The sequence below is a fragment of the Quercus suber genome, unplaced genomic scaffold, assembly GCF_002906115.3.
Source record: "Quercus suber isolate HL8 unplaced genomic scaffold, Cork oak 2.0 scaffold_72, whole genome shotgun sequence".
NCBI classification, from domain to species: Eukaryota; Viridiplantae; Streptophyta; class Magnoliopsida; order Fagales; family Fagaceae; genus Quercus; species Quercus suber.
In genome coordinates this window covers 1,092,738-1,164,826 of record NW_027069537.1, presented here as the reverse complement: position 1 = coordinate 1,164,826, position 72,089 = coordinate 1,092,738, and the positions used below count along the sequence as shown (strand labels likewise).

General features: G+C 37.9%; 1 protein-coding gene across 1 annotated transcript; it reads left to right on the top strand.

Moving 5' to 3' along the window:
• The first annotated feature begins 18,951 nt into the window (after positions 1 to 18,951).
• LOC112021709 (uncharacterized) lies at positions 18,952 to 19,452 on the top strand. Its single transcript, XM_024054276.1, has one exon. The coding sequence runs from the start codon at positions 18,952 to 18,954 to the stop codon at positions 19,450 to 19,452; it is 501 nt and encodes a 166-aa protein (XP_023910044.1).
• The last annotated feature ends 52,637 nt before the right edge of the window (positions 19,453 to 72,089 follow it).

The window sequence follows — 72,089 nt, the reverse complement described above, 5'->3', positions numbered from 1 at the left end:
TTGGTGTGACCCCTATCCTTATCACACGGTAACCTACATCAATAATTCTATAAAATAAAAATAAAAAACTCATCCTTACGTAATGAAAAAGAACGTGAGAACATATAGCAAAATAGAAAAAAACCTCATCCTTATTGATACTGGATGAACTAGACTGTGAAAAAATATATTTTTTAAAAAAACGAAATAGAACCTGAAAAGAAACTGAAAAAAGAAACCTAAATTTAAGGATCTCTATTGTTGAAAGTATCTAAAAATAAAAAAAAGCAAGTCCAAACTTGAAAAAAAAAGAGAGGCAAATTAGTGTGACATTATGATAAAAAATGGTTAGGATTTAAAGAAATCTATTAGTAGAGTACCTTAGGAATCTGAGAAGTTTATCTATAACTAATTGATGTTTATCACTTTGTTTTAAATTTAATTATTTTTGTTTAAGATTTAAAAAAACTGTGATTTTGATATGAGAATATTTTTTTTTTTGATATTTTTTCTTTTTGTTCTTTAAAGTAACCCAACATACTTCCCTATAAAAAAGATTTAAAAAAAGAAAAGAAAAGAAGGAGTAACCGAACAATTAAGAGTGTTTGAGTTTTTTTTTTTAAAAAAAAAAGGAAAAAAAAGAAAGAAAGAAAGAAAGAAAGAAAGGAAGGACTAAGTAGTAACTAAATGTAAATAGAAAATACTTTTCAAATAGGGAAGAAGACATTTAGGAAAAAAAAAAAAAAAAAAACCCAAAAGAGAGTTTGCAAAAAGAAAAAGAAAGAGTCTTTCCAATATTCTTTCTCAAGAAGCCAGTTCAAGTACAAACCCTTTTGTTTGAAATTTCTATGTCAGGCATGACCCCCGAGTAATAAGCAACCATCAAACACGTTTGAATCCCTAATCACATTCACTCATGGGTAAGTACATGGCAGCCATGGTAGGTAAGAACTCAAAGAAAGGCAATGATAAACAAAAGAAAAGAAAATAAAATAAAGAGGAACTTGCAAAAAATAGAACTTGAAAAGCTGTTGGAGCCTTTGAAAAAGTTCGTTTATATTGTTTAGAGACCAAATCTAAAAGTAGAAGAAGAAGAAAGAAGAAGATGTAGAGTTAAATTGAACGTTTTCAATCTGAAGAAGAATGAGAGAAATTGGCAAAGCGTACATGAGTTTGTGGGTCTTAAAGTATAGGAGTTTTAATTTACAAATTTATCCTTATTAGTTAAAAATTTATAAGTGGGTATGATGAGGGCATTTTAGGCATCAAAATTGAGGAATCCAAACAGGAAAAACCCCTTAAATAATAATATAGATAAACGGTCAATATCAAAACACTTAAAATCTACGGTTAAGATCTAAGGTGGGTATCATACCCACTAAAAAAATTGGGGGTACCGTAAAATGACCCATATATTTTTAGTCATTTATTAATTGGGTAAATCACAAAGTTAGTCCTTATCCTTTACACTATATTTCAATTTAGTCCCTAAACTTTGACTTGTGTCAATTTGGCCCCTAATCTTTTCAAGGTTGTATCAATTTAGTTTTTGCCATTATTCCTTGAATGGAAAATGCTGATGTGTTAAACGGAATAATTAAAAAAAAAAATTCATGCCACATCAGCTGCCAACTATATCTCCACATCAAAATAAAATAAAAAAAATTAAAATGTTCACATGTGAAATGGTCTGGGGAAAATTCTGATTCATCCAAGATTTGTCCTGTACCATTATACATATATTCAACTTGAGTTCTCGCTTAGATACAAGTAACTCTCTCACTATTGGAAATTTTTATCACATGCTATGTGAAATCCACGAACAAGGCATAATTATAAAAGATATATAAAACTTATAAAGTAATTTTTTTTTTTTTTTTTGTTTATAACAAAAACTTGTAAAGTAATTATTCCTATGTCTACATCCAGTATTATATGTTGGGTTTTCTTAATTTTCTTTGTTGGGTTTTGGGTTTTGTGCATTTGGGTTGGGTGTAAGGGGCAATTGGAAAAATAAAAATTTTTTTTGTCAACGACCAACTCCAAGGTCGCCTCCTAGAGTTTACGACCTTGTACCTCCTCTAGGATGGAAAGATGGCGTGCCTTTATGGGAAAAGAAATTCTGCAGTTTGATTGGAACAATACATCTACTATTATGTCTTTGTCTTCTATCTTAAGAATGATAAAGTATTTTAAAAGTAATTGTCTTTGTTCCCATCTCTATCATTAACAAAGACCCATAGAAAACCAATGAAACAACTCCAAAAATACCTAGCCAAACACTACAGAAAAAACCCAGCAAAGCCCACTGAAAATATCACCAAAAATAGCCCCCATGAACTTGGAAAAATTCAATTAAAACCTCTTTGCAAAAATAAAACAGCACATGAAATTCTAAGCCAAACGCCATAGGAAGTCAACCTAGAAAAATTCTCACAATACCTTTTGAAGAGCAAGCACCAAAGGACAGGATAAGAATCCAAGGAGGGAATTCATAGAGGCCCATCTTGCGAGGAGCTTGAAGAGCAAGCACTTCTTAGGTATTCTTTAGCTAGTTATTCGCACCAAAGGACAGGATACCAAGGAAGATAATAGAGATGTGCAAGTAAAGAAGATAGGAAATATCTAGGTAAAGTAGCTATCACCTCTGCATTCAATGCATTATACCAACTCAGCTACCTCATTAATGAAGGAATAACCCCTGAACAGTAATCTTGCAACACACAGCACACTTTACCACCTCCAGCAGAGCCTTGATGGGGCAAGCATCCAAACTAATGCCTTGAGCTGTACATGTGGAGGGCTCAGATGCAATGGGAGGGACTATATAAAGGAAAGAAATCTCTCAAAGGAAGGGGACGAGAAATTGAGAAAAGAATAGAAACTGTAGAACACCATCCTATATTAAGAACTATTAAGAACTTGAACACTTTTTATGAACATTGCCTCCTCGGCCATACCCGAGGAACTGTTATTTCCACATTTAGTACTTCTTTTTACCATTCACTCAGCTCTAACTCCATTAACCTAATATTTGGATCATAAAAGAGTATTAAAGTTGACATTGCAAGCCTAACAAATTAGTTGCACTGGGCCTGTAATCTAATTCCACTATTCTAAGTGAGCATAGCATTTTTGGGCCCTTACAAGTATAAAGGATAGGGACCAGCTCTTTAATTTACCCTTTATTAATATCTATCTATTTAAATGTCAAAATAGGTCAAATTATCATGAAGCGGAACTTCATGAATAAAAAGTGAGAGTTGTTTTTTTTTTTTTTTTTCAAAGTCAGTAGGCGTATTTATTGTCCTTTTATTCGAAAAGTCAAGTTACGCTTTTTTATTGTGAATGCAAGAAAAATTGATGGTCACATTCTAATATAAAAAATAAATTCGGTTTGCCTTTGTTCTTTGTCATTGTAGGCTTTGGCATTCTCAAGTCCTTCATTATTGCTACCTATGTTCTGAAAATCGTTAGGATATTGAGAATTAAGTTTTAGATAGGTTGTTATCATTTTATATCATGGTAGATTTATATGAATCATGATTTTTTTTGCGCAACATTTCCATGATTCTAATAACATTATCTCCTTCTCTTATCATAATTACAATATTTTTCATCTTTTTCTCCCCCTTCTATAAGATGTATTCATATAACTCTCTAACAAACATAATATATGGTATTAGTTATAATGGTCGGTTTGTATCCACCAACAATATTGATGTGCATTTGCAATTCATTAATGTTAAGCTAATAAAAAAGAATGAAAGGAAACAATAAAATCCTCTGTGGAGAACAAAATTTTCATGCCACATGGCTTTATTTTATTGGCAATCCGCATCACATCAATATTATTATGGATTTTGGGGAAATCTATTTCAAAGCCCAAAAGAACCCATATTTACACAAAATGATGCCAAAGCCCGTGGCCCAAAACCCATGGTGACATTATCTCATCAAAGCCCATAGTTCAAGCTCATGGTATATCATCTCATTTTTAGCTCATGAGTCTCATTGGGAGAATTTTGGGAGTCGTGGTTTGGAGGGCCAAGAAGTATGTTTCGTAAAGCTCCAGTTGTTGAAAGTTGATAAAGGAAACATGTTGCTTGGTATGTCTGCCCCAATTCCTTGAACTTTGAGGAGTTAGTGTGCAATAGGTAACATTTGGTAAGCTTCTCATATCACATAACACTTAAAATGATAAAACTCCCCATTGCTCTTTACCTAAAACTTAATTATTTATCATATAATCTAATTATATTATTTCATATAAATTATTTAATTATTATTTTCATCAATCCCAAACACATGCCTAAAACCTTATTGGCTATCTCTAAACATAGGAAATCTATTTAATATCTCATCTAACATTAAATGCTCTCCTTGCTCTCCAAGATTTGGTCACAACACAAAGAGGCCATAATTATATTTCTAAAGTTTCATCAAATATCAACCAATTAGTTTATTACATACCAAAATTACATTGTAATAAAACCATGGACTAATTATAGATTTCCAAGAAAGGAAATCTGTCTAGTAGAACACCAACAGTACCGGCATCAGATCCAGTAGAAGCTACAATAGTTCCAGCAGCAACTGCAATAGCTCCAGCATCAGCTTATGTAGTTGATAAATGTCCCAAAATGACATCACTAGCCCATTTATGGTCAATCCCAGCAGCTACCTACTATACCAAAAGAATTAAGGATCCCATAAAAGAAATCCTACCATTTTAAGCCAAATCTTTTGCCTCTAGTTGCAATACTAGAAATAGGAGGATCCTATAAAAGTTATCTTACCATTTTCAACCAAACCCATGAATTTAATGCTTAACATTTTCTCCACCAGAAGACATCACCCAGTTGAGCTGACATCATTCAATTGTGTCAGGACAGCTACTGCTATACAGCTGTTAATTGTAGCAACTACTGCTATATTGCTGTGTCAGCTATTGTACACTTGCAGCAGCAGACTTAAATCTTCAAATTTCTTCTTTTGACTAGAAACCAAAAACCAACTAAAGAAGTCACTCATATTGCTAAAGATCTTTCCTTATTTACTAATTTCCCTTCAACAAATTCTAATCTAGTTACATACTTGGCTCTATATAAAAAGGACCAAACTATGCATAACCTACCACTACCCATCTCTCCCACACTCTATTATTCTGAAATATTGTCATCTTGCTACCCAAAGAGAAATCTCCATATCTTTCTCCAATTCTCTTACAAAATCTCTCTTCTTAGAAAGCAACATAACTTATGATATAACATGAAAAACCACTCCACCAGCAACTATAAACTCATGTATTTACTTTTTTTAACCTCCATATCTCTCATACTTCCATATATTTTACAAATACATTCCTCACAAACAATCCATACATATTTCCCACATATATTTCTAATATATCTTACAAACACCATATCTCACAAAACATATATATTTTTTACCATCTCCATACATCTTAAGACATAGTAAACACTCTTCCAAGAACATTTTATCAAAAATCCTTCTCATGGAAAACATATAATTATAATGCTAAAAATCCTTCTTGTGAAAGGTAAAAACTTATAATACTAAAAGCTCTTTCTCATGGAAGGCAATATAACTCATATTTGACTAAAAACTGAAAGAGTATTATATGGGAAAATCATTTAAGTGCATGATAAAGGGGATAAACTTAACCAACCTATACACACGGTTGGACATATTCTCTCTCCCTCTAGTTGCACCAGTTTTTCCCCTTCAATTATGAAGTTACCATAAAAGGACTCATAATATCATACTGTACTGTTGGATTTATTTTATTATGCTACTGAAATGTTATAAGTCTACTGATGTTATACGTTTGAAGCCACAAACCACATAAAGTGACGCTATACGGCTAGAGCCACAAATTATATAAAGTGATGCCATAGTTGGAACCACAAACCATACTAAGATAAGTCAACGCTTCTCTATCTTTGAAATCACATTATTAATTATATGTTAACTCACTATCACTATATTGCTAAATGCAAGTTACTCTAATAATATCTTACTATTTAACAAACATATTTCACTAATGAATATAAAAATAATGACAAATTGAACCCATCCCGTTGTTGGACATACATTATTTGGACATAAACCATTGCTGGATATACTGTATTATGTTGAACATGACCCATGAACCACATCTAGATATGGACTCATCCCATTGTTGGACATATGACATTTAATTAATTATTCTCTAATATTGGACATCACTTAACACACATAATAATAATGTTCAACTCATAATTTAATGAAAACTATTCAATTAAACATATTATTTATTTATTTATTTTAACCATCATCATGATTCTTAGACTTTGGGCTTTATCTATTTTCTAAGCTTAAAAATGCACCAGAAGCCATTGGTCCATGCGGCCCAATGTTGAGTTCTGGATTGAATTCTCTAAAACAAATCCGGGCCTCACAAAGTCACCCCTCCAGTGAAAGACATGTGGCTATGCGCAAAAACGACCCCCCGACATTCTCAAAGCTAGGAATGATAAAAAAAAAAAAAAAAAAAAAACTTTTGAATAGGCTAATATATTAAACACATGAGTTATTCTATATATATATATATATATATAAATTTAAACAAAAGAGTTTCTAAAAGTAAAAAGTTAAACTTTATAATTTCAAAAGTAACCAGTTAAACCTTAAAATTTAAATAAAAGTTATCTATAAAATAAAATTATAGTCTTAAAATAACAAGTTAAAACTTGAGATTTTGAAAGTAACAAATTAAACTCTTAACTTTTACGAAATCTCAAACTCCATGCATGGACTTTTCAACTTTATATATAATTGCAACTCTCTCTCTCTCTCTCTCCCTCCAATGAATTTTATTTATTGTCATTCAAACAATGCTATACACAGTATTTTTCATAACATCTAAGGTGGTAGATTGTGATTAGTACCATGATTTTTAGACCCGAACCGTTCAATGAACTAAAAAAAAAAAAGGTTAAAGGTTTTTAAAATCGAACTAAAGTTGAATCGATGTCAAACCGTGATGATGTCATAATTAATGTAATAATTATTTAATAAATAAATATAATAAATTAGAAATAATAGAAAAATTGACTAAACTAAGAAAATATTTAGGTACCAAAAACGTAATTTTATAAAAATAAATTATATATATATATTGTTAGGTTCTAAAGATTTAGGATTTTATGTATTTAGAACTCTAATTTGTATTGTTGGCAAACCATGATCAAAACAGGTTGTTTAGTCCTGTTTAGGCTTGCTCAAAGTTGGGTCTTTCATGTAAAGTTGGAATCGAGAGGCTGTAGATGCATTGGTGCATTTTGGCCTGGCTCGATCGATTGAAAGAAAGACTCGATCGATCGAATCTCGGGCAGAATGTTTTTTGCTGAATATTCCAGCTCAGCCCTAACTCATTAAACGTTTTGAGTTTTCTGTTTTTACCCTAGGTATATAAAGAAAAACCCTAGCCATGTTTTTAGAGTTGCTCCAGTTGAGTTGTTGCTTATACTTTGCTGTTTTGTGTAAATCTCTTGTGAGATCTAGAGAAGCTTTCCTTTGCACAAAGCATAGGGTTTTCAAGGTAGAGATTACTTCAACATCTTGATGATCAACTCGGTTGCTACCATTGAAGCTTAATGAATATCAAGCGTGGGTGCTTGTAGCTGATTAGAGAATCTAAGAAAGAAGGAGTCCGTGGATTCGGAGCTTGCACGTGGTCATGTCAGTAAGTTCTACTGGTGGCTAGCATTAGGAAGTCAAGCGGGGAGCTTGTAAGTCCTTTTGTATGAACTTCGATTCTTTCACATAGTGGATTCAGGTTTACCTTGAGGATAGCTAGGTCAAATCCTCCCTAGGTTTTTACTGTGTGGTTTCCTGGGTGATTATATCATTATGTCTTTTATATTTCTGCTGCTTTATACTTTTGATATGATTGTATGTTTGTGAAAACCTAGAATTGCTTAAATTGACTAAGTTAATCACTTGGCTAATTAACTAGGTTAATCTGGTTGTTTTAAGGGGTCTAAAACCGTTCAAGTGGTATTAGAGTGAGTAACTCTTTTGTTAGAGATTTTTTGATCTCTGAGCTGATCCTTGACCCCTGTTGTCATGGATTCTTGGAAAATCATTTTGTTTATATATCAACTTGTCTACTTATTGTCTTTGCATCTTGTTGACTTTGTTAAAACTTTCCTTGAGTATCTTGGCATAATCACATGTGATAAGAACTATTTATGCTATACTGCTTTAACCGCATTAAAGACACGTGATTCTTGTCTTTGGTATTTGGATAGTGGTTGTTCCAAGCACATGACAGGAAACAAAGGGTTATTCAAAACTTTCTTTGAAGGAAAGATTGGGACAGTCACTTTTGGAGATGGAAGCAAATCTGTGATTAGAGGCATTGGAACTGTGGATATTCTAGGATTGCCAGTGTTTGAAGATGTTTGGTATGTTGATGGATTGAAGGCAAATTTACTCAGCATAAGCCAGATTTGCGACAACGGATTAAATGTTCTTTTCACCAAGCATGAATGTGAGATACTTAATGAAGGAGGTGACTGTATATGTGTTGGTGTAAGGACAGCTGACAACTATTATGGGATAACACCAAGTGTGAACAACAAGTGCTTTAGTGCAAAGATTGATCAAGTTAATTTGTGGCATCAATGTTTGGGACATGCTAGCCATAAGCAGTTAGAGAAGATTTTCAAATGTGAGGCAGTTATTGGTTTACCTAAGTTTGAAAAGATATTTAAGTGCATTTGTGGACCATGTTAGATAGGTAAACAAGTGAAATTCAAGCATCCGTCTGTGACTAGTGTTCAAACCTCAAGACCTCTAGAGTTACTGCACATTAATCTCATGGGTCCTGCCAGAGTTTAGAGTTTGGGTGGAAAGAAGTATATTCTAGTTGTTGTGGATGACTTTACTAGATATACTTGGGTTGTGCTTTTAAAAGATAAAGTTGAGGCTCCTGAGAAGATGATACATCTGTGCAAGAAATTGCAGGTTGAGAAAGATACTGTAATCGCCAGAATAAGAAGTGATCATGGAAGAGAATTTGAGAATACCAAGCTGGCTATTTTCTACAATGATCAAGGCACTCATCAAGAGTTCTCTTCGCCCAAGACACCTCAACAAAATGAGATTATGGAAAGGAAAAACAGGGTTGTGTAGGAGATGGCACGGGTTATGTTACATAACAAAAAGTTGCCAAAATCTCTTTGGGGAGAAGCTGTCAACACTGCTTGTCATACCCTCAACCGTGTGTATTTCAGACCTGACTCCAAGAAAACTCCCTATGAACTCTAGAGAGGGAAGAAGCCCGTTGTCAAATATTTCAGGATATTTGGCAGTGACTGATACATTCTACGTGATAGAGAGAACCTAAAAAAGTTTGATGCAAAAAGTGACAAAGGATATTTTCTAGGGTATTCTTCCACTAGTAGAGCATATAGAGTATACAATCTGAGAACCAAAACAGTCATGGAATCTTCAAATGTTGTGATAAATGATGAAGTGAGTTTAGAAGCACCTTTGGAAAGCACTGCTCTTACTAATGATAAGTCTTTAGAAGTTGATAATTCTCTTCCTGCTGAATATGTTGGGAAACATAGTGAGGAAGAGTTGTTGGTGTTAAATGATACAGTTTCAGTACCATCAAATTTAGAACCATCCACTTCGGTTCGTGAAACTCAACAGGTATAAAGTGAGTTTAGTCCTCCATTTGAACAGAAAGGTACCTCCACATCTTTAGTTAAAGGTCCATCCTCTAGAGTGAGACTGAATCATCCCTCCACAAATATATTGGATAGTTTGAATGATAACATGAGATTGAGATCAAAAGCCTTGAATGTGATTACTCACTCATGCTATCTGTCCCAATTTGAATCGAAGAAGGTGGATGAAGCACTTCAAGATGCTGATTGGGTAAATTCCATGCATGAAGAACTTCATTAATTCATTCAGAATGATGTGTGGGAACTAGTTCCTAGACCGAAGAGTGTAAATGTGATTGGAACTAAGTGGATCTTTAAGAACAAATCAGATGAACATGGCACTGTGATCGGAAACAAATCAAGACTTATTGCACAAGGGTACACACAAGTAGAAGGAATTGATTTTGATGAGACTTTTGCACCAGTAGCAAGGTTAGAATCCATCCGGATACTGTTGGCCATAGCAAGTCACCTAAACTTCAAGCTGTATCAAATGGATGTCAAGAGTGCTTTCTTGAATTGGATGCTACAAGAAGAAGTATATGTTGAGCAACCTAAAGGCTTTGTTGATCCTCACAGACCTGATGATGTCTACAAATTGAAGAGAGCCCTCTATGGGTTGAAACAAGCTCCTAGGGCTTGGTATGACAGATTGACTGCATATCTCACTGAGCATGGATTCAAAAGGGGATCTGCAAATACAACACTCTTCATAAGAAAGGATAAGACTGGTTTTGTTGTAGCTCAAATTTATGTTAATGACATTGTTTTTGGTGCTACTAATGATTCTCTTGCTCATTCTTTTGCAGATGAAATGAAGGTAATGTTTGAAATGAGCATGGTTGGTGAACTGACTTAATTTTTGAGATTGCAGGTAAAGCAAACTGAGTCAGGAATCTACATCAATCAAGCTAAATATGCAAGAAATCTGGTTAAAAGATTTGGACTGGACAAGGTTGCTCATGCTAGAACACCGATGGCTGCTAATGCAAAATTAACAATTGATCCCTCAGGTGAGTCTGTTGATGTTACTTTGTATAGAAGCATGATTGGATGTCTTTTGTATTTGACTGCTAGTAGGCCTGATATATCTTATAGTGTTGGTGTTTGCTCTAGATTTCAGTCTAATCCTAAGGTTTCTCATCTAAATGCTGTTAAGATAATTATAAAATATGTGAGTGGAACCTATGATTATGGATTATTTATAGCAAGGAGTCTAATTTGTCTCTTGCTGGGTTTTCTAATTCCGATTGGACTGGGAATGCTGATGACAGAAAAGTACCACTGGGGGGTGTTTTTATGTAGGAGCCAATCTTGTGGCTTGGATGAGTAAGAAGCAAAATTCTGTTTCTTTATCCACTACTGAGGCAGAATATATTGCTGCTGGGAGTTTCTGTTCTCAGCTCCTTTGGATGAAAAAGCTGTTGAGTGATTATGGGATTCCTCAAGACACCATGATTGTCTATTGTGATAATTCTAGTGCTATAGATATATCTAAGAATCTTGTTCAGCACTCTAAGACCAAACACATTGAACTTAGATATCACTTCATTAGGGATTTGGTTGAAAAGAAAATTGATGTTCTTGAGTATATCCCTACTGATCGTCAAAATGCTGACATCTTTACCAAACTACTTGATGGAAGTAAGTTTGAAACACTTCGTTAAGTGATTGGTGTGCTTCGCTGTCCCTAGTCTCTTTTGGCTTTCTTGGTCCTTGTACTTCATTGCTCATTCATTTGTGACCATTGTTCTTTTTTTTTTTTGTGTTTTTGTTCTAGGACTTGCATTGCATTACATTTATGCATTTCATTCTAGGATTTATTTGTTTTCTCTTTTAATAATAATGAAAATTAAAAAAAAAAGAAAGGAGAAAAGAAAAATATGTTATGGCACTATGTTTCTTGGTTTTTGAAAACATGGTTGGTCATTTTATTTACACATAACATGTCGTATGTACCTTGTTTAGCGTTGATGAGCTTATTTATTGCACTTGACTAGTTGAAACTTTGTAGTGCATGTTGTGTGGGAAAGATGTTTATGGTTTTTGATCATTTTGTCTTGATCTTGAAGTCGCATGTTATTTAACTGTCGGACTTGATCCTTTTGAGAAAGGCATAAATAACCATCTCATCAATGTTTACTAGCCAATCATGAACACCTTAGTGCATATCATAAGATTCTGTGCTCGAGAAAGTGTAGCACATGCACAAAAAGTACATAAGGTGATGCCTCGGCTTAATTGCTTGATGCTTAAAATTGGTGTATACTATTAGGCTTGATGCCATCTCACATAATTAAAATTAGTGTGTACTATTAGGCTTGATGCCATTTCACATAACTATGAGGCAAAAATACAAGAAACTTACATGATTGCAAGCTTATGTTCTAGAAGATGTGGGAGTTATATGATGTAACTCCTTAGGTGATAGTCTTTTTTAAATTTTGTGTGATGAATTTTGTAGACTTTGTGATTGATTTCTATTCACATATCACCTCACATGTATCTCAAGCTTTTGCTAGTTTGCACACACTACACAAGTTACTCTTTGCTAAATACTGTACATGTTATTGTGTGTGTTTTTTGGTCTGACCAACCAAGTTTGAAAATACCTTGAGTATTATACAAAACATTTTTTTTGCTTGTGATTATAAAGGAAGAACAGGCTGAAACTTTCATTGGAGAAACTGGGATTATAAATTTGGGTTTTTGAAAAAGCATTCCATTTCATCTCATACTTATGCATTTTGTTTAATGCTTTGAGGAGTTATTTTCAAAAATTGGCTCAAGAACATAGTTGTTCCCTTTTTTATCATTGATAATCAACTACCTGGTACCTAATGTAACTACCTGTTAGAATGAGACCACTATCGGAATTCTAACTAGGATATAAATGAGTTACAGGACTCATTTTCATTGTCATTGTTCTAGCCATACTCTGCTTTATCAACCAAAGTTTTTTCTTAATAATCTTTCTTGGTTCTTACATGGTTACATCACTGCTATGGGGGATTTATGGAAGAAAACTTTATTACATGGTTTGAGCATATTTTGCATTATCAAGCGCATTTCATATATTCTTAATTGTGTTACATGTTTGTTGTTTGGTTTTATGACTAAGGATTTATGGATGAACATTTTATTTTTTTGATAAGTATGGAAGAACATTTTATAATATGAAATACCATATGTATGCGATGAGTTTCTAATATCAGTCATTAATTAAGCAACTAAATATATTGCAAATGACTAACTAAGCATTACCAGTTAATCATTATTTCAATTTATAGTATATTTTTGTATATTTTGGTTTTTTATTTTTTTTAATGTATTAATCACTTGTAAAAGATTTTGGTTCATGTTCTCTCTTGCAGCTAGTTAAACTTCCACGTGCCCCAAATGTTGGTGAAATATTGAAGAAGTATCTGGGTTACAGGATGAAGAAGGATAACTCGTAAGTTCATTCCTGTTTTTATGGACACTTCTCAATCTTTTACTTTTTAGCTTGCTAAATTTCAAGTCTTTCTTGTATAGTGGACCATAATTTACAGAATCTATTTTGTTGTAACGTTTACTTGGCACTTATTTCTTTACCTATTTCTTTACTTGTAATATACTACACTAGTTTTTTTTTTTTTTTTTTAATCTGGATTTTCACAAATTGTATCATCAACTGTCTTATTCTTTAAAATAAGTGGTTTTTGATTTTTGTATTGCTTCTTTTTTATAGAACTAGCTTTTGAAGGCTCAACCCAACTAAGCCTTAATTTAAATCAAATTGGGGTTGGCTATGAACCTCTTCAACTAATCGGGGTGTTGACCACATGTATTGTTTTCTGTCACACTATGGATTCTTTGTCACCTCCCAGTTTAATAGTATTTCTTCACTATTTATACCTGTGCTATTTTATCCTCCCTCTACTTAATTTTCACTCCATCAAAATGAATTAAACATTCTCTTTAACATGTGCATTAATCAATCTCATGCACATGGCCAAACCATTGTTAATCTACTATTTTGCATATTAGTCATCTTTACATTTGAATGGATGGCATCATTCTTTATCTTATATTTCCTACAATTACTGCTTATCCATCTTAGCATTCTAATTTCAACTACACTCATGTATGAATATGTTGCCTTTTAACTGTCCAACAATTTGTAGCATAGACCATAGTAAGTTTTATAGCAATCTTATAGCCCTTCAGCTGATACAGTATTCCCGATATACTTCTCTCTCCTTCACCCCGTTCTTATTCAATGACCCACATCATCCTCAGTCATCCCATCCTTACAAATTATTGAACCAAGATATTGAAATGGTCAGTCTTCTAACCAATTTAATCTTATAAGAAAATTTTAAAATAAAACACAATAATGGTTCATTTAGCAATCATTTAGATTAGAGTGTTTAAAGAGAGGTTGTACATTGATATAATCTGCATTACTGTATCTACTTCTGAAGGCCAGAGAAATGTGAAAAAGAGCACCTTGGTGTAAATGCCCTCAAGTGTTAAACTTACTATTGATGCATCTTGCAACTTCTGTATTTAGAAATTACTTTCCTATGCAATTTTTGTTGTGTGTGAAGTTCTTAGTATCATGTTTTAGAAATTGATGCATTCGTGTCTTGGTAGTTACCTATTGTTAGTGTTCTGGTGTTCATGTTTTTGTGTGTTGTCATTGTTCTTTCTCTGTAACGTAATTAAATGGATATAGGATAGCTGATTCAGTGGGAGAAATTCTGAGAGGATTTCGTTGTTACTTCAACAAAGCATTGCCAGCAATACTTCTATATAAAAGTGAGCGTCGGCAATATAAAGAAGCAATTTCAGTTGATGTCTCTCCTTCAACTGTATATGGTGCTGAACATCTATTGCGCCTCTTGGGTATGTTTATCCTTTTATACTAGAAGTCAATTATTTTCTTAGGAAAACTTGTCACGTTTTCTGTGTTTTTAATAGCAATAATCTTGATTTATTATATTTTAAATAAATTAATCAACAGATGTTGCGTCTCTTTTGTGAAGTTTGATTTGTAGGATGATTCTAGTCCTTTTACCTTAAATATATTAATGCTTATTGTTTTCATAACCAGCCATATCATAATTATGTAGAATGTGGAAGTTTCGACATTTATTAAACATGTTGAGGGCAATGGGCTGGCTAAATGAGTAATTCTTCCTGCCATGCCCCTATCAAAATTGACTGGCTGGCAGAGTTCTACTTCTACCAGGATAAGTTTTTTAGACAACTGTCGGGTCTGTATATCTTCTACTAAAGCTAAACTTTATATATATCAGGGATTCTGTATAAATAAAATGGTGCAGCACAAAATTCTTAAAGGGAATTGAGAATAAACAATTGAATAGAAAAATAAAAATAAGGATAAAATACACACACCACCCCTGTGGTATACCCTTAAAAGATGAAACTATATTATTTTTACCTATCCAAAAAAAAAAAAAAACATGAAACTATTCTATGGTTTATTTTGTAACACTTACCTTCCTTGTGGTTTGCTTATGAGGCATTTTTGCTAATTTAATGAAATTTGATGATATTACCAGTGCCAACAACACCCATTGGAAAATGNTCGGCAATATAAAGAAGCAATTTCAGTTGATGTCTCTCCTTCAACTGTATATGGTGCTGAACATCTATTGCGCCTCTTGGGTATGTTTATCCTTTTATACTAGAAGTCAATTATTTTCTTAGGAAAACTTGTCACGTTTTCTGTGTTTTTAATAGCAATAATCTTGATTTATTATATTTTAAATAAATTAATCAACAGATGTTGCGTCTCTTTTGTGAAGTTTGATTTGTAGGATGATTCTAGTCCTTTTACCTTAAATATATTAATGCTTATTGTTTTCATAACCAGCCATATCATAATTATGTAGAATGTGGAAGTTTCGACATTTATTAAACATGTTGAGGGCAATAGGGCTGGCTAAATGAGTAATTCTTCCTGCCATGCCCCTATCAAAATTGACTGGCTGGCAGAGTTCTACTTCTACCAGGATAAGTTTTTTAGACAACTGTCGGGTCTGTATATCTTCTACTAAAGCTAAACTTTATATATATCAGGGATTCTGTATAAATAAAATGGTGCAGCACAAAATTCTTAAAGGGAATTGAGAATAAACAATGAATAGAAAAATAAAAATAAGGATAAAATACACACACCACCCCTGTGGTATACCCTTAAAAGATGAAACTATATTATTTTTACCTATCAAAAAAAAAAAAAAAACATGAAACTATTCTATGGTTTATTTTGTAACACTTACCTTCCTTGTGGTTTGCTTATGAGGCATTTTTGCTAATTTAATGAAATTTGATGATATTACCAGTGCCAACAACACCCATTGGAAAATGAACTTGGAATCAGCACTATGCCATTGGAAAATTGCAATAGAAATTTTAAATCAAGCTTGTTTCCATTGGTGTATAATAGCTAATTAATTATATAGGCTACTGGGATTCAACCTTAATTCTTAACTGACTTGGGCCAAAGCCCAATTATTGAATTCATAAATAACCTTTACTCTAGGAAATTAAGTAAAATGCCAATAACTTAATAAACTAATATGACCTAAAATAAAATCCAATGGACCAATAGTGAAAATAAAATTGACTTCTAAAAATAAAAAAAACTACATTAAAATAAAATTGTTTTTGTGCTCCCTGCATCATAAAATGTGCTAGGAGACCATGAGTATGGAAAATGGAAATGACTGTTTACATATGTTAATCTATGCTAGTACATTTTCTGGTAGTCTATGGTAGCACTTGTCCAATAATCATCAATTGCATTGAGCTGATCTTGAAACAGTCCTAAAAATCCTTCCTCTTGCCCTTTTGTGACTGATTTTTATCAATATTTTCTAATGCATTTAGTTTTAAGTGGTTTATGTGTAGATTTGTTTCTGTTCTCAGTTTAAAACTATTTTTGTATCTAATGCTAAAACAAAGAAGACGTGTGAAATGTTTGGAAGATTTACCCTTATTAGCTTAATTATGTGTTTGTGTAGTGAATTGCACCATTTTCAATGTTACAAGATCTTATATGACCGAAGTCCTAGCTGATCAATGTTTCTATGCAAGTTTTTAAATATTCTTACATGTTACAATAAAAATTATTCTTAACTACATATTTTTAAATTAATATTATAACTAGTTTAATTTTGTAATTTGAGGAAGTAGCCTTGTTTAATAAATTTTTTCTTACTTATCAAAAAGAAGAAGATATGGTGCCAGCTAATCTAGGATATGTAGTTTTTGACTTGTCTATTGCTGATTGGATCTCATTTTAGCTTGCTGTGCTTGTAACTACCACAAGAAAGAGTGTCAAAGACAGCAAATTTGGAAGTCCCGGGGTCATCTATATAATGATGGCACGCGACTTGGTAGAGGAGACTTTGGGCTTTGTTTGGGAGTTTTCAAGGGAATGAAATGGAATAAGTATAAAAGAATGGAAAGTAATGGAATAGAATAGAATATATTTAAGTATGAGAAATGAATGAAAAAGAATGGAATGAAATGGAATTAAATAACTTTGATTGGATGCTTTAAAATAAAGGAATGAAAATGAATGAAATGTAAGTAATCTTACATTCTCGTACACTTTTTAATAGGTTAATTAATAATATTTTCAACAAATTTGAAAGATTAATTCAATCTGTAACTGAAGTCAAGAAATTTAATAAAAGTTTTATTATTTACTTTTAAATAATTTTATGTTTTGACTAATGTTAAAATTAATAGATGTTTTAAGAGTATTGATTTATGATATATTTTTAGAGACTTTTTTATGAGAAAAGTAACTGTGGGTGCTCGAGGACTGAGGAGGAAGTTGTAGGGTCGAAACACTGGGCCAAGGCCCTAAGAGGATTAGGAAAGGTTGAGGCATTAATTTGGGCACGACACTAAACACGGGCTCAAGGTGCAATGACGCCCGAGGAAGGAGACAAATCCGTCAAAGCGTCTTACGGTATTCTATAGAGGGGGCTGCAAACTGAAGAAGGTAGAAGTCAGTGGCAGACAAGGAACCTCTGAGCTGGAGCTGCCTGTCGCATCCACATTAAATGGTATACACCAGTTTTATCAGCCGCATTAATGAAGAAGTGACCTAAACAGTGTTGGCCACAGCTACACAACCTACTGCCGCCACCTCGTTCAGATGCAAAAGATGACAGGTGTTGGAGAGGGATGAAGATCAGGTAGAGATGGACGAAGAAGATGCGATAGGGAAGAGCTATATAAGGAGGAGTAAGGGCATAAGAAAGGAGCAGGACTTTTTTAGAAAAAGGAAGAAATAGAAGAGAGAGAGGAGAGAAAAGAGGAGGAGAGGGATTCTTATAAAAAAAGGAAAATCTGGCCTCTTTGGGAGCCCTCGTGTAAAGTTGTCTGCTCATCCAATTCTGAATATAAACTGGACCTTTCCCAAAAATTGTTCTTGGGTAGAACCCATGCTTGTTGTTCTATCCCATCTTTTACAAATTCTATTGGTTTGGGCCAAGTTTGACAAATTCAATCCATTGCTTTAAGTGGGCTAGTGCGCAAACATCTTTTTTGTCTCTTACAATTGGCATTGTCTGTGGGAAGCAGCAAGTGCTTGTGGATCTATCTTGAATACTGATGGCTAACAAAGGCCAAGGTGAGCAAGAATCAGTTGGTTCCCACAAGGAGAACCTTTTCGTTAACTTGGAGCGTAGGAGGGATAAACAGCATACCTTAAGCATTGTGGTGGGGTCACATCACACTAAACGTACTGAGTGGAATCATCCCAAGCCCAAGAATTAAGCCTCACCTGAACAGGAGATGCTAGCGTTGCAGTGGAAGGTTAATCGTTTACGCAAGAAGCTGAGGCGAAGGAAGCATGACAGGAGGAGCCCATCCTCCCCATCGAGTGAGGGCTCAAGGGAGAGTCGGGACCGATCATACCGATGCAGGTCTAGAACTCCACCCAGCGAAACCTACTCAGCCTCCTCATGTTGGGACAAGCTGAAGAAAAGTAACAACAGATGTGAGAAAGGGCCCTCTCATCACACTTAACAAGGTTAATCTCCCTCACCGTTTCTCCCAGCTAACGTTCACCATATATAACAAAAGGACAGACTCCGTGGAGCATGTCAGCCACTTCATTCAGAAAATGATCGTCCACATCGACAACTAGGCCCTTATGTGCAAGGTGTTCCCTTCTAGTCTCGGGCTTGTCGCTATGTGTTGGTTTGACGCGTTGGATGAAGGGTCAATAAGGTCCTTTGAAGAGCTGGCCAGGGCATTCGACGCTAGGTTTATAACCTGCAATAGGGTCCCCAGGCCATTGGAAGCTCTGTTGTCTATGGCTATAAGGGAGGGGGAGATCCTTAAAACCTACTCGGACCAATATTGGGAGATGTACAATGAAGTGGACGGAGACTTCGAAGATGTGGCAGTGAGGACCTTCAAGGTCGGCCTTCCGACCAAGCATGACCTGAAGAAATCATTGATAATGAAGTCCGCCTCGAACATGCGCCAGCTTATGGATCGCCTAGAAAAGTACAAGAGGTTAGAAGGGGACCAAATACAGGGGAAAGGGAAAGCTAAAGCATTCCTTAAGAAGAAGGATCCTCGAGGAGGAGGATACCATAATGACCGACCTCGAAAGGACTTCCCTAGTCACCTAGCATCCGAAGGAGTTCACATAATCAATTCACTATTCAAGGAGCCGGTGCACTAGATACTAGAAAAGATAAAGAACAAGTTGTTTTTCAAGTGGCCCAATAGGATGGGTAGGGATCCATCCAAGAGAAACCAAAGCCTCTATTGCAACTATCATTAGGACAAGGGTCACACGATGGAGGACTGCAGGCCTTTGCGGGATCACCTCAATCAATTGGCAAAGGCCAAGAAACTCGGTTACTTCCTGCATCAGCCTACAGAATAGACCGGACGTTTGGAAATGAGGTATGTGGAGACGACAACCCTCGACTAGCCTTGGGCACTATTAACATGATCCTGGCTAGGCCAGGAGGTAACGTCATGCCAAGTCCTCAAGTTATGTCTGTAGCGGGGGCTCTTACTTGGAGGCCGGAGGTTAGACTCACAAAAGAGTAAGAGTGATGGTCTCGGACCTGAGTTTTTCCAAGGAAGATAAGCGAGGAACCCACCAACCACATGAAGACGCTTTGGTGGTTACTGTGAGAATTGGGGGCTATGACGTTAAAAGGGTACTAGTTGATCAGGGAAGCTAGGCCGAGGTGATGAACCCAGATTTATACCGGGGGCTGAGGTTGAATCCCGAAGACTTGGATGCATGTAACTCTCCGTTGATGGGCTTTGACTTCAAAATGGTAATCTCCATAAAAATTGACGGTGTGGAAGTCCAGGTGAATTTCATAGTGATAGAGGCATTCTCCCCGTACACTGCTATCCTCGGCAGACCTTGGCTCCACGCCATAGAAGCTGTTCTTTCAACCCTGCATCTTAAGATTAAGAACCCTACTCACAGGGGAGTGGGGGAACTAGTAGGCGATCAGGCCATGGCCCGGCAGTGCTTGGTGTCAGCGGTTACACGGCAATCATCAAGTCCAACCATGGTTAATGAGGATGCAATCCAATAGCAATTGAAGAGGGCTGCCGACGAGCAGCAGACTGAGATATCGGGAGAATCATTTGAGGAGTTGGAAAAAGTAAGGATAGGGTTGGACTTGGAGCAGTATTTCCAAGTAGGACTGCAGTTGCCATTCATAGAGAAAGTAGAATTGGTAAAGTTCTTGAAGGCAAATGTTGGCGTTCACCTAGAATGCTTGCGACATCCTAGGAATTAATCCCGAGCTAGCATGCCATCGCTTAAATGTGAACCTCGAGGCGGTGCCATGCAAGCAGCCTTCTCGAAGATCATCTGATGTTCATGCCGAGGTAGTCAGGGCGAAAGTAAATAAGTTGAAACAGGTTGGGGCTATTAAGGAAATTTTTTATCTCGAATGGCTGGCCAACACAGTAGTGGTAAAGAAGAATAGCGGGAAGTGGCGAGTGTGTGTAGATTTCACAGACTTCAACAAGGCCTACCCGAAAGATCCTTTTCCCATTCCCAGAATCGATCAATTGGTAGATGCCACGGTGGGACATCCTCGGATGAGTTTCCTAGACGCCTCCCAGGGTTACCATCAGATACCATTGTCACTAACCAACCAGGAGAAAACAGCTTTTAGTGCCCCCAATGGTAACTTTCATTATCGTGTGATGCCCTTCGGCCTCAAAAATGCCGAATCAACTTATCAGAGAATGGTGACATGGATGTTTGAAAAACAACTTGGAAGGAACATGGAGGCATATATTGATGATATGGTGGTTAAGAGCAAAAAGGTAGAGGAGCATCTGGCCGATTTGGCAGAAACCTTCTCGGTACTTAGTAAGCATAAATTACGCCTCAATGCATCCAAATGCTCTTTTGGGGTTAGCTCAGGCAAATTCCTAGGGTACATGATTACTCATCGGGGAATAGAAGTCAAACTAGAGCAGATTAAGGCTATCAACAGCATGCACACTTCTCAGAACCCTAAGGAAGTGTAAAAGTTGACTGGGATGATGACAGCCCTAAGCAGGTTCATCTCTCGGTCCGTGGATAGGTGCCATCCTTTCTTTCAGCTATTGTATAAGTGGAAAGATTTCCGATGGACCGAGGAGTGTGTTCTGGCATTTGAGGACCTCAAGCTATACTTATCCAATCCTTTGATCCTATCTCGACTCGATAAAGAGGAAGTACTCTATGCATACCTAGCGGTCACTAAGCATTTCATTAGCTTCGTCCTAGTTAGGAACAAGGATGGAGTCTAGAAGCCTGTCTATTACGTTAGCAAGTCCTTGAAAGATGTTGAAATGCGCTATCTCCCTCTGGAAAAAGCAGTGCTGGCCATTGTGCATGCGGCTAGAAAACTTCCTCCTTATTTCCAAGCCCACACGGTGGTAATGCTTACCTAGTTACCCTTGCAGGCTATGTTAAGGAAATTCAATTAAATTGGCAGAATTGCTAAATGGGGGACTAAGTTGGGAGCCTATGATGTCAAGTACATGCCCCAAATCGCCATAAAGGGACAGGTCTTAGCAGACTTCATAGTAGAATTCACTGAAGGTGTCCCCGAGAAGGAGAGCACAGCTATAAGCCTAATGGTTTCGTCGGCCACCATTGCCCTCTCATGGAAAGTTTACACGGACGAAGCTTCTAACTGAAAGGGAGCAAAGGTGGGGATTGTGTTGATTACCCCTGAGAAACTAATAATACAAAAGTCATTGCGACTAGGATTCCCAGCCACCAACAACGAGGCCGAATACGAAGCCTTGCTAGCTGGAATAAACATGGTTAGGCTGCTTGGAGGAAAGACAGTCAAGTTATATTCAGATTCTAGGCTGATTGTAGGCCAAGTCAATGGTGACTTTGAAGCCCGAAAATACCTAACCAAAGTACAAAGTGTGTGAACTCACTTCAAGGGTTTCACATTGGAACAAATCCCGAGAGGACAGAACTCTCATGCAGACTTTTTTGCCATGTTGGCCACTTCGTTAGAATCAAGCATTCCTCAGGTTGTTCTTGTCGAAGAGATTGGTAGCTCAAGTTTTATGGAGGCACCTTTGACAGGGGTGTGCAGCCTTCATGTGGGTCTGAGCTGGATGGATCCCATAGTGACCTTTTTGAAAGGAGGATCCCTACTTGAAGACAAAATTGAAGCAGAGAAGGTACGCAGGGCTGCCCCTTGTTATTGGCTGTTTGAGGAGTAGAAGCTGTACAAGCGCTTTTACTTAGGTCCATATCTGTTATACGTGCACCCAGAGGCCATGGAGCCCTTATTGGAGGAACTACATGAAAGCATTTATGGGAGTCATACCGAAGGAAGATCCCTAGCACACAGGGCCCTCACACAAGGTTACTGGTGGCCCAACATATGACAAACTTCCCAGGATTATGTAAAAAGGTGTGATCAATGTCGGAGGTTCGGCCCAAACATTCATCAGCTGGGGGGAATTCTGAATCCTTTGTCTAGCCTTTGGCCCTTCGCTCAGTGGAGCTTGGATATAGTAGGACCATTTCCTAGGCCACTAGGAATCTAAGATGGTTCCTTGTCGGCATAGACTACTTTACCAAGTGGGTGGAAGCCGAACCCCTTGCCAACATCAGAGACATTAATGCCAAGAAGTTCGTCTAGAAGAATATCGTCACTAGATTTGGGGTGCCGCACACGCTGATTTCAAATAACAGTCTCCAGTTTGATAGTAAATCTTTCAGAAGATACTGTGGAGAGTTAGGAATCAGGAATGGATACTTCACATCGGCATATCTTAGGGAAATGGGCAAGCTAAGGCCACCAATAAGGTCATAGTAGCTGGGCTGAAGAAAAGGCTAGATTATGCGAAAGGAAAATGGGTGGACGAGCTGCCCCACGTGCTATGGATATACCACACCACACCCCGAAGGTCAACAGGGGAAACCCCATTCTCAATGACGTATGGTTCAAAAGCAGTAATCCCCATTGAGGCCGGATTCCCAACTCTGAGAACGGACCAATTCAATGCCGAAGGAAACCATCAGTTACTTCTAGACAGCCTGGAGTTGACCAAGGAAAGACGAGAGGTGGCAACAATGAAGATGGCACACTACCAGCAAAAACTTAAGCAGCAATATGATAAGGGGATCAAATCCAGACCCTTGGCACCAGGAGACCTAGTTCTGAGGAAAGTAGCAGGGACGGCCAAGCTCCCTGCCTAGGGCAAGTTGGGTCCCAATAGGGAAGGGCCGTATAGAATTACCTCTGTAGCAGTGATTGAGGCCTACCCCTTGGAGGATCTAGATGGAAATGTAGTCCCTCGCCCATGGAATATAAACAATCTATGGCGTTATTACTATTAATAAATTCTACAGCCGTTGTGTCTTGCTTCGTTGTATCTCATACCAAATGTTAAAGAGAACCTAGGACTTGCCCGGCTCTTCGGTAATAAGCCTAGTGTAAATTAACAAGGCAAAAATAGCCTCAGTGTTAAACAGAACCTAGGACTTTCCTGGCTCCTCAGCCACAAGCCTAAGGTAAATTAACATGGCAAAAATATTCTAAGTGTTAAACAGAACCTAAGACTTTCCTGGCTCCTCAGCCATAAGCCTAGGGTAAATTAACAAGTCAAAAATATTCTAAGTGTTAACAGAACCTAGGACTTGCCTGGCTTCTCGGCCACAAGCCTAGGGTAAATTAACATGGCAAAAATAGCCTAAGTGTTAAACAAAATCTAAGACTTGCCTGGCTCCTCGGCCACAAGCCTAAGGTAAATTAACAAGGCAAAAATAGCCTAAGTGTTAAACAGAATCTAGGACTTTCCTGGCTTCTCGACCATAAGCCTAAGGTAAATTAACAAGGAAAAAATATTCTAAGTGTTAAACAGAACCTAGGACTTGCCTGGCTCCTCGGCCACAAGCCTAGGGTAAATTAACAAGGCAAAAATATCCTAAGTGTTAAATAGAATTTAGGACTTGCCTGGCTCCTCGGCCACAAGCCTAGGGTAAATTAACATGACCAAAAATAGTCCAAGTCTTTAGTATCAAAAAGGATTGAGTAGCAAAGACCGAAGGCATTTGCTTCAGGCTTCCAAAAAGAATTACCAGTTAGCACTAGCGGCGCCACGTATAATTGAGGGTGGTCCACGTATAATTGAGGGTGGTCACAGGACCACCCTCAACTTGGAAAAAAAAATTATGCTTTAAAAAAAATGAAATTCCAAATTAATATGGGTTGCTGACCACTTAGAAAAAAAAACTTGATCACCCTAAAAAAATCCTAAACATCCTAAATAAAATTTGCCCATTAAAAATAAAATTTGACTTCTCTAAAATTTTGGTTCATTGAAGATTAACCAAAAAATTGTAAAAAATGCTATGTTCACAACATGTCCTTAACACTTTCATAACAAATCTTAAGTGGTAAATTGTTATCGGTGGACAAAAAAAACAATTTTAATGATATGTAAATTACAACTAATAACAATTGCTAACTAGAATTTGTTGTGAAAATATTGTGAACGTAGCATTTCTCAAAAAGTGTCCAAATAAACAAATTAGCCTAAAAGCCCAAATCAAATGTTTAATTATGATATTTTAAATTGTGTTTTCAAAAGACATATTTTAAAATTGCTATTTTTTAATTAAAAAAAATGCATATTTTCCAATAACTAGTCAATTAGTGCTTGCTTTAGTCTTTAGGCTGAGTTTATTAGATTTATGTGATACATCTTGTATATACTCATACGCACTAAAATAATACCTCAATATTTTATTGAACATGATTAATGTAACAGTTTAATGCCTACGACGAATATGTTGAATGAATCTGTAGCTTATCCTTTATTTTTCTGTTAGCACTATGGACAAAATTCTTATAAGGAAATCACTTTTATTGCAAAATTTATCTTCTAAGCAAATTTGTATTCACTTGAATAATCTTCTTTTAGATCCTCGGCTTTAAGAAAAATGTCTCATCTTTTCATCCTAATGATCGAGAGAAAATAAAAAGAGCATATTTACAAAGATGTTCTTGTCAACCCCTTAGCCATGATTTCCTTAAAAAAGAAATCAGTGGTGTATTGCGTTGATTTAAACTTGATTAGTTTAAAGAATACAAAATATTGGTTGGATCATATAATAAAAGAAGATGATGCATTTTGTTTATATGGTTACTGATTTAGGCAAGATGTTGGTAATTGAAAGGGAGATTAGTAGTTTAATGATCACTTTGTTGTGTATATTGAAAAATATGTAACTAATAGTATTAATAATGAAGCTATTATACAACAATTTCAAAATATAAAAACTTGCAAAATGAAATTTTAATACTTTATGTATTTGTGACTAGTTTTTTATGTTAGTGTATTCAAGTTTTATTTTTAATGAACACCCTGAACAAAATTTTTGAAGCCGCCACTGCCAGTTAGCTTGGTCACACACATATTCAATTTCAAATTGTTATGACCTGGCTATTATAAGAAAGGGACAACAAGGAATTTGATAGGCCACAATCTGAATGACCCCTTGTGATTAAACCTAATTAATTAATTAGTCAAGTTGTTAATTAATCAATTAATCATGCAATTGTGTGGAAGCACAAACAAATCACCAAAAACTAAATATGCAACGGAAATTAAATAACACGGTGATTTGTTTACGAATAGAAAAAACCCTAACGGCAAAAACCCCACCGAGTGATTTTCAGGTCACCACTCCCGAAACTCCACCATTATCAAATCAAGCAGTTACAAGTAAAGGAATCCCAAGTACCTTACCAACCTACAGTTGAACCCTTATCCCAATACCCAATTGGACTTGATTTGTAGCGACAGTTCCCACCTTTGATGCACGGCTCCCAAGTACGTGACTAACCAATGCGCGGATCCCAGTACGTGACTTCTGAACACCAACTAAGAAGGAGAGGTTGGCTGCAAAGTTCTTCAGTTCATCCTACACGATGAAGATCAGGAAGATGCTTGGTCACAAAACCCTTTGGTGCAAATACACAGCAACTTCTTGAAAGAAGATGAACTAGGTTAAGAACTTCGTCTTTTGATTACAATTTGCTTAAACAGAGATTGCTCAATGCTTTTGCAATTTGTGTACTACTTGACGGCTCTTAAAACAATCCTTTTATATGTTTAGGGTTAGAAGAAAAGAAGGCCCAAAAGCATATTCACGGATCCTAAGAAAATCATATTAGAAAATCTGAAATTTTAAATCTCGACAGATAGCAGGTGTCGAGGTAGCTATCGAGCAGGTGTCGAGCTTTAATGAAATTGCACTTCAGCTTGCTTTTTCTTGGACAGACTTGATGACTTCAACACTTGACCTTGAAACCTTGTTTCTTGAAGTATTAAAAACACCTAGAACTACCCAATTACAAGTAAAGTGCGTTTTGTCAAAGGATTAGCCAATTTACATAAATAAGTGACATATGTTCTTAACAAGTAAAACACATATGTCCTAACAATCTCCCCCTTTGGTAATCCGTGACAAAACCACAACAAACAAATGAACATATGAGAGAAGTCATAAATCACTCAACTCATATTCACTTGTTGAATACAATAAAATCTATTCTAATACAAACTCTTGAAAAACTTTGCAAGAAGAGAGTTTATGGCAAGTAGACTTTGATAACCCGTATTTTTGAAATACTTTAAACAAAACTCATCAAGGCATTTTGTGTGAGACAGAAATAATAGATTGCATACAAGTATAAAGAACATGTGTATAAAGATAGAGAAGAAACAACACATGGAGAGATAGGTGAAAGAAACATACATCCACATATGTAAAGAAAAATAACAATGTATGTAAAAATGGTCAAAGGACCTCATATACAAGATCAATGTATCTAAAAAGAATAGAAAAGAAAAGATACATCAAAACCTCACTACATCCCTCAAAATATCAACACTCCCCCTATCAAAAATGTCCTATACTAACTCTCCCCCTAAGATAACTACTCTCATAACCCAAAACTACTCCCCCTTTTTGTCACGAGTGACAAAGGGTAGAGTGTCATGTAGACATCTTATTAGCAGAGCTAGCATCTCCATCGTCATCATCATCTGAAGCATCATCATCCTCATCATCCTCATCCTCAGAATCTGAAGCTGTTGGAGTAGGTGGTGAAGGAGTAGCCTCTGGAGCAAAACCACCCATGGTCGCCTGCCGTCGTGCAATACGACCAACATGAATATTCACCTGATACAACTCAGTGGAGAGTGTATCAAGGCGAGTGTCCATGCGCTGCAGCTGCGCCATAATATCTCCTAGAGATACATCGCCCGTAGAGGAAGAAGGAGCAGATGTAGATGGAGCTGATCTGGATGGAGCCAAAAGGGAGGGAGGAGTGGAATCCGTCTGTCGTGACCTAAACTGAGCCTTACTACAGTTTACGGTAGCGGCATCTATGGCACATATGTGTGTGAAGTGGTCAGACATAGGAAAGGGAATAGAAAAATGGTGTAAGATCCTCGTGATAGCGGGAGGAAAGATGAGCTTATCACGGGACGCCGAATCAAGATGAACATCTATGATAGAAAGAATAAAGTGAGAAGGAAAATCTATAGTAAGATGATCTAATAAAGATAACAAAAATCGAGCATGAGGCTCAGTGATGGAGTTGTAGTGAGAAAGTGGATGGAGTACAAAAGTCATCACCATGTTAAGAAATCTAGGACCTTTAGCAAAAGGCCTACATGATGTGTACTGATGCTCACCCCAATCAGCAGGGTGCTCACAGAAAGTAGAAATGAGCTCATCTTTGGACACAGTCCTCAGACGCTCACAGAAATGAGCTCATCTTTGGACACAGTCCTCAAATGCATGTAAATATCATTCTAATGCACATGGAATGCAATGTATGACATTTTGAAAGTATTTAAGTGAAAACCCAACCCAAAATTTCAAGAAAAACTCAACAATTTTGAAAAACCCCAAAAATTTCAAAAAATCCCAAAACCTAGGTTTCAAAACATGCAATGCATGAAAAAGGAAGGCAAAAATGAATTTAGCAAGTGATAGAAATCAAGGGAAGACCGAAAATGAAGAGGATTTGAAGATTTGAGTGAGAGAAAATTGGTTGGGAGATGAAAAGCCGTCGGACAGATCGAGAGAGATCGAGGAAATGAGTGAAACGATAGGCCCTTTTATAGACACCTCAGTAATTCTCGACAGCTGAGGTATTAAGAGGTATTGAGGAAGCTGTCGAGGAAGATGTCGAGAATTTGGCCTTCGACAGATAGAGGTATCGAGAGGTATTGAGGTGCAAGATCAAATTTCAAGGAGCAGAATCTCGATCGATCGACAAGGTGTCGAGGAGGTGTCGAGGAGATAGGAACTTTCTCGATCGATCCACCAGGTGTCGAGACAGGTGTCGAGATTGCGATAAGAAAAGGCTTGAGAAGCTCGACAGATGACCAGGTATCGAGGAGGTGTCGAGGAGGTGTCGAGCCAGCAGTTAAAAGAGTTTTTCGAGAAGAGAAAAACACAGACATGAATGCAATCCAACATACACCTCAACCAATGATCCACTCAACATATAAAGCTCTCAAAAACATCTCTCAATAAAAAATTTAGCACATGGATCCTCAAAAACACACACACACACTAAACAAGTCTAACCAATTTTATTTTCTCAAAAACAAGTTAAGACAGTTTAGTGAGCATACATTGGCACATGTAAAACCATTGTGATGGTCAAATCACATTGTACCTGCACATGTATCAAGAGTAGCAAAGAATATTGCGTGTTGTGCATGAAAAACATCGCAAGATTGCATATGTGTATACATGTTATGACGATTTGAGATATGAGAAAATAACTTTAACTCACACATAATCATAACTGTTTGATGGGGACCATCACCTTAGAGGTACATCCTATAACTCCCACATCTCCTAGAATACACGCTTGCAACCATATTTAAAGCATTTTTAATCTTTTTTCTTTTAATTTTCTTTGCATGTTTTCTTTTATTTTTAGCATATCATACATGGGCATAAAAAGGAGAAAAGAAATACCCAAGATGTTAAGCATTTGACATGACACTTTTGCTATGCCGAAGAATACGAATGTCTTTGACACTGCACTTTTGCTATGCCGAAGTATACAGGTGTCATATTATGATTGATGGGCAACAGTGGTGAGATGGTTATTTATGCCTTTCTCTTAGGATTTCTAGTCCTATCCGTCAAAAAGAGTGATATGAGTGTTAAGTTTTAAGAGATAACCTAATCTTACTCATCACAAACAAGAGCCACAAAGCTCACTTGCTTAGTTGTGCATAGAGATGCTCATCTAAGGTATAAGAGATACAAAGTTTAAAAACTTTGTTTCAATGGCCATCCAAGGTACACAACTACTAAAGTACACAAAACACAGTGTTTTTGTATTTTTCTGATTTTTCAATTTTTTATTTATTTTTATATTAAAAACAAAATAAACAAAACTGAAAGTAAACATACAAAACATGTTAAACAAAGCAAAGCATAAAACTAGATGCAAATGCATGAGGAAGAAGAACAAGAGAAGGAGATTAATCCATGGAGATGACACCAATATTTTGACGAAGGAATTCAGAACATTTGCTGTCAAGAGGTTTGGTGAACAAATTAGCCTTTTGATCATCAGTGTGGATAAACTCAAGAGTGAGAGTACCATTTTCGACAAGCTCCCAAATGAAGTGATGTCGAATCTCTATGTGTTTGGTTCAAGAATGCTGAACTAGGTTCTTAGAGATATTTATGGCATTGGTATTGTCACAGTAAATAGTGAGATGCTCTTGACAAATACCATAATCATGAAGTAGTTTTTGCATCCAGAGGAGTTGGGTGCAGCAGTTACCGGCAGCGATGTATTCAGCTTCTGCAGTGGATAAGGAGATGGAATTCTGCTTTTTGCTCATCCAAGAGACAAGATTGTTACCCATATAAAAACAACCCCCCGAGGTACTCTTTCTGTCATCAGCCTTACCAGCCCAATCAGCATCAGAGTACCCAGCTAAGACACCATTAGTGTCCTTACTATACCATACACCGAATTTAGCAGTGGTTTTGACATACTTTATAATTCTTTTTAAAGCAATCATGTGGGAATCCTTGGGGTTAGCCTGATATCTAGCACACACTCCAACACTGTAACTAATGTCAGGTCTACTAACAGTAAGGTAAAGAAGACTACCTATCATGCTTCTATAAAGAGAGGGGTCAACACTCTTTCCTAACAAGTCTACAGTAAGTTTAACATTTGGGCTCATAGGGGTTCTAACAGAACTAGCAGATTCCAAACCAAACTTTTTCACAAGATTCTCAGCATATTTAGATTGAGAAAGGAATATACCTGAATCTTGTTGGCGAATCTGCAATCCTAGGAAGTGAGTCAGCTCTCCAATCATGCTCATCTCGAACTCGGCTTGCATGAGTTTTGAGAAGCCATGAGCAAGTTCATCCTTAGTTGACCCAAAGATGATATCATCAACATAGACCTAAGCAACTATCACCTCACCATCTTCCTTTTTGATGAAGAGAGTTTGATCAGCCTTTCCTCTCGTGAACCCATGTGACACCAGATATTGTGTGAGTCTATTATACCAGGCTCTAGGAGCTTGCTTCAACCCATAAAGTGCATTTTTAAGATAAAGCACATGATCCAGGAAGTGTGGATCAATGAATCCTTTTGGTTGAGCCACATAGATATCCTCTTTGAGTAACCCATTCAATAAGGCAGTCTTTACATCCATCTGATAGAATTTGAAATTCAGCTGACATGCTAGGGCAAGCAGAATTTTGATTGACTCCATTCGGGCAACTGGGGCAAATGTTTCATCATAGTTTACTCCTTCCATTTGCGAGTATCCTTGAGCCACAAGTCGAGCTTTGTTGCGAATCACATTGCCTTCTTTATCAGTCTTGTTGCGGAATATCCACTTTGTACTGATGATGTGCTTATCTTCTAGTCTAGGTACTAGAGTCCAAACATTATTCCTCTGAAAATGAAGTAGTTCATCATGCATTGCTTCGACCCAATTTTCATCTTGTAGTGCTTCCTCAACTTTCTTGGGTTTAACCTGTGACAAATAACAAGAATAAGACACAAAGTTAGTAACACATTTATCGACTGTACGTTTCCATAATGTGAGTTCATTCATGTTTCCCACAATGACTTTAGGAGGATGATTTAATTTGATTCTAGAGGAGGGTCCTTTTTCTTCATGAGACTCAGAATCTGGTGAAGTAGGAGCATCTGCAGAGTCTTCCACAATACTAGGAGTACGTGGGGACACAGGTTCTAGGTCAACAATATCTTGAACTTCCCTAGGCTCAGGAGGAAGAATTTCTTTAGAGAGTTCCTCAATGCCTTTCTCAGAACTGGAATTTGAAGACTTATCAATGACCACATTTACTGTTTCCATTACTTTGAAAGCAAACTTCATCATGAAACACACTTCATGCTTGGATGACAAATCAGAGGGAATGGTTCTTTCACTCAACTGCCTTTGATGAGCTAAGCCTTTAACTTTTACTCTTCTTAGACGAACTCCTTTGCACATTTTTCTTCTGAGACAGTCTAGTTTCTTCTTAGCCAAACTGAGATCCTTTCCAATGGTCATTATAAAAGAATTCAAATAACTTTTAGACTTGTATTTTCTGAGACACTCAAACAAATAGTGATTAGAAAAACAAGATGTATTTGAAAACAAGGATCTCTTCAAGCCGGTTATAGCTATCACAATAAGGGTCAATGGATTAACACAGCAAAGATTAAACCTAATCAGAGTGTGCCTGCTCTGATACCACTTGATAGGCCACAATCTGAATGACCCCTTGTGATTAAACCTAATTAATTAATTAGCCAAGTTGTTAATTAATCAATTAGTCATACAATTGCGTGGAAGCACAAACAAATCACCAAAAATTAAATATGCAGCAGAAATTAAATAACACGGTGATTTGTTTACGAATGGGGAAAACCCTAACGGCAAAAACCCCACTGGGTGATTTTCAGGTCACCACTCCCGAGACTCCACTATTATCAAATCAAGCGGTTACAAGTAAAGGAATCCCAAGTACCTGACCAACCTACAGTTGAACCCTTACCCCAATACATAATTGGACTTGATCTGTAGTGACAGTTCCCACCTTTGATGCACGGCTTCTAAGTACGTGACTAACCAATGCGCGGATCCCAGTACGCGACTTCTGAACACCAACTAAGAAGGAGAGGTTGGCTGCAAAGTTCTTCAGTTCATCCTACACGATGAAGATCAGGAAGATGCTTGGTCGCAAAATCCTTTGGTGCAAATACACAGCAACTTCTTGAAAGAAGATGAACTAGGTAAAGAACTTCGTCTTTTGATCACAATTTGCTTGAACAGAGATTGCTCAATGCTTTTTCAACTTGTGTACTACTTGACGGCTCTTAAAACAATCCTTTTATATGTTTAGGGTTAGAAGAAAAGAAGGCCCAAAAGCATATTCACGGATCCTAAGAAAATCAGATTAGAAAATCTGAAATTTTAAAGCTCGACAGATAGCAGGTATCGAGGTAGCTATCGAGCAGGTGTCGAGTTTTAATGAAATTGCACTTTAGCTTGCTTTTTCTTGGACAGACTTGATGACTTCAACACTGAACCTTGAAACCTTGTTTCTTAAAGTATTAAAAACACCTAGAACTACCCAATTACAAGTAGAGTGCATTTTGTCAAAGGATTAGCCAATTTACATAAATAAGTGACATATGTTCTTAACAAGTAAAACACATATGTCCTAACAGAATTTATGCATGCAAAGTATACAAGTATGTCTATATATAAGCATGAAAAGGCAGAAACCATTAAATTTTTAATCATTCAATATGAAAATTTCATTGCAAAAAAGTGGAAGGAGGGGGGGAGGGGGCATTACGTGTACACTGTCCCATTACAAAAACTCCCCAAGGATTTCCTACATGAGAACTAAACTAAGCGCTGGACTCTTTTTCCTTAGCATTTTTTTCCTTCTGCTCCTTCTGCTCCTTTTTCTCTTTCTTTTTCTTCAGAGTCACCACCTCAGGAACCCTTCCCTTGGCCTCTATGTCCACCACAGCTTTTGGAGGTGGGAGTCCCTCAGTTGACTCCTTTCCCTTGGACGAGGTAGGAGAGGGAATTGGATCCTGGGGCTCAATAGAAGAAGGGGGAGCAAATCTTGGATCCGTTGGCAGTTGAGAAGCTGTGGGTGCTAGGCGTAGAGCTGGGGGATAATACACCCTATCAAGAGCATGTAACTCTGATTCGGGGTCAACCCCTGCAGCGTTTATGGCCTCGCCCCACACTTCTCGACTAAAGGCACAAGCAACATCACGAAGCTGGGCAGTAAGACTTTCAGCTATCTTATTCATACCTGCATCATAAGCTGCTTGCTTGGCCTAGGCCTTTTCAGCCTCCTTGGCCTCTAGTTGTTTGTTCACTTGTTTCAGCTCTGCCATAGTGAGAGCCAGCATGCTCTTAGCCTTCTTTTGGGCCTTTAAGGCCTCAGAGGCTTGCCTCTCATAGCCCATCAAAGCGGATTCAGCGTTATGGTAGGCCTTCTCCATTTCTGATAGCTGAGAAAGGGTCTCCTTTAGTTTTTTCTCCGCCTCAGCCCAAGCCTTCTCAGCATTTTCTTGGGCCTTTTCGGCCTTCCTAGCCACATCCAAGGAATGGTCTACCCACTCCTCTGCCATGAAGGCAGTCTGGACAGCTTGCAAAAAGAAGAGCAAGCGAAATAAAATGAGCATTGTACAAGTCTTAGGTAGAATAAATTGACAGATAAATAAGTTGGGTGAAGTACCTTGGCCAGGTCCTGCTTCAGGGACAAGAAGACCTCTCTTTTCCTGTAGGACTTCAACTCCTCCATGTCCTCAAGATGGCATAGTGCCTTCTCCAGGCATTCTGCTACCAGGCCTGAGCTACCCTTTAAAGGATCCCTCAGGTTGGCATCATCGAGCACGAGAGCGCCTGAACTTAAGGTAAAGAAAGGCCTCTAGATAGAGGCCTTCCTAGGATGGTCCCCATCACTTTCCTTAGAGGGCACAGTGTGCTCGGGCCTCTTTTTCTGCTGCTCTTTGCCTGCACGGGCCTCTTTTACCAAGTGCTCGAATATCTCCCCCTCCTCAGCTACCTCTGCCCCACTTCCCCCTTGCCCTTGTTTCCACTTTTTGTCTACAACCTCAGCCAGGGATGTGCGCATTATGGTAGGAGTTAGTGGGCGGGTGGTATTGTCACCGCCGAGGAAGAACCTCCGGCGTGGACCGTCAATAGTGCCAGAAGATTGGGAGTCTTCTCTTTGAAGCCTATGGCTGTTGATGAAGGGGCTTGTGAGATGCTCGGAGCGTCCGGGCAGTAGAAAACTTTAAAATCCTTATCTGTCATCTCTTGGACAGAATTGGATGTGGACCTCTCGGCCTCCTTGTTAGATGGTAGTGGGGGTTCTTGGGAATATAGGAGTTGAGCAGCTATAGGCACTGGGATCTGAGCGTCTTGTGTCCCTTCGGGAGGTGGTTCTGTCAGCAAGAATCTTGGGATAGCAACTTCTATCAGAGCCTAGCGCGGGTCATGAGCTTTGATGACATTTTTTGGACTTTGGAAATGCTTGGTTGAGGGTTTATAGCCAAGGATGACGTGCGCCACCCTAAGCTGCCCGTTTCTGTGCAGGAAAATTTCTAACCTGAGGATTCTGTTCAGGTCGTGGAAGTTCACCAAGTGTTTGGCCGAGGCTGTATGGTACTCGTCTGCCAAGAGAAACCATGAGTATCATTAGTAAAGGAATGGAGGAGAAAGAAACTGTTAAAAAAAAAAAAAAAAAAAAAACTACTCAAAATCATAATGGTGACCCCAGTCCTTGGGAGTGCTACCTGGTTCCCCTTCCTGGGTGGGGCAATACCTCCCATCGTGCCATCCTCCCGAAACAATAAGGTAATCTTCGTCCACGCCTTTGCTCGAATCAGGTCACGAGATTAACCTAACTGCGAGGATCCTACACTTCATGTAGTATTTTGTTTTTTCTCTTTTCTGGCAGTTATAGACCCAGTTCACATCATGCGAAGTGAGGTAAGTCCCCATTCTACGGTTTATGGCGTCTACACACCTGAGGATCCTAAAAATGTTGAGAGAGCACTGGGTCGGGATTAACCTATAATTTATGAGGTAGTCCCTAGTTACTGACCCCATAGGAAGTTCCACCCCACTTTCAATGAAGGTGATCATAGGAATGACCACAGACTCAGGAGGTCGGTTCAAAACCAACCATTCATCCTCCTCGCAATGCCTAATTTCTACGTTATCAGGGATCCTATATTGAGCCCTAAAAATTGTCCTAGCCTCCTCAGTATCTACTAACCTAGCCTATCTACCCATGGTTTTTAAGAGGGCAAAGTGTGAAACTTGTAAAAGAACAAAACACAAAGAAAACCAACACACCTACTGCTGAAAGCAAAGAGCGCTCCTCGGGAGTGTTTTTCTCTTTTTCAAAGCTTAGGTCGCCAAGATATCAAAAATGAGCCTCAGCCAGCTCTGGATCCTCCTTTTATAGGAGTAAAAAAATGGGCGGTAAAACTCCCGCCCATAAATGAGAAGAAATAGGAGCCGTACGATTCCAATCAAATCGTAGAATGGGGGGAGAGAAGTAGCCGCCTGATGCCATAAATGATAGTTCATGATTTCAAAGCGCCAGGAGTGTGCAAGTGACAGATGAAAGGACGCTGATACGTGGGAACGCATGTGGCACGTGCATGTTTCACTTACGAAACTAAAACTTCACTTTTGTCTCATAAACAAATAATGAAAGTTTTAAGGGGCTATTGTGGGTGCCCGAGGATCGAGGAGGAAGTTGTAGCATTGAAACACTGGGCCGAGGCCCGAAGAGGAATAGGAAAGGTTGAGGCATTAATTTGGGCACGACACTAAACATGGGCTCAAGGTGCAATGACGCCCGAGGAAGGAGATAGATCCGCCAGAGCGTCTAAAGGTATTCTACTGAGGGGGCTGCAAACTGAAGATGGTAGAAGTTAATGGCATACAAGGAACCTCCGGGCTGGAGCTGCCTGTCACATCCACATTAAATGGTATACACTAACTTTATCAGTTGCATTAATGAGGAAGTCACCTGAACAGTGCTGGCCACAACTACATAACCTACTGCCGCCACCTACTTTAGATGCAAAAGGTGACAGGTGTTGGAGAGGGATGAAGATCAGGCAGAGATGGACAGAGAAGATGCGATGGGGAAGAGCTATATAAGGAGGAGTAAGGGCATAAGAAAGGAGTAGGACTTTTTTAGAAGAAGGAAGAAATAGAAGAGAGAGAGGAGAGAAAAGAGGAGGATAGGGATTCTTTTGGAAAATTTGGCCTCTTTGGGAGCCCTCATGTAAAGTTGTTTGCTCATCCAATTCTGAATATAAACTAGAATTTTTCTAAAAATCGTTCTCGGGCAGAACCCATGCTTGTCCATCTCTTACAAATTCTATTGGTTTAGGCCAAGTTTGACAAATTCAATCCATCGCTTTAAGTGGGCCAGTGTGCAAACATCTTTTTTGGCCTTTACAGTAACAAAATAATTTTTTCTTTTTTTTTATAAATTTTTATATTTTTCATAAAAAATAATGTTAAAACCTTTTAAAAATGATTTATTAACTATTTGCTCATTAACACTATTGATAGGCCACAAACTAAATGACTCATTGTGATTAAACCAATTAATTACTTAGCCAAGTTATTAATTAATCAATTTATCATGCAATTGCGTGGAAGCACAAACAAATCACTAAAAACTAAATATGCAGCAGAAATTAAATAACACGGTGATTTGTTTACGAATGGGGAAAACCCTAATGGCAAAAACCCCACCGGGTGATTTTCAGGTCACCACTCCCAAAACTCCACTATTATCAAATCAAGCGGTTACAAGTAAAGGAATCTCAAGTACCTTACCAACCTACAGTTGAACCCTTACCCCAATACCTAATTGGACTTGATCTATAGCGACAGTTCCCACCTTTGATGCACGGCTCCCAAGTACGTGACTAACCAATGCGCGGATCCCAGTACGCGACTTCAGAACACCAACTAAGGAAGAAAGGTTGGTTGCAAAGTTCTTCAGTTCATCCTATACAATGAAGATCAGGAAGATGCTTGGTCACAAAACCCTATGGTGTAAAATACAATGCAACTTCTTCAGAGAAGATGAACTAGGTCAAGAACTTCGTCTTTTGATCACAATTTGCTTGAACAGAGATTGCTCAGTGCTTTTGCAACTTGTGTCACACTTGACGGCTCTTAAAACAGTCCTTTTATATGTTTAGGGTTAGAAGAAAAGAAGGCCCAAAATCATATTTATGGATCCCAAGAAAATCAGATTGGAAATCTAAAATTTTAAATCTTCACAGATAGCAGGTGTCGAATAGCTATCGAGCAGGTGTCGAGCTTTAATGAATTTGCACTTCAGCTTGCTTTTTCTTGGACAGATTTGATGACTTCAACACTTAACCTTGAAACCTTGTTTCTTGAAGTATTAAAAACACCTAGAACTACCCAATTACAAGTAAAGTGCGTTTTGTCAAAGGATTAGCCAATTTACATAAATAAGTGACTTATGTTCTTAACAAGTGAAAACATATATGTCCTAACAATCTCCCATTTTGGCAATCTGTGACAAAACCATAACAAACAAATGAACATATGAGAGAAGTCATAAATCACTCAACTCATATTCACTTCTTGAATACAATAAAATCTATCCTAAGACAAACTCTTGAAAAACTTTGCAAGAAGAGAGTTTATAGCAAGTAGACTTTGACAACTTGTATTTTTGAAATACTTTAAACAAAACTCATCAAGGCATCTTGTGTGAAACAGAAATAATAGATTGTATACAAGTATAAAGTACATGTGTATAAAGATAGAGAAGAAACAACACATGGAGAGATAGGTGAAAGAAACATACATCCACATATATAAAGAAGTATAAGTACAATGTATGTAAAAATGGTTAAAATACCTCATATACAAGATCAATGTATCTAAAAAGTAAGAAAAGAAAAGATACATAGAGAACCTCACTACATCCCTCAGAATATCAACACTCCCCCTATCAAAATGTCCTATACTAACTCTCCCCCTAAGATGACTACTCTCATAACCCAAAACTACTCCCCCTTTTTGTCACGAGTGACAAAGGGTAGAGTGTCATGTAGACATCTCATCAGCAGAGCTAGCATCCCCATCATTATCATCATCATCCTCATCATCCTCATCTTCCTCAGAATCTGAAGCTGCTAGAGTAGGTGGTGAAGGAGTAGCCTCTGGAGCAAAACCACCCATGGTCGCCTGCCGTCGTGCAATACGACCAACACGAACATTCACCTGATACAACTCAATAGAAAGTGTATCAAGGCGAGTGTCCATGCACTGCAGCTGCGCCATAATATCTCCCAGAGATACATCGCTCGAAGAGGAATAAGGAGCAGATGTAGATGGAGCTGATCTGGACGGAGCCGAACGGGAGATAGGAGTGGCATCCATCTGTAGCGACCTGAACTGTGCCTCACTACGTTTTACGGTAGCGGCATCTATGGCAGAGATGTGTGTGAAGTGGTCGAACATAGGAAAGGGAATGGAAAAATGGCATAAGATCCTCGTGATAGCGGAAGGGAAGATGAGCTTATCACGGGACGCTGAATCAAGATAAACATCAATAATAGAAAGAATGAAGTGAGAAGGAAAATCTATAGTAAGATGCTCTAATTAGGATAACAAAAATCGAGCACGAGGCTTAGTGATGGAGTTGTAAAGAGAGAGGGGATGGAGTACAAAAGTCATCACCATGTTAAGAAATCTAGGACCTTTAGCAAAAGGCCTATATGATGTGTACTGATGCTTACCCCAATCAGCAGGGTGCTCACACAAAGCAGAAATAAGCTCATCTTTGGACACAGTCCTCAGACGCTCACAAGAAGGATAGTCAGGAAACTCTATCCTAGGTACCCTAAGCACATCCGCAACCAGTTGCGGTGTGATAGGAATGCGTGTACCTCGAACGCGAGTGAAAAAGAGAGGTACTGAACAATCGATCCCGTGCGTGTTGGAGTAAAAGTCCTATATCAGCACGAGAGGGCAAGTGACCGGGATGTCACATAGTGACCCCCATTCCCTACTGTGAATGACAGAGGGAAGGTCAGTATCGATGAAGTTCTCCGAAAATGCCTTATGGGCATCTCCATCACAGAACCGAAGGTTAAGAGGAGCAGAATCAGAAGAAGTAGAAGCTCTAGAACGCAAAGGGTTCCGAGCAGGAGTGGATTTACATTTGGGTGCCATAGACACTACTAACGTAAAAGAATGAGAAAGAGAGAGAGAGGGAGACAATCAGAAAAGTCCCAAAATAGTTCATATATGACAACCATATTGAACAAAAAGTACGTATGCATGGGAATGCATGAGCATGTGACATGCAAATCAAAAAGGCATCATGGGCTCAGCTTAATCCAATCCTACCAGCACACATATATATAGCACACATCTAAATGCATGTAAGTATCATTCTAATGCACATGGAATGCAATGTATGACATTTTAAAAGCATTTAAGTGAAAACCCAACCCAAAATTTCAATAAAAACTCATCAATTTTGAAAAACCCCAAAAACTTCAAAAAATCCCAAAACCTAGGTTTTAAAACATGCAATGCATGAAAAAGTAAGGGAAAAAGAACATACTAGGTGATGGAATGCAAGGGAAGATCGAAAATGATGAAGATTTGAAGCTTTGAGTGAGAAATGGGTAAAAGGGAGATGAAAAGCCTCGGAGAGATCGAGAGAGATCGAGTGAGAATGAGAAAAAATTGCGATCGCAGCTTTTATGGGCACCTCAGTAATTCTCGATAGCTGAGGTGTCGAGAGGTATCGAGGATGCTGTCGAGAAAGGTGTCGAGAAAATTTGCCTTCGACAGCTGAAGGTATCGAGAGGTATCGAGATGCAAGACCAATTTCAGAGATAAGAAGCTCGATCGATCGCAAAGGTGTCAAGGAGGTATCGAGGAGACAGAAGATTTCTCGATCGATCCACATGGTGTCGAGACATTAGACACAACAAGTAAATCTCGATCGATCCATCAGGTGTCGAGAATCTATCGAGGAGACAGAAGATTTCTCGATCGATCCATCAGGTGTCAAGAAGGTGTCGAGATTGCGATAAGAAAAAGCTTGAGAAGCTCGACAGATGACCAGGTATCGAGAAGGTGTTGAGGAGGTGTCGGGCCAGCAATAAAAAGCAGTTTTTCGAGAAGAGAAAAACACAGACATGAATGTAATCCAACATACACCTCAACCAATGATCTACTCAACATATAAAGCTCTCAAACTCATCTCTCAACAGAAATTTAAGCACATGGATCCTCAAAAACACACACACACACACTAAACAAGTCTAACCAATTTTATTTTTCAAAAACAAGTTAAGACAGCTTAGTGAGCATACATTAGCACATGTAAAACCTTTGTGATGGCCAAATCACATTATACCTGCACATGTATCACAAGTAGCAAAGAATATTGCGTGTTGTGTGTGAAAAACATCGCAAGATTGCATATGTGAATACATTTTATGACGATCCAAGATATGAGAAAATAACTTTTAACTCACACACAATCATAATTGTTTGATGGGGACTATCACCTTAGAAGTACATCCTATAACTCCCACATCTCCTAGAATACACGCTTGCAACCATATCTAAAGCATTTTTAATCTTTTTGCTTTTAATTTTCTTTGCATGTTTTCTTTTATTTTTAGCATATCATACATGGGCATAAAAAGGAGAAAAGAAATACCCAAGATGTTAAGCATTTGACATCGCACTTTTGCTATGCCGAAGCATACGAATGTCTTTAACACTGCACTTTTGCTATGCTGAAGCATACAGGTGTCTTTGACACTGCACTTTTGCTATGCCGAAGCATACAGGTGTCATATTATGATTGACGAGCAACAGTGGCAAGATGATTATTTATGCCTTTCTCTTAGGATTTCTAGTCCTATTCGTCAAGAAGAGTGATATGAGTGTTAAGTTTTAAGAGATAACCTAATCTTACTCATCACAAACAAGAGCCACAAAGCTCACTTGCTTAGTTGTGCATAGAGATGCTCATCTAAGTTACAAAATATACAAAGTTTAGAAACTTTGTTTCAATGGCCATCCAAGGTACACAAATACCAAAGTACACAAAACACACACTGTTTTTGTATTTTTCTGATTTTTCAAATTTTTATTATTATTTTTATATTAAAAACAAAATAAACAAAACTGAAAGTAAACACACAAAGCATGTTAAACAAGACAAAGCATAAAACTAGATGCATATGCATGAAGAAGAGGGGCAAGAGAAGGAGATCAATCCATGGAGATGACACCAATGTTTTGACAAAGGAATTCAAAACGTTTGCTGTCAAGAGGTTTGGTGAACAAGTCAGCCTTCTGATCATTAGTATGGATAAACTCAAGAGTGAGAGTACCATCTTCGACAAGCTCCCTAATGAAGTGATGTCGAATATCTATATGTTTGGTTCGAGAATGCTGAGCCGGGTACATAGAGATATTTATGGCACTGGTATTGTCACAATAGATAGTGAGATGCTCCTGACAAATACCATAATCATGAAGGAGTTTTTGCATCCAGAGGAGTTGGGTGCAGCAGCTACCAGTAGCAATGTATTCAGCTTCCGCAGTGGATAATGAGATGGAGTTCTGCTTTTTGCTTATCCAAGAGACAAGATTGTTACCCACATAAAAACAACCCCCCGAAGTACTCTTTCTATCATCAGCATTACCAGCCCAATCAGCATCAGAGTACCCAGCTAAGACAGCATTAGTGTCCTTACTATACCACACACCAAACTCAGCAGTGGTTTTGACATACTTTATAATTCTTTTTAAAGCGGTCATGTGGGATTCCTTGGGATTAGCCTGATATCTAGCACACACTCCAATACTGTAACTAATGTCAGGTCTATTAGCAGTAAGGTAAAGAAGACTACCTATCATGCTTCTATAAAGAGAGGGGTCAACACTCTTACCTAAACAGTCTACAGTGAGTTTAACATTTGGGCTTATAGGGGTTCTAACAGAACTAGCAGATTCCAAACCAAACTTTTTCACAAGATTTTTAGCATATTTAGATTGAGAAAGAAATATACCTGAATCTTGTTGGTGAATCTGTAATCCTAGGAAGTGAGTCAACTCTCCAATCATGCTTATCTTGAACTCGACTTGCAGGAGTTTTGAGAAGCCATGAGCAAGTTCATCCTTAATTGACCCAAAGATGATATCATCCACATAGACTTGAGCAACGATCAACTCATCATCTTCCCTTTTGATGAAGAGAGTTTGATCAGCCTTTCCTCTTGTGAACCCATGTGACACCAGATATTGTGTGAGTCTATCATACCAGGCTCTTGGAGCTTGCTTTAACCCATAAAGTGCCTTTTTAAGGTACAACACATGATCCGGGAAGTGTGGATCAATGAATCCTTTTGGTTAAGCCACATAGACATCCTCTTTGAGTAACCCATTCAAGAAGGCAGTCTTTACATCCATCTGATAGAGTTTGAATTTTAGCTGACATGCTAGGGCAAGCAGAATTCTGATTGACTCCATTCGGGCAATTGGGGCAAATGTTTCATCATAGTCTACTCCCTCTATTTGTGAGTATCCTTGAGCCACAAGTCGAGCCTTGTTGCGAATCACATTGCCTTCTTCATCAGTCTTGTTGCGGAATATCTACTTTGTACCGATGATGTGCTCACCTTCTGGTCTAGGTACTAGTGTCCGAACATCATTCCTCTGAAACTGAAGTAGGTCATCATGCATTGCTTCGACCCAACTTTCATCTTATAGTGCTTCCTCAACTTTCTTGGGTTTAACCTGTGACAAATAACAGGAATAAGACACAAAGTTAACAACACATTTATCAACTGTACGTTTCCTTAATGTGAGTTCATTCATGTTTCCCATGATAATTTCTTCAGGAGGATGATTTAATTTGATTCTAGATGAGGGTCCTTTTTCTTCATGAGACACAGAATCTGGCGAAGTAGGAGCATCTGCAGAGTTTTCCACAATACTAGGGGTACTTAGGGACACAGGTTCTGGTTCAGCAATATCTTGAACTTCCTTAGGCTCAGGAGGAAGAATTTCTTTAGAGAGTTCCTCAATGCCTTTCTCAGTACTGGCATCTAAAGACTCATCAATGACCACATTTACTGTTTCCATTACCTTCAAAGTTCTCTTGTTGAAAACCTGATAAGCCTTGCTTATGGATGAGTATCCCAGAAATATGCTTCGAGAGTCAAACTTTCCCACATTCTCTCTATCCTTAAGGATCAAACAAGTGCTTCCAAATATCCTAAAATACTTCACATTTGGCTTTCTTCCTTTCCATAACTCATAGGGGGTCTTTTTGGTACCGGGTCTGAAGTACACCCTATTAACTGTATGACAGGCAGTGTTTACGGCTTCTCCCCATAAGTTTCGAGCCACATTTTTGTTATGCAACATGGCTCTGGCCATCTCTTGAATAACTCTATTCTTTCTTTCTATCACACCATTCTGCTGAGGAGTAATAGGAGCAGAGAACTCTTGAGATATGCCTGATCTTGTGCAGAAAGACTCCATGTATGAGTTCTCAAATTCTTTACCATGGTCACTTTGAATTCGATCAATCTTTAAGCTCTTTTCATTCTGCAGTCTTGTGCACAAAGCCTCAATGTGCTCAGGAGCATTAGACTTGGATCGGAGTAAGATGACCCAAGTGAATCTAGTGAAGTTGTCTACCACAACCATGATGTACCTTTTACCACCAAGAGACTCGGTTCTGGTTGGACCCATAAGATCTAAATGCAAAAGCTCCAATGGTCTGGAGGTAGCTGAAGTCTGAGTGTTTGGATGCCTAGCTTTTGTCTGTTTCCCAAGTTGACATGGTCCACACACCACATTGCTCATTCTGCTAAGCTTTGGTATCCCCAAGACAGATTCATGCTTAGATACAGTGGATAGATGCTTGTAACTAGCATGTCCCATTCGTTGATGCCATAGATCTTCATTAGGCAAACGAATGCTATTGCACACTATATCGGCATCAGGAACCAATCCATAGTAGTTGTCAAGTGTGCGAACCCCACTAATGAGCTTCTTTCCAGACTCATTCATGACAAGACACTTTCCCTTTGAGAATAGCACCATGAAGTCTTGATCACATATCTGACTTATGCTCAATAGGTTCACCTTTAGACCTTCTACATAAAGAACATTTGCGATGTCTAGCAGTCCTGGTAGAGATATGATTCCTTTCCCTTTAATTTGTGACTTGCTTCCATCACCAAAAGTCACATTACCACCCTTTTTAGGCTCAAAGATCTTGAAGAGAGATCGGTCTCCAGTCATGTGTCTTGAGCAACCACTGTCAAGATACCATAGGCATGTATCGATTACTTTGAAAGCAGACTTCATCATGAAACACACTTCATGCTTGGATGACAAATCAGAGGGAATGGTTCTTTCACTCAACTGCCTTTGATGAGCTAAGCCTTTAACTTTTACTTTTCTCAGACGAACTCCTTTGCACATTTTTATTCTGAGACAATCTAGTTTCTTCTTAGCCAAACTGAGATCCTTTCCAATATTCATTATAAAGGAATTCAAATAACTTTTAGACTTGTGTTTTCTGAGACACTCAAGCAAATAGTGATTAGAAAAACAAGATGTATTTGAAAACAAGGATCTTTTCAAGCCAGTTATAGCCATGACAATAGGGGTCAATGGATCAACACAGCAAAGATTAAACATAATCAGAGTGTGCCTGCTTTGATATCACTTGATAGGCCACAAACTAAATGACCCCTTGTGATTAAACAAATTAATTACTTAGCCAAGTTATTAATTAATCAATTTATCATGCAATTGTGTGGAAGCACAAACAAATCATCAAAAAATAAATATGCAACGGAAATTAAATAACACGGTGATTTGTTTACGAATGGGGAAAACCCTAACGGCAAAAACCCTACCGGGTGATTTTCAGGTCACCACTCCCGAAACTCCACTATTATCAAATTAAGCGGTTACAAGTAAAAGAATCCCAAGTACCTTACCAACCTACAGTTGAACCCTTATCCTAATACCTAATTGGACTTGATCTGTAGCGATAGTTCCCACCTTTGATGCACGGCTCCCAAGTACGTGACTAACCAATGCGCGGATCCCAGTACGCGACTTCAGAACACCAACTAAGGAAGAAAGGTTGGTTGCAAAGTTCTTCAGTTCATCCTATACGATGAAGATCAGGAAGATGCTTGGTCACCCAACCCTATGGTGCAAAATACATAGCAACTTCTTCAGAGAAGATGAACTAGGTCAAGAACTTCGTCTTTTGATCACAATTTGCTTGAACAGAGATTGCTCAATGCTTTTGCAACTTGTGTCACACTTAACGGCTCTTAAAAAAAATCCTTTTATATGTTTAGGGTTAGAAGAAAAGAAGGCCCAAAATCATATTCACAGATCCCAAGAAAATCATATTGGAAATTTGAAATTTTAAATCTCGACAGATAACAGGTGTCGAGTAGCTATCGAGCAGGTGTCGAGCTTTAATGAATTTGCACTTCAGCTTGCTTTTTCTTGGACAGACTTGATGACTTCAACACTTAACCTTGAAACCTTGTTTCTTAAAGTATTAAAAACACCTAGAACTACCCAATTACAAGTAAAGTGCGTTTTGTCAAATGATTAGCCAATTTACATAAATAAGTGATATATGTTCTTAACAAGTGAAAACATATATGTCCTAACAACTATCCTTTGAGTAAAGTAGAAAGCTGAAAAGTCGGTGTGGGATAGACATTTTTTATTGATTGGGTGGAGAGGATTCTTGAACAACCCTAGTAACAGGTCCATTTCTTGTTTTCAATGTGCATCTCTCGTGTTATTGACTAGAACATCTTGCCTTTTTTCTTTGCCAAAATTGAATAGACTTTCTTGGACTAATCTTAAAAGGGGAAGATCACTACAAACTCCTTCAATAGAAAACTCCTTCTAGAAACTATAAATTCTAAGCATGGTGGGAAATTTTTGTATGGTACCAACATAAAAAATAAAAGAAAAATGAAAAAGGAAAACCAAGATTACCATTGTTATAGAGAGATAGTTGTAAATCAAGAAAAGTTAACTTTTCTATTCTCTTATATTTTCATTCTCAACTTGGAAAAACAAATATCCATCATTATTTTACTTTTCCGTCCTTTATACTAAATATTCACGGTGAAAAATTAAAATAATTTTAAATTTTCTATCCTCTAATCTAACTGGACTCTTTCTTTCTCAGCCAAAAAAAAAAAAAAAAAAAAAAAAAAAAAAAAAAAAAAAATCCCGTAAAACTAAAGTTCTAGAGGTTTGGGAATGAAGGTACGTACACAAGGTCAAGGGTGTGTACACACCCTTAATCCCATACATACGCATGCTTTTTGAAACCCTATTTCCTGACAGCTCTATTAGCATGACTTCAAACGGTTATAACTCACTCAATATAAATCTAAATCATGCAAAATTTATGTTCAAAATAAAGCTAAGAAGTTTACTTTCCAATGAAACAAATTTTGAGTAAAATTTGTTTGTGGAGAAAATGTTTTGTTTAAAACGGTGAGCAAAGGACATTTTCAGCATTGTTTTCAAAGCAATTTGAGTACCTTTGAGTTGTGATTACTTCCAAACTATTGTGAACTCTTTAATTTTTCTTGGTTGACATATGTCAAGCTTATCATTGGGGTCAGGGACCAAAGGTTATTAACAGGTACAAAATAAGGTGCCTACAGTACTCTCCATCCTTTGCAGAGTTTTCCTTCTCAGTTTGCAAAACCTTGTCTTCCAAAGGGGCTTCCTCCTCAGTTGGGATGGCATTTGATAAATGTTTGACACAAGGAGCAGTCTAAAGAGTGCCTTCGGGGGGAGGTGTTATAAAGCCTTCAACCCGAATGTCGATACAAGCAAGCATGGGGTCTTTGGCTTTAATCACACGCTTCAGAGCTTGAAAACGAGTGCAACTAGGCTTTAATCATGTATGCCACTTAGAGCTAACCGTTTGTGTTGACAAAGATCTTGGATTTGAGTATGTGGTTCAAGTTGGGAGCCTTTATCAAGTTTCGATTCTGAGCGGTGGCTTTCTTATCTGCAAAATGAAAAAGAGCACGGAACGTGAGAAAAAGTATTGAAAAAAAAGAAAGAAAGAAAGAAAGAAGAAACTGGTCAAAAGTAAGGAAAGGCAAGCTAATTAAAAGAAAAATTAAAGAAATGGGATGAGGGAGGTTTTTTCTATCTTCCCTCAGCTCCTATTGTGCCCACCTATTTCCCCCTCAGAGATAAGGCAGTGCAGCCTATCGTGCCAATTCCTAAAAACTAGAAAGTAGTCCTTGTCCATGTGGGAGCAACGCGCCATGCTTGGGGGCTTTTAGGGAGCATGCCTTTCGGTCGAGTGAACGGGGGCAGAGAGACAAGGAGTCGCCACCTAATTTTATGGTCTAGGAACCATAAATGTAGTGCCTTTACATGGAATTGTTGGAAAAATCTGGTTTTTGTATCTCACACAAAAACACAAGCAGTGGAAGAAACAAAAACACGGATCTACTTCAATCATGAAAGATAAACATGTAACCATGAATTCTAGAATCAAAGAATAGAAAGCGTACCTTGGTGCAGTGAATTTCAAAACCAAACTTGAGAATACCTTTAATCTTCATCTCAATTCCACATGGTGCCCAAGATGTGTGGTCTCTCAATCAGTCCTTTTGTACATAGACTCTCAAAGAAAAATCCTTCTTCTTCTCCTAGTGGAGAAAAACTGATTTCTTTTTCTTTTCATCTTACGTACGTTAAAACCATTCTCATAGTTTCTTTATTAATAACACTTATTAAATAATGACTGATTTCTAATTGGGTTAGCCTTTTGGGCCTACCCAATTGGGCTTTAGTTTGTGGCTTGAGATGGGACCAAAGGGACCAATAAGACACTAGCTCCAATGGGCCTTGGGCTTTTCCGTCAACTCTTGACAAGTCCAAAGTCACCATTAATTATATTCAATACCACTATAAGAATATAATTGCACTCTAGGCCTTATCTATAAATTATTTCCCAAGACTTTATTATACATTCAACCCCTTCATTAAAATATTTGTAGTAATACAAAGTCATTAATATTGACTGCCACTTTGAAAGTTACTACATCTTAATCCTTAAGTACCCGGTTTAATCCTTTTTGTTATTCATTATATATTTATGAAATCCAATTCCATAAGTATATACTTTAGTAACACTTTACTAAAGTGGTTGGGCCCAACACTCTGAATAACCAAACCCATTAAACTTATCTCAAGGGAATATTTTATATCTCTGTTAAGAGATTATGAATTCCATCTTGAGAATATATGTTCCATCAACACTAAATGCGGCTGCCCAACATACTGAGGTTTTGACCATAACTTATAAATCTCACTCCTGATATATCAAAGCAATCTACATCTCATGATCAGATCCATTATTCTCTCAGGATTTAGAGTTGATGTAAATAGAAGTCGTGAGCTTTATTATTCATTTGACAGTCATTAGGAGAATAATAAATCTCACAGCGGTCCAGTTCAATATGTCTTAACTCTTAAAACATATCAACATACCAACTAGAAGTCTCCACTTCCATGATCAAGACAAATCATCTTAGTTGATATGTTATAGTCTTCGCAGATGAAATGCCCAATTTCATCACTGACTACGAACTAAAATTCTGAGTTTACAAAGAACTTGTGATTTATATCTTTCTGTGACTTTTCACATAAATCACATACTATACATCTCATGGACTAAGATAATGTCCCATTAGTTCATAAATGGTCTCAAATAATTAAGCAACTTAATTATTCATGACATGCCAATAAATTGGATTTTAGGGCACAAACCCTAACAGGAATGACTCATCTTACTACTAGAGTATGGATTTGGAGTTTAGGTACGATTTTGGAAAGGAGTTAGGCACCCAAAATCGTCCTACCCGTGAGTCGGCTTCCACTCATTGTATCCTACATCTTAATCCTATTAAAAACACATTCAACATTGCATCTTAACACACACACACTAGCATACATCTAAGCAAACAACATGGCATTTCATCCCAAACCTAACATACATCTATTATGCTTCTCACCACATCATAAACCTTAACATACATCTATCATGGCAAACATCTCATTCAAGGCAACAAACAAAACAGGGCTACAAGCATATATGGCAGAGGCACAAACATGGCAAGATCCAAATAAATATGTGATTACATTGAGAATAAATCATCCAAGCAAACATGTTCATATTCATCATCAAACATGTTCCCATTACATGTTCATGTGAATGCATGAATTACCTCACTTACCTTACTGCATCTCCACACCTATGCATTAATGAGTGGACATGTGAATGTATGTTCATGGCATTAAGTATGAAAAACAAAGAAAACCCTAATCTAACATGTTAAAGCAAAAAAGTATAAAAATAAAGGGATAGAGACTTAGAAAGCATAAAAAAGGGGACAAAACATAAGCATATGATATGAAAGAAACCACGAAAAAAAAAAAAAAAAAAAAAAAAAAAAAAAAAAAACCTAAATTAGGGTTTCTAGGCATAAGTATGCATGTGCATACATAGGCCTATATACGCAGGCCAATTGTATGCGTACACATGCTTCAAGACTGCACATGCATGCAGAAGCATGCGCACGTAGACAAGCCCAGAAGAACCCTAACCCAAAAAGAAAGAACTAAAACTAAAAGAGTAACAAATCTAGCAACCTAGTATGATTTAAAATAGAAAACAACTAAAACCTAAACTAAACGAGCATATTAAGACATAAACAAAGCAAAGCAACAAGAATAAAAGCAGGATTAAAGGCATAAATGAAAGAAAAGAGGTTAGAACATATACCTCCAAACAAAAGCTCTTAAGCTTGATTTTGAATGTTCTCCTTAGTTAAATCTATTCACAACCAAACAAAGAAAAAATTTATTAGTAAACTTCAAAACTCGAGCATCAAGACTAGAAAAGGTCCCAATCAAAATAATTTTGACTTGAGGATGTTTTATGAAAAAGTTCCCCTTTGATTCACTATTTCTAGTGAATCTTCAGTTTTTCCTTAAGATTTTCTGTGTGCTTTGAAAAGGTGTCATGTATGGCTTTATATAGTGAGAAAACAGGGATTTGGAATGGCTCCTAGAAGATGTAGAATTCGTTCCAAACCTCAACATTAATTCAAAAACTTGTCTTTCATAGGTTTCCAGAACCCTAGCTTATGTACACATGCCTCAGACTCGCAGACACAAACACGTGTATGTGTACGTAGGCCTAGGGTTTCTATGCCCTTTAGTTTCCAAAAATAGATTTATTTGCTCATAAAAAATTATATTTTCCATTTTAACACCTCTCAAGTCAATTTGTAATCTGATTATGCCCTAAGCCAACCTTGAGCCTTAGAATTTCAGCATCATTGGGGAACGGGGGCTCGAGTTGTAAAGGTTACAAAATGCGGTGTCTATAGATGCCCCTCTTTTGATTTGTGAGGTTTGCTAACTGAATTAAAAAGAATAAGAGAAAAAACATTTTGTTTCGACGTATGGCTCAGGCCTAACCTATGCACATCACAAATAACACGCAAACATAGGGTAGGGTGTAACTCCTCGAAGTTGCGTGGGATTCGTATGTCCGAATTCCCTCCCTTGTTGCCCAGGAAAGGAGCAATGACAGATTCATTATCCTAGAACCTATTTTGCCAATTGCAAGAAAAATGCAAGTGACTTACTATCTTAGAGTCACTAAAAAATAAATAGAAACAAGGCCAACGGCCACAACCATCGACCAAACAAACAAGGTGCTCTTATAAGCTTAAAATGATATATTTCTATGGTGCCCATTTGGGGCTCTTGCCTCAAACTTCTTTGGGCGGCTTGCACCTCTGGGTAATACTTGTTTTCTCCATCTCTCTCTCTACTTGTTCTAGTGAGGCTCTTGCCTTGGGGTGACCTTGGTTTGTCTCTGTCTTTATCTCTACCTCTTCTACTATGCCTGCATGTTCAATTCCCTTGGGATATATGCACAAATTCTGTGTTCTAACTTGTTTGACTAGTATGTGGCCAGTGCCTACATGTTCAATTCCTGGAGGGTGCATGCACGAATGGCCTTAGTGTTCCGACCTACGAGGGAGTCTCAGGTGAAGAACCATTGGAGATGATGACAGACTCACTAAGGAGTACGATTTGTTGAGAAGTTTTGGTGACTTATGGGGAAGCCTCCTTGGTATGTAGCTTACTGGGGATGGTAACTTGTTGAGAAGTGTGTTAGTGATTATGACCTATGAGGAAGTCTTTAGTAATGTGTGGTCCACTAGGAAAAAATCTTATTTTTCTTCATGGCTCACTAGGGAACTTGTGTTGATTCTACCCACGAGGGGGTCCTATCTGCTACATGGGGAAATTTCTTCACAACTCACAGAGGGTTGCCTTTATGCCTTGGACCCATGGAGGGGTCATTCCATGATACTGTACTTTACTGGGAATTTGGTTGATGATCTTAACTCACGGGGGAATTTCCTAGGTAACTTCTAATCCACTGAGGGGTGCTTTTGATGCTTTCCATTCTGCTAGGTTCTAAAGACTTAGGATTTGATGTATTTAGAACTCTAATGTGTAATGTTGGTAAACCATGATCAAAATAATATGTTTAGTCTTGTTTAGGCTTGCTCAAAGTTGTGTAATTCATGTAAAGTTGGAATCGAGAGGCTATAGATGCATTAGTGCATTTCGGCCTGGCTCAATCGATCGAAGGATAGACTCGATCGATCGAAAGTCAGCCAGAATGTTTTTCTGCAGAATTTCCAACTCAGCCCCATCTCGTTAAACATTTTGGGTTTTTTTTGTTTTTGCCCTAGGTATATAAGGCAAAACCCTAGCCACGTTTTGTGAGTTGCTCTGGTTGTATTGTTGCTCATACTTTGCAGTTTGTGTGAATCTCTTGTGAGATCTTTGAAGAGTTTTCCTTCACATAAACTTAGGGTTTTCAAGGTAGAGATATTATTAATGTTAGGGTTTGTGCCCTAAAATCCAATTTATTGGCATGTCATGAATAATTAAGTTGTTTAATTGCATGAGACCATTTATGAACTAATGGGACATTATCTTAGTCCATGAGATGCATAGTATGTGATTTATGTGAAAAGTCACAGAAAGATATAAATCACAAGTTCTTTGTAAACTCAGAATTTTAGTTCGTAGTCGGTGATGAAATTGGGCATTTCATCTGCGAAGACTATAACATATCAACTAAGATGATTTGTCTTGATCATGGAAGTGGAGACTTCTAGTTCCATTGGAGATGATGACAGACTCACTAAGGAGTACGATTTGTTGAGAAGTTTTGGTGACTTATGGGGAAGCCTCCTTGGTATGTAGCTTACTGGGGATGGTAACTTGTTGAGAAGTGTGTTAGTGATTATGACCTATGAGGAAGTCTTTAGTAATGTGTGGTCCACTAGGAAAAAATCTTATTTTTCTTCATGGCTCACTAGGGAACTTGTGTTGATTCTACCCACGAGGGGGTCCTATCTGCTACATGGGGAAATTTCTTCACAACTCACAGAGGGTTGCCTTTATGCCTTGGACCCATGGAGGGGTCATTCCATGATACTGTACTTTATTGGGAATTTGGTTGATGATCTTAACTCACGGGGGAATTTCCTAGGTAACTTCTGATCCACTGAGGGGTGCTTTTGATGCTTTCCATTCTGCTAGGTTCTAAAGACTTAGGATTTGATGTATTTAGAACTCTAATGTGTAATGTTGGTAAACCATGATCAAAATAATATGTTTAGTCTTGTTTAGGCTTGCTCAAAGTTGTGTAATTCATGTAAAGTTGGAATCGAGATGCTATAGATGCATTAGTGCATTTCGGCCTGGCTCAATCGATCGAAGGATAGACTCGATCGATCGAAAGTCAGCCAGAATGTTTTTCTGCAGAATTTCCAACTCAGCCCTATCTCATTAAACATTTTGGGTTTTTTGTTTTTGCCCTAGGTATATAAGGCAAAACCCTAGCCACATTTTGTGAGTTGCTCTAGTTGTATTGTTGCTAATACTTTGCAGTTTGTATGAATCTCTTGTGAGATCTTTGAAGAGTTTTCCTTCACATAAACTTAGGGTTTTCAAGGTAGAGATATTATTAACACCTTGATGATCAACTCAGTTACTGCCATTTGAGCTTAAAGAAACACAAGCGGGAGTGCTTGTATCTTATGGAGAATCCAAGAAAAAAGGAGTCCGTGGATTCGGAGCTTGTACGTGGTTGTGTCAGTAAGTTCTACTAGTGGGTAGCAATAAGAAGTCAAGCGTGGGGACTTGTAAGTCTTATTGTATGAACTTTGATTCTTTCGAGATAGTGGATTCAAGTTTACCTTGAGGATAGCTAGGTCAAATCCTCTCCAGGTTTTTACCGTGTGGTTTCCTGGGTCATCATATCATTATGCTATTTATTTTTCTGCTGCTTTATATTTTTGATATGATTGTGTGTTTGTGATAACCTAGATTTGAATAATTTGACTAAGTTAATCACTTGGCTAATTAACTAGGTTAATCTGGTTGGGTTAAGGGGTCTAAAAACCGTTCAAGTGGTATCAGAGTAGGTTGCTCTCTTGTTGTAAATCTTTTGATCTCTAAGCTGATCCTTAACCCCTGTTGTCATGGAACACGAACACTCTCTGGTTATTTCTCCTCATTTCGATGGGAATAACTATGCTTGTTAGAAAATAAGGATGAAAGTTTTCCTGAAATCTATTGATGATAGGGTTTGGAATTCTGTTGAGTACGGATGGGAAAAGCCTACTACTCCTGTGAGTGAGTGGCAAACTTCTCAAAAAGAAGCAGCTAGGTTTAATAGCAAAGCTATGAATGCCATCTTTAACGCTGTTTCTATGGAAGAATTTAAGAGAATCTCTAATATTGAGGTTACTCATACTGCTTGGAAAATCCTCCAGACTGTGCATGAAGGCACAAAGGCAGTTAAGATTAATAAATTGTAGCAATTAAATTCTAGATTTAAAAGCATTAGGATGTCTGATGATGAATTCTATGCTAAACTGAATGATATTGTTAATTCTACTTTTAATCTGGGTGAAATCTATGATCAACCTAAAATTATTAGGAAGATTCTTAGATCCTTGACTGAAGACTTTAGACCCAAAGTAACTGTCATTACTGAGAGCAAGGACGTGGACTCCATCCCTGTTGATGAGCTTGTAGGATCTCTTCAGTCCTATGAGCTAGACCTACCCAAAGCTAGCAAATCCAAGTCAATGGCTCTTAAGTCAGTTGATGATGTTGAGGTTGGTGGATTTGATAATGAGCTCTCTGCTACAGAGATTACTTACCTTGCCAAGAACTTTAGAAAATTTCTTAGGAACAGTATCAGAAAGGCAAGAAATACTAACACTACTGAACCTAGAAATTTTAGGAAAAATGATCCCACTAAGGTTAGCAACACTGAAAAACCTAGAGAAAAAGTTGGTTAATCTTTCAATAATTCTTAGGGTTCTCAATGTTTTGGATGTTAAGGGTATGATCATGTTAAATTTGAATGTCTTACATTCTTGAGGTCTAAGGGTAAAGTTATGGTGGTAACCCTTAGTGATAATGAGGTTTCTGATGATGAGTCTAGATGTGACGAGGATGGAAACTTCATTGCTTTTACTGCTACTGCTGTAGTTAATGAAAGCGTGTCTGTTAAAGAGAACCCTTTTGATGGGGAACTCTCTAAGGATGCAGATCTTCAAGAGACCTATAATAAACTTTACAAAGTTGCTGCAAAGGATGCTATGAATGTTGAACTTGGCCTAAAGAAAATTGAATCTCTTGAGCTTGAAAAGAAAAATTTGCTTGTTAAATTGTTTGATGCTAATGATCTTTTGAACAATGTGAAATTTGAGAATATGCTCTTGCTTGATAAAATTAAAACTTTGGAACATAATTTATCTATTGCTAGATCAGCTAGTTCTAAACTTGGTCAAATGCTGAATGTTCAAAAGTATCCTTCTGACAAATCTGGTTTAGGTTTTGTTGAAAGCATCTCTGTGTTTGCACCACATTCCACAAACTTTATTCCTTCATCTTCTTCTGAACCTACCGTGAGTGAGGTTGTGAGTGAAACTGTCAAACCCCCAATGAGTGAGGTTGTCAAACTTATAGGAGTTTCACCATCTAGGAAGATTAGGGTTGATGTGAAAGAGTCTAAACCTAAGGAATCTACCCTTTCTAAGGACAAGATGCATGGTAAACCTGCTTGGGTTTGTCATTTTTGTGGAAAGTCTGGACACATTCATCCTAACTATTACAAGCTTCTAGCTACTAAGAAAGCAAACAAACCAAGAGTGCCTGTGCCTTAAGCACAAGATCCTATGGCACTCATTGGTGAATTGGTAAAGGCTTTAAACCTTTATTCCAATCTTGGAGTTGGAAATCACTTGAACGTGAATAAGAACTCCAATGATCGTGGTGCATCTAAAAGGTTTTGGATGCAAAAGACTCGATCTAATTGAGTCTTTTTGACATGGTCCTTGTGCTTCATTGCTCTATTCTTTTGTGACCATTGTTCTTTGGTTTTTGTGTGTTTTTATTTCTAGAATTTGCATTGCATAACGTTCATGCATTTCATTCTAGGATTTTTTCTGCAGAATAGACTCAATCGATCAAAAGTCGGCCAGAATGTTTTTCTGCAGAATTTCCAACTCAGCCCTATCTCATTAAATGTTTTGGGTTTTCTGTTTTTGCCCTAGGTATATAAGGCAAAACCCTAGCCACGTTTTGTGAGTTGCTCTGGTTGTATTGTTACTCATACTTTGCAGTTTGTGTGAATCTCTTGTGAGATCTTTGAGGAGCTTTCCTTCACATAAACTTAGGGTTTTCAAGGTAGAGATATTATCAACACCTTGATGATTAACTCAGTTACTGCCATTAGAGCTTAAAGAAACACAAGCGGGAGTGCTTATATCCTGTGGAGAATCCAAGAAAGAAGGTGTTCATGGATTCGGAGCTTGCACGTGGTCGTGTCAATAAGTTCTACTGGTGGGTAGCAATAAGAAGTTGAGCGTGGGGGTTTGTAAGTCTTATTGTATGAACTTCAATTCTTTCAAGATAGTGGATTCAAGTTTACTTTAAGGATAGCTAGGTCAAATCCTCCTCAGGTTCTTACCGTGGTCATCATATCATTGTGTTATTTATTTTTCTACTGCTTTATATTTTTGATATGATTGTGTGTTTGTGATAACCTAGATTTGAATAATTTGACTAAGTTAATCACTTGGCTAATTAACTAGGTTAATCTGGTTGGGTTAAGGGGTCTAAAAACTGTTCACATTCATTAAGGATGCTTTTAGGGTCTTTGTATCCTTTACCCAACTGAGGATATTTTTGATGCCCCAATTTGATTGATTGTGTGATGTGTGTGGGTGTGTGATGAATCTAACATCATTTTTTTTCTTATTCTTTGCAGATTTTGGCCCCATATTCTGGTAGGGGGAGCACCAACTAAGTGGTAGTGTGGTATAGGACTCTTACTGAGGAAACCATGGGCCACATACGTGCTACGGCCTACGAGACAATCATCTATTTGTTGTGAGAAAGATATGCCAGTGCCATTCTGGTGCAGACCTTGGCTAAGAGGTGGTGAAACACTACCCACACCTTCCATATTGGTGATAAGGAGATAACTGCGACTACCTATGACTTCCACTGCATGAGCGGCCTTAGGTGTAATAGGGCTCTCATAAACTAGAAGGTGAATCGGGCATTCAGCTGGGCAAAAACTTGATTAAGAGGAGGTATGCCATTGAGACGATATGTTATTTCAACATTGAGATGGATTACAAGCCTCTCTACAGGTGATAGCCGACTACTATGCCAAGATGACTAGGGCCTTCTTGTTGTACCTTCTAAGGGCATATCTCTTCACCAATAGAGGGCAGGCGGTGTCTTTGAGGTGGTTAGCCCTCTTCAATGAATTTGAGAGGGTTCGGGATGCCAACTAAGGGCAAGCGTGTCTTGCCTACTCATACTCTTCCTTGGACACACCCAGCCAGGGGACTTTACACCAGATTGTGGGGCCTTGGAAGCTCCTTAAGGTCAGTCTTTCTTCCTTTTCTCTTTTGTGGCTTATGTATTTCCTCTTGCAATCATATCCATATGTATGTCACCTAAGCTAAATTATGCATTACGCTCTTGTAAACTATATTCATGTTTCCATCTTGCAAACTGTTCATACATGTTCATATCTATATCTTGCAAACTGTCATCTTGCACATTGTTATGTTCTAATGAGGTGAGTTAGAAATTCAATGCCTTTCTTCATTTCTCTTACATGTCTCTTGAATTTTTTTTTCCTTCCTTAACCCAATGTGCTATTACAGGTTGTTTGGAGTCTTTGGGCAGATACCCCTCCTGTTACAAACCCAAACTTGGAGGCGGCTACCATTGTCATCTCTGGGATTACTTAACCCTTTAAGGGGGATAATTTGAGGGTGCTATACTTGGTAGAGAGGGTGCTGTCAGTTGGTGGGTGAGGATGCCCCACAGGTTCCCATGGACCCTCCAATGTTCATGCTTACCCTAATGTCTATGACAAATGTGGGATACCAATTGTGGAGGACTGGTATCACCTATACCCAACGGGTTTCAAATGAGCTGGATTATGAGGAGTTTAATGATGCTTGCGTCATGCCTTCCTTCACTCTTACGGTATGCGTTCTCCCTTCTCATTCATTTCCCTTTTTCCTTTGCATTACTTCGCATAATGATGTTCACATGGGATACTCAAGTCAAGACAACCATGCTACTGGTGCTCCCATCAACTTTCCTTACTTACCATGGTCGGTCTATGTCTATAGTCCTGACGGTTTTGCTCGTAAGCATCCAATAGGCCATAACACAAATGTCATGGGATACCCTTTTCTTAACGGTACATATGCAATTAGTTCTTATTCCTTCTTGTCTCTCTTCTTTCTTTCTTGCATCCAATACTTGTTATAACACCCTTTCCTTTCAAAATTCACCCCACTATTCAAAAACATGAGGAGTTGGTTTGGCTTGCGAGGAACCTCAAGCTAGACATGATAGAGTACTCTCGATAGATCTATGTTCTTGGAGGGTCTTGGAGGGTTTGCCTACCCAGGTGATGACAATGATGATGATGATAGTGGTGGTGATGGTGGTGGCAATTCAAAGGCGACTCCTAGCTACCAACCAAGGAAGAGGCGCTTCTAGTGATCCTATAGACAGACAAACACAGACACACATCATATTTTCTTTTTCATTTCCTTTTCTTTTTATTAGCATGTATTTCTACTCTTTATCTTTTAATTAAGAACATGTACTTAATTTACAACTTATGGGAATTGTAAGGTTGATTTTATTCAATCATGTGTTAGCTTTATTCTGTGCCAAATTTGCTTGTAATTCAGCAATTAGATACCCTGTATTTAGGTGGGAATTATGTAAGGGTTGTGTGTGAGAAAGTGTGAAGAAATTCAAATGTGTGAGCATTCAAGAGGTTTCTTGCAACTAGATCTTGCAAGTGACTTGCAACTGGCAACTCGCCAAAATGCCACACGTGTGAAGCATGCAGAAAGCTGAAGGGTCATGATAGCTGGAGAACTACAAGACAAAAATTGACAATTTGGCCTGGCAGTTAACTCGCAACTCATCCCACTCTTGAGACTGAGTCGCCAGAATGCCCTGTTTTGCAGAAAAATAACTTTTCACATTCCTTACGTACCCTACTATAAATACCATTATAACTACAAAATGTAGAGAGCTTCCAAAGAGAATTTTGAGAGAGAAACCCTAAAGAAAACCAAGATTAACTCATCCACAATCTTAGACTTTTGATTCTCCAAATTCTTATACTCTCACCTTCTCCATTGACATATCCTTGAGAGGTTTATTTGCCAAATCCTTATTTCACCATACCCAAATCAGTGAGGAGGTATTTTGGTGCTTGGAAACTAGTTTGGAGATGACCAATTCACTTGTTTGATGCCATGGGCTTATTGCAGGATCCGAAAAGCTAAAGAAGACACGATTAGGCTTAACCTTATTAAAGCAAGAAGCTTGGAGGGCTTAGGTGCATTGGGTAGATTAGGCATAAAGGGTCTATTGCTATTCGTGTATCTCAACTTTATTCTTTAGTGGATCATTTCACTGCTTGGAGGGCAGCGAAGAGGTTTTTCTCCGAGTTCTTCGTTTTCCTCTTCAATAACATGTGCTAGTGTTATCTTTGTGTTTGCATCTCTCTAACTCTTACTCTTGCTTTTTAATTCTTGCTGTGTTGTGATTAATTATGGTGTAGAGTTGTTTATTTGTTTGGGCTTTTACTTGTACTTATTATTCTGCACATTTATTGTTTGAGTATAAGCTTGTGTTGATTATATTTGAAATTAGGGGTTTAAACATTCATTAATGTTTTACACACTAAGTGTACTTTCAGGAATAATTGCACAATTCTATGCAATTTTGTTTTTCTTGATCTTTGATGCTTGAAAATCTGAGCTTGATTGTGCCTTAAGTAGCCTCTTAAGTTGTTGGAATCATGGGAAGGGTCTTGGTTAAGAAATCACACTCCAAATAGGAAGATGAACTTGGTTCTGCCTTCCTTCATGCATACGCATACGCACACCTGCATACGCAAGTCTTGACCATGCGTATACAGGTTTGACTCTATGTACGTGTGTCATGGGTCAAAAAAACCATAGCCACCCTATTCAAGTATAAAATAGCCGTCAAGGGCCTCCAAACCTTCACCAAATGTATTTAAACTCAGAAAATACTATTTAAGGCTTTCCAACAATAGAATTTTCTCTTTTAAAAGTCTCAGTATGGATCAAGAAGCTTGGCTTTAGTTTCAAGAAGGCTCACATTCCTTTCGGTCTCTCTTGCATCTTTCCCTATCACCAAATCAAAGTGGATGAACCTCTCCTTCGTGCTGTTGCCAACTTTTGGATTCCCACTCGACATGTTTTTCACTTAACGGTGTGGAAATATGCCCTACTCTTGAAAAATTTAGTGCAATCATAGACGAACCCAAAGTTAACACCCTTACCTTTCCTACTAGTGGTGGGTATCTTCTTGCCTTAGTCCAAGCTCTTTTGGGAGTTTCTCTTGATATAGCATGACACTGGTGCATGTTTGACAAGTTGAACATCCCTTCAATTTTTGCATATATCTCTTGGCTAACTGTTCCTGAGACCGGTAGGCCACGTTCCTACTTTCTTAATGCTTTCTGTTTATGTATCCTTGCAAGATACTTCTTGGTACAAGAGACGGCTCACATAGATCGAAGAATGTGCTTGGTGGTTAGCGATCTAAGAAGTGGAAACCTTGTGGGCATGATCTTGGCTAAAACTCTCAAAGGCTTGGATGTGTTTCATAGGAAGGAAGCAAATTTCTTTATGGGGAGCCCTCTCCTTCTCTAGGTACAATCCCTAATTTTTGCCTAGATTCTCAACCTAGTGGGATTCCTTTGATTTTTGCATGGATTTCCTTTTGGTTTTTAACCCATCGAGGTTTCTTATATCGTCTTAGTCATTTTTTTTTTTTCATTTTATCTCTCATTTTCCACTCATGCATCTTCGTTTTTTTCTTTTTCTTTTTTTCCTCATTTTTCTTATTTTTTCCAAATATGACTATATGAGAGGCTTCGATTGCTCCATCCCCCTACTGTTCCTCCTAAACAATATTTCCCCAGGCACTATCGTGAACATAGGCACAAATGTGCTAAGATGAGTTTTGATGAGTTCACTGAGTTCATTAAGCGCTTTGATGTCACAGATATTCAATGGGTAGTGGAATGGTGGTGCATTTCAAGCATGGTCAACTGCAGCTTCAAGGATAACTGTGTTCCTTTGGTTGGGCTTGGTTGTTGCTCTTACTACTCCATATGTCGCACTGCAAGGCAATTTGGTAACCGTTAAGGGGCTTCTAGTAATGATGGTTCCTTCCATAAGTTGGCATTTTCTGATAGGATCTTGGGTAGAATCTGTGAATCTTGGCCACGATAGAGGGTGACCAAAGGCATCTGTTTTCCTCAATTCCTCCATCCAACTTTAGGGTACAAGAAATGGTTAGAGGCTAACATGAAGTGGGTTCCCATAAATGAAAAAGCTTACAAGAGGTCCAACAAAAGAAAGAGGACTAATTGACTATCTTGATATGCCCCAAATTTTACTTTTTTGCACTTTATGATTCTCATGTCTTTTCTTTTGAATTTAATAAAGGATTGGAGTGTTCCAAATCTCCTATGGAGACAATTTATTACCTTTATTATCTTTGCTTATTGTCATTATTTTTCTTTTCTTTTATTCATGCCATGTAATTTTTTCCTATGACATCCTTATTGGAATTTTCGACATATCGATGGTCTTTTCCATTATCTTTTGCCTAGACCGCTCTTTCAAGTTTTCAATCTAACAAAGTTCTTTTGCCTTAATTTTTGCCTAAGCTACCTCTTCGGGTTTTCCACCTAGCAGATTTTCTTCTTCTTCTTCTTCTTCTTCTTCTTTTTCTTCTTTTAAAAATGTTATATCTTCAAAGCCTATCCATGTTGATTGAGCGAAGCATCTCTTTTCCATCCAAATATGTAATTCTTGTAGCACTTTTTAGATCAAAAGTTTCATCTCTAAACACTTTCAGGACCATTTCCCCTTCTTTAAGGTTTCTACATTTCAATTTTTTGTTAAATGCTCTAGCAATCCTTTTCTGGTACCCTTGTGCATGGTATTGTGCCCTACCTCTTTTCTCATCTATCAAGGCCAATTGTCCATATCTTTCTCTCATCCAATCTTCCTTTAGGACCTTGGTTTCCACTAGCACTCTCAAAGATTATCTTTACATCAGTGGGAAGGACCACCTTACATCCATAAACCAAAGAGTAAGGGGTTGCCCCAATTGACGCACGGATAGAAGTTCTATAAACCCATAAAGCAAATGGAAGTTTTTTGGCCCAATCCTTGTAAGTCACCACCATCTTGGCTAGAATGTTCTTGATGTTCTTATTTTATTCTTCTACGGCTCCATTAGTCTGTGGTCAGTAGGGTGAAAACTTGTGGTGCTCAAAATTGTACAACTCCATAATCCTTCGAATTTCTCCCTCAGAGTGGAAGCCATTATCTAAGATGATCTCTTCTAGTACCCCATACTGGTAAATGTTGTTATTCTCTATGAACCGAGCCACATGCTTAGCTTTCAATGTAGAGTAGGAGGTTGCTTCCACCCACTTGGTAAAGTAGTTAATTACCACTAGGATATATTCATGTCCATTCAAAGCCTTTAGGGCTATCCTTCCAATCACATCTATGCCTTAGACTATGAAAGGCCAAGGAGAGGTCATGTTGTATAGCTCACTAGGTGGCATGTGATTCAAGTTTTCTTGTGTTTAGTAGTCATGCCAACTCTTCACAAAGTCTACACAATCAATCTCCATTGTATTCCAATAGTATCCCATCCTTAGGATCTTTTTGGCTAATATTCTCCCATTCATGTGAGGACCACAAATCCCTTGACGAACTCCTTCCATAACCCTTTTAGCTTCTTCTTTCTTCAAACAACAGAGATGTATGCCATCATAAGACCTCCTATTGAGCGGTCCTCCACATAGGATGTATTGCATAGCTATCATCCTTATCGAACGACGTTCTCTCTTATCAATGTCATCAGGATACACTCCTATTTCCAAGAATTTTAGGATGTCATAATACCAAGGAACCCTTTCTTCTTTTATAGCCAAGACTAAATACTTAGTTCTTCCTTTGTGTACTAGTTTATAGCTTTGCCCAATCTCTATAGGTCGTGTCCAGAATCCTTCGGGTATTTCCACCATGGGGGCTAAGGTAGCCAAGGCATCTGTAAACTGACTCTAAGCCATAGGGATGATAGTGTATTCGACCTTATCAAAGATTTTGGTCAATTCCTCTAAATATTGCTGATAAGGCTTTAGATGTTCTTCCTTTATCTTCTATTAGGTTCTAAATGTTTAGAACAATTGGCAAATCGTGAACACCAACTTGTCTAGATATAGATCTTAGAGTCTATAGGTATTATTAGATAATACTCAAGGTGATTCAAGTCAATATTCAAGAACAAGCAAGCTGCAGAAAGAAGAGTTCAGAAATTGCCTGGTTCGATCGATCGAAAGACAGACTCAACCGATTGAAAGTCTTATCTGCAGAATTTTAATTAAGCCCAAACAGCAGTTCAAACCCATTAAGGATTAGGGTTTCAGATCTACTTCTTCTAGTATATAAAGGAAACCCTAAACACATTTTTAAAAGGCTTTTTCAGAGAGAGAAGAGTGTGCCTCTTTTATAGATCTAGGATTTTGTACCCAAAAGCTATCTAAGGTCTTTGTTGAGTTGTGTGTTTAATCTTTTGTGAGATATAGAGGTATTTACCTTCATACACACACACATTGAGCTATCAAGATCAAGATTCACATCAAGAACTTGATGGTTGCTTCAGTTGCTGTATAAAGAATATTCAAGAAGATCAAGATTCACAAGTAGGAGAACTTGAGGTTGCTGCAGATCAAAGTAATCCATGGACTCGGAGCTGTCACATAGTCGTGGTAGTAAGTTTCCTACTCGAGGTAGTAATAAGATGCTAGTGGTCTAAGTCACTATTGTGTAAACTTCAATTCTTTCATAGTAGATCTGTTTTACCTTGAGGATAGTTAGGTTAAATCCTTCCCAGATTTTTTACCTGTTTGGTTTTTCTGGGTCATTAGATCTTTCTTTATTTTTCGCTGCTTTATTGTTTATGATTATTTGTGTTTAACCTAGATTTGAATAATAAACCTAAGTATTCAATTGGTTAATTAATTATGTTAAACGATCTAGTTTACAGGGGTCTAAAAACGTACATCTTCCACAATTTTTGTGCTTAAGCAATAACCAAGGTCAAATTTCCAAATACCCCTGCTTCTTTTATCCCTAACTCTCGAAGAGCTTCCATTCCAGAAATACAAGCTTCATATTCCGCCATGTTATTAGTTGCCTCAAAGTTCAACTTAACCACCAAAGGCATATGAGATCCATTAGGGGTGGTCGAAAGTACTCCTAAACAAGCATTAGTGTTTCTACACTAATTGAGCTTTTAGAACTATTTGCTCAAGTAGTATACTATCCTCTCATTCTTATCATTGTCTTCTTGTGCAAGCATGCTCCCGACTGCATCTCATATGATAGAAATGTATAGTAGTAATGGCTTCTCGTGCTATGGGGGCACTAGGATGGGTGGATGAAGGAGGTATTCATTGATAAGTTCAAAGGCTTTCTGACATTCATTGTTCAATGTGTAGGGTTCATTCTTCCTTAGGAGCTTGAAGATGGGTTCACACGTGGAGGTGAGTTTGGTGATGAATCAACTGATGTATTGTAGTCAACCTAGGAATCCCCTTATTTCTTTCACTCTTGGGTGGAGACATCTCTAATATGGCTTTGATCTTGGATGGATCAACTTCTATCCCTCTATCACTTACTAAAAATGTAACGTCCCAACTTTTAAATATATATATATATATATATTTCATGGTCAGATTTTTGGGACCACACATGCCCCACCTACCCATTCACTACCCACCACACATCTCACAAATATCTCCCTTACTCTTTGACCGGCCAACCCTCTTCATCTTATTGTGTTTCTTTTCTTTTCTCTCAACACACACACTTCTTTCTCAAACTCCTTCACTCTACTATCGGGCTCTACTCTACACCACCATCTCCATCATCATTTTTTCAGCAAGATCACTGGAAAAACTTCGTAGGAAGCTCTGCATCTTCATATCTTTCATTTGAGGTAAAGACTTCCTAATCTTTTGGTGGATTTCTATAAGTTTGCTTGAGGTTATTTTAATCTAAGTTTTGTTAGAGATATTCATGTGTTTATGTATATGGGTTTTGTTTTGGTGGACATATTTGGTGAATGGTTGTGATTTTGTACAATAATAGCCATTTGAGATTTACCCAGGGTAAAGATTTAGGGGTTTTTTCTTGCTAATGTGAAATAGTTGGTAAATCTAATTTTTATTGTTTACTAGTGGAGGATTTACATTTGGGTTTTTAATGGTGGATATTATTATATATGTTGTTGTTTCATGGGTCTCTTGAAAATGGTAGGTATATATTGTGGAAGAAAATCATAAAGTGTTAGGATCTCTTATGATAAAGGAGAAGACTTTGAATGACATGTTTAAGTTTACAAATTGGGGACTATGCCTTGTAAATTATATTGTTAAGAAACTCTAGGAGTAGAATACATTATTTGTGAGGTTAAATATTAGGCTTGCCTAATCAAAGTGCTTATTTGGCAATTCCTAATTTGTAGCTAGATACAATTTCAAGCTTTAAGCTTATTGTGATAGGTTTGCTTGATACTGTTTAGATTCTAGCTAATCTCCTTTGGAACTTGTAGAATTAGGTTTTTGTGGGTTGTAAGATAAGTAGCTTTTTAATGGGATTTTTGGAAAATAATCATGTTGCATAAACGTTGTTTTTGGGTCAAACACATTTTGGAAACTTATTTGTGGAACTATGTTTTCTTAAAGAGTATTGTGTTGTGACCCTATTATATATGATTATTTATGAAAAGTGCATCATATTTTGTAATGCGAATGGGGAAATGCATGATTTGTTAGCTTGGAAATGATAAGCATCTTTTATAAAATTCTTGGGAATGGGTTTTCTGGATTTATTGCATTATTTGCAAATTCTAAAGATGTTTTGTCTTGAATTGTGATATTTTGGAAATTGATAGAAAATCTTATTGACAAGAAATGATTTTGGAAAACATGAGAACCTTGTGAATATATTGGGTATTTCGAAGGTTTTCGTAAAACTACTTGAAATTGAACAGTGTTTTGATTTCATGTAAATTGTGAGCTCTTTATGCTTTTACCCTTAGGCTGTGACATGTGATTACCTAGCCAGATGCATAGTCTTTGTGACGTTGGTATCTTGGCACCCCGTCTGTATGGAGGATTAATGTCTTTGTGGCATAATTGATGTCTTCATGGCATAACTGATGTTTTTGTGGCATAACTGATGTCTTCATGGCATAAATTGATGTCTTAATGGCATACCTTATGTCTTTATGGTGGCTTGTCATGTGGCATTGGGTTGGATTTTCACGTTGGAATATTTTGAGAAAGCTTGGTTCTATATTCTTTTAATCATTTTTGTCAATTTATTAAGAAAAATGGATTTGCATGATCCTAATGGAAATTCCAAATTATAACACGTTTTGTAATTTGCTTGATGAGTCGGAAATTTACGATTGTCATTAAACAAAGATTGTCATCAACCAAGAGAAGATGTCATGAATTTATTAGGTTCATTGATGACAAAGCATAATGGATGGAGCAACGGTCACATAATGAGTTATGAACTTCAGACAAAGATTTTGTAATGCACTAGCTATTGAAAATAAATACAATAATTCATTGCCCGTTTATTAGGCACGCAACTATAAAAGAGAAGGAAACAAAAGTTAAAGGTACACAGAAATACTCTACGAAACTCACTCTTCAATCAATTCTCTCTAAAATCTTTCTCCTTTACTAACCTAAGCATCGAAGGCAGTTTGGCTAACGCCACACTAGCGTGTTACTTTTCCATCCAGTTCATATTTGTAGGATATCCTCCAACAGAAACGACCCCAATCAAAGCTTCGTCCATCCATGACAATGAGGAGCTCAACTACTGATTTTTTGCGTCATCAGTTTGGCGCCATCTGTGGGGAATGCTAATCATTCAAGTCATCTGTAAAGTTGTTATTTACAACTATGTATTTTGTTGGCTTTTATTCCGTGTCAAATTTGATTGTAATTACTTTCAATTGTTCATACCCTGTATTTATTGTGGGATTTGTTATAAGGGTTGTGTGATAGAGAGAGTGTGTGAAGACTCAAGCTTTTGGAGGCTGAAGGATTCTCGCGGGTATGTCGCGACTTAGCTTCCCGCGAAGTGAAACATGTGCCTTGCACATGCTGGAATGCGAAGAGTCAGGCCAGGTGGAAACAGCTGTGTCTCGCGAGTATATTGCGGGTAAGGCCTTCCAACGAGACACCCGCGAGACATTCTGTTCTGCCAGCCTATACTGACTGACTCACACTTTTTGCACCTATCCTACATATACCCTCATTACCCATAAATGTTGAGGAATGCTTTAGAGAGAAAACCCTAGCCAAACACATTAGGAATTAGAGATTGTCATCCCCACCTTTCTCTATACACTTGCTTATGGTATTTCCTCAACTCTTCCCTCTCCATTTTCCATATCATTGAGAGGTTGATAGCCCAAACACTTACCTCACCCTTTAAGTGTGTTGAGTGACATTTTGTTGCTACTGGGAAGCATTGGAAGAATCCTGGAATGGCAGATGCAACATGGAGCTTGTTGCGGGATCTAGAGAGCTAGACAAGACACGGTTCTAAAAAGCCTTGTTGGAGTAGGAGCTTGGAGGGCTTAGGTGCATCGGGTAAATTAGGCTTGGAAGGTCTCTTGCTAACCCATGTATTCCAACTGATTGTCTAGTGGATCGATTTCTACTTGGAGGGCGGCGGAGAGATTTTTCGCCGAGTTCTTCGGTTTCCTCTTCGAAAACACATCTTGGTGTTTTCTGTGTTTACATCTTTCTTCCCTACTCTTTTATATTCCATTATACTGCTGTGTTGCTTAGTTTATGGATTAGAGTAACTTATTTGCTTATCCACTCGCATTTACACTATTTTGCACTTTGTATTAAGTTAGTGTGAAAAACTATCGAGCCATAACTTTAATTGGGGGTCTAAATTGCTCTTGTATTTTTCAACACATTTCTGAGCTTACACCATCTTTCCCAATGACAAAAGAGTTCATCGAAGTATAAGATGGAATCAGAAATTGCATAACAGCAAGAAGCTGTGCAACAACAACAAATCCAGGCCCTTCTGGCTAATGTGGAAAAGCTGCGAAAGACAATGGAATCCCAAAACTAGAATGTCGGCAAACAGGTGAAAACTAGAATGAAGAAGAATCAAACTCTCAAGCCACTAGGCGAGATAGGACCTCAAGAGAAGATTCCTCTAGGATGGAGAATGAGCTTTGCAACATGAGGAAGGAGATGGACGAGTTAAAAGGTTCCATAAAGGACAAAGGCGGGGAGAATTTGGATTAGATGATTCGAAGGACAGACTCACCATTCACTACTGACATACTGAACCGTCCCTTCCCACTGAAATTTCGTCTCCCACAATTGGAGTCGTATAACGGTTCCAAGGATCCCTCAGATCACATTGAATCATTCTAGACATTGATGCTATTGCAGATGATCCCAGATGAGGTGATATGCAGGGCATTCCCAATGACACTAAAATAAGTAGCCAGAGTATGGTTCAGCAAGATACCCCTAAGAACTATTGCGGATTTTGAACAACTCAGTAAGTGTTTTGTTTGGCATTTCATTGGGGGACAAAAAAAAAAAAAAAAAGCCAATCGGTCATCTTCTTAACATTCAACAGGTAGAAGGAGAATCACTAAGACAGTACATGACCCGATTCAATAAGGAGCTATTGTAGGTAGACGAAGCTCAAGATCAAGTCATCCTAACAACTTTCCAAGCAGGGTTGCTACCTGAGGATTTTTTTTTCTTCTCAATCATCAAAAGCTTACCAAAAACAGTCGCAGAATGGCTCTGAAAAGCTTAGAAGTACATGAATGCAAAGGATGTGGTGCTTGCAACTGAAATGAAAGGAAAAAGGAAGAGAGACGAAGGAACAAGTAACAATCACGATAAGAAGAAAGTGACACGAAGTGTTGGGCAGACCATAAAGAAAAAGAAGGAAATTCCAAATAGGAAGCCATAGTTCACTAACTTTACTCCTCTAATAATGCCAATTGAGCAAGTCCTAATGCAAATAAGGGACAATCCCTCCTTGTAATGGCCGAAACTAATCAGTACTCTAGCAAAAAAAAGAGACAAGAACAAGTACTGTAGGTTCCATCAGGACTATGGGCATCGCACTGACCAATGTAGACATTTGAAAGATAAGGTGGAGACTTTAATTTGGCAAGGAAAGCATGTCAGGAAAATGGAGCCCTACAGATACCAACGGAAGGACGATAAAGACAGAAATCAAGAAGCAGGAGATTACAAGCCTCCTGTAGGAGAGATAAAGATGATCTCGAGAGAATTAACGGCAGGCAGAATGCTGAAGTCCCTAAAAAAAGCCCATGAAAGATAAATAAATAGTGTCCATTCACGGCTCCCTCTAGTGAAGATGCCAAGGAATGACAAACCTAATATCATTTTCTTACAGAGAGACGATCGCGACATTAGGCAACCTCATGACGATCCACTGGTAATCATGCTCAAAGTAGAAGAATTCAACATTATACTCATTGACAACAGAATCTTAGCAAAGATCTTCTACTTACCTGCATTTCAACATATGAAATTGGACAAGGGAAGGACCAGGCCTTTCATTCTAGGGATAGAATCGTCCCTGGGGGCATCATCACACTAACTGTAATTACAAGCACTAACCTAGCATAAGCCATCAAGGAAATTGATTTCCTCATAGTTGATTACCCTTCAACATATAATATCATCTTAGGAAGACCTGCACTCAACAGGCTAAGAGCAACGACGTCAACATATTACTTGAAGGTGAAATTTCCAACAGCTTATGGAGTGGGAGAAATTAGAGGAGATCAAGTTCTGGCAAGAGAGTGCTACCAAGCTGCCTTAGCATTTGGGGAGAAGCACACATGAGTGATCAATGAACCAAAGCCCATCCCCAAACCATCAGAAAAACCACAGGAAGTTGAGATCGTCCTAGGAGATTTGACAAAGGTATTGAAGATATAAGCAATACTCCTAGCTCTGGAGAAAGAGAAGATGGTTTCCTTCTTGAGGGCAAACCAAGATGTTTTCGCCTAGAAACACAAGGATATGCCTGTAATTGATAGGAAAATCATACAGCATCGTCTCAATGTCAACCCAGAATGCAAACTTATACAGTAGAAGCAGAGAATATTTGCACCAGAGTGCAACAAAGCAATAACTGAAGAAGTAGAGAAGCTATTAGAAGCTGGTTTCATCAGGTTAGTCTTCTAGCCAGATTGGCTAGCAAACGTGGTAATGGTAAAAAATAGCAATGGAAAATGGAGGATGTGTATTGATTTCACAAACCTGAACAAAGCTTGCCCAAAGGATAGCTTCCCCTTACCAAGGATTGATCAACTAGTAGATTCAACTGCCAGACACAAGCTCTTAAGTTTCATGGACGCATTTTTGGGATACAACTAGATCCTTATGGATGAAGAAGATCAAGAGAAGACCTCGTTCATCACCACCCAAGGGTTGTACTACTACAAAGTTATGCCCTTTGGATTGAAGAATGCGGGAGCCACATACCAAAGATTGGTGAACCACATGTTCTCTCACCAAATTGGAAGGAATGTGGAAGTATGCGTAGATGATATAATGGTGAAAAGTAAGGATGAAGCCAACCACTTGGACAATCTGAAAGAAACTTTTAGCACACTATGTAAGTACAATATGAAATTAAACCCTGCAAACTTTTTGCTGTTGCGTCAGGGAAATTCTTGGGATTCATGGTCTCCCAATGAGGCATAGAGGCAAATTTAGACAAAATAAAAGTAATAATCGAGATCAAATCACCAAAAATAGTGAAAGAGGTTCAAAGCTTGGCAGGAAAGGTCGTAGCCCTAAACAGATTCATCTCTAGGGCAACAGACAAGTGCATGCCATTCTTCAAGGTCTTGAAAAAGGCCTTTCAGTGGACTGATGAATGTGAAGAAGCCCTTGCAAAATTAAAAGAGTACTTGGTGAAGCCACCATTGCTAAGTCCTTTAGTGATGGGGGAGAAGCCATACCTCTACTTAGCAATGTCTAACACTACAGTAAGTTCGACACTGATCAGAGAAGAAGAAAATTTCTAAAAGCCAATCTACTATACCAACCATGCATTCTAGGGAGTAAAGGCAAATTACCCAAGGATGGAAAAGTTAGCTTTCGTATTGTTGGTCGCTTTCAGGAAACTTCGTCCTTACTTCTAAGCATACTTTATCGTTGTCATGACAGACCAACCAATAAGAAAGATGATGAACAAGATAGATGCAGCAGGATGACTCATTCAATGGGCAATTGAACTTGGCCAATTCGACATCGAATATTGGCCTCGAGCAGCAATCAAAGCCCAAGTACTAGCAGACATCATTGCAAAATTCACTTACCCTTATAAGGAAGAAGAACTCCCTATGGAAACATGGACAGTCCAAACAGATGGGTCTACCACAAAGAAAGTAGGAGGGGTAGGAGTAGTGCTCATATCTTCAGAAAGAGAAATATTGAAGTATGCAGTTAGACTACAATTCTCAGCAATGAATAACGAGGCAGAATACGAAGCATTGCTAACAAGACTAAATCTAGCAAAAGCTCTCGTAGCAAAGAACCTTATCGTTCAAGCTAATTCTCAACTAATAATTGGACAAGCGAAGGAAGATTATGAAGCCAAAGAAGAGAGGATGTAAAAGTACCTGAAGATTGTACAACAACTCTCGCAGCATTTTGATAGCCTAGACTTTGTCCAAATCCCTTGGGCTAAAAACGCAAAAGCAGACTTCCTAGCAAGATTGGCCTCATCA

Bases quoted from the DNA above. Each gene is read 5' to 3' on its own strand.
- LOC112021709 (XM_024054276.1), top strand. From the start codon at position 18,952: ATGTGTTGGTTTGACGCGTTGGATGAAGGGTCAATAAGGTCCTTTGAA.